Below are 70,717 nucleotides of genomic sequence, written 5' to 3' on the forward strand. Positions count from 1 at the left end.
GATTTCTGTTCCTATTTCTTTTTCTTTTAACCCGTTGAGTCCTTTGGTGCCTCCCCCAGGGTCCCGTCTTCTAATGTCAAAGGGAAATCTCTGGCAGGATTCACTCACAGCAACAAAAGACGCCTCTTGTTCTGCTGGCCTGAGTGGGGCTTCAGGAAGAAACGCTGGCACAGTGCCCCTCAGGCAGAGGGAGCAGGGTGCATAGGCTGGGCCTTCCAGCCCTGGGGGCAGCTGCGCTCCAGGCTCACTGGCCATGCACTTGGCTGGGCTCCAGGCTCACTGGCCATGCACTTGGCTGGGCTCCAGGCTCACTGGCCATGCACTTGGCTGGGCTCCAGGCTCACTGGCCATGCACTTCGCCTGGGCTGGAGCTCTGGGCCTAGGCTGGGTGTTAGGATAGGGGCCACCATTCCACACACCACACCCACTAATGTGGCATCCACCCGTGGTTCTGGCCTGGATGGATGCTGTGACAGCAGTTGCTACCTGCTGATGTTGGCCTCTGACACTGTCTTTGGCTGCATTACTTGTCAGCGTCCCCTGGAGGAAGAGCCTCCTGCTCCTCGGTCATTGATTTGCACCCAGGGGGATACGTCCATTCTTATTTTATTTAACAGCTTTAGTCCTTGACTTCCATATTTGTTTTGAGCTCAGATTTTTGCCAAATTTGGGTCCGCACTCTGAGCCATGGTTACCCGTGGTCCCTGAGGAGGGGTCCCTCGGGGCAGGAATGGGGGAAGAACAAGGCTTCTCTCCTGAGTTTTGGGCTTCCCCCCAGGTTGCTCCAAACAGGCTGCTCCCAGGTGCCGCTGCACCTCCCTCCCGCAGGAGTGTAACCTGAAAACAGACCCTGCAGGCTTCCCAGCGCCTCTCCCAAGAACACCCAGACCCCAGACCTCGACCTTCGAGGTGCTGCTGATCCAGGTCTGTCCTTGTCCAGCCTTGTCCCCCCTCCTGGCCGCTTGTGCCACCAGCCCAGACACCCTGGCCCCCGCCCACTGTGCACCTGGGGAGGGCTGGCTTGTGCTTTTCCCTTCACCAGAAAAGCTCCGCCCACCCCCAGTCTTTGTCATCCTTCCAGGGTCCCCTGTAACTCCTCCAGGTGGCCCAGGCTCCTGGTCTGCAGTACCCGGCCCCACCAGCAGTCTCTCCATTTCCTTCTGAGGACTATTTGGGGACCATAAATCTCTATGCAGAACTGGTGCTCAGATGGGAATTGTTTTTCCCCTGTACTGGGATTGAACTCAGAGGCCCTTTACCACAGGGCTACACACCCAGCACCACCACCCCCTTTTTTGAGACAGGGTCTTGCTAATTTTCTGAAGGTCTCACTAAAATGCTGAGGCTGTCCTCAAACTGAATCTACAACCCTCCTGCCTCAGCCTCTGTCCTGAGGATCGATTGCAGGTGTGCGCCACTGGCCTAGCAGGATTTTCGTGACTTATGCACGTGGGCCCAGCCCCACCCTGAAGGCGGGAGGGCTCTCCAGGTTTCTGGAGAGACTGACAGGGGCGGCCCTCAGCTGCCAGCTTTGGGTGCACGCAGTTCCGCTGCTGGCCTCAGTGGCCGTGGAGGCCTCCTAGAGTGGGGACTGCTTGGTGCCACGGGCCCTCCACGGGAGGCAGGGCTGCGTGGGACCTGAGCTCCTACCCACCAGGGGATGAGGGCACCTGGGAAACGGGAACCTGAGGGAGCCTTCCTCAGGGGAGGAGTCTCTGCAGGACACCATGGCAGCAGAGGCAAAGGGCAAAGGTGCAGCCTGCTCTTCACAACTTGTGACCATGGTCACCACTAGACTGTCTCCTTCGCTATAGGGACCAGGTCTCTTACTCATCACTATCTCCTGGAAGGAGCTGGCACATAGTAGGCGATCAATTAATACTTTATAAATGAAGGGATGATAACATGGTGTCTAGAGAGACTTACTAACTGGTGACTTCAAAATCCCAGGATCCAGCAGGATGACCGCAGGGCAAGGATAAAGGCTTGTCACAGAACTGGAAAGGGACAGGGGAGGGGACAAGAAAAGCAAGTCCTCTTCAGTGGGCTCTAACTCAGCTGGGGCTGCCGGGGTCCCTGGAATCCCAGGGCAGGTGCTGGGCTGGCCCAGAGGAGCCCCCAGAAGCTTGTGCAATGAGCCAAGGGGGAGGAGGGAGGGCAGGGCCCAGCGGGCATCTCTCCAGGAGGCCACAAACTGCAAACCCCCTCCCATCCCACAGTCGGTCATTCTTAAGGAAAGGCACCTTCAGGGTTTGGAGGCGGTTTGGAGGTGGAAGGGAATCGCTCATGCGCACTGGGGAAGGCCAGCCAGCTTTCCTGTGCTCTAGAAGCTCAAAGCCGAGGAGGGGTGGAGATCTGTGAGGCTGCATTTGGGATTCATAAACTTGGGATTTCACCCTAACGGGTAGGCCGACCCGTAATTAAGGTCTTCTTACCTCTCTCCAGGGATGGTTTCCCGAAAGGCTCAATTAACGTAATTGTCACTCCTCAGAAACCACCCTGAGTGCAGGCCAACCGCACAGCTGGCCAAGCTTCTGGCCAGCCACCACCGTGCCCCTCGGGGAGGAGGTGTGGATCCCATCAGCTCCGCTGGGCGGGAGTTCAGCCACCTCCGCCTCAAGTCCCACCATGAGCGGGAGAAGTTCTGTAACTCCCCCTCCACCTGCTCCTCTGGAGGTCCCCAGACCCCATGTGACTTGCAGAGGCTAACAAGACCCTTCCCTGGGCCTGGGAGAGGGCTGCTTGGCCCTTCTCTCTTCTTTGTCTGTTTTGTGGTGGTTTTGAGCTTGTTTTATGTTTTGGTTTTGGTGGTGCTGGGGACAGAACCCAGGGCCTCATGCATGCTAAGCAAGTCTCTGCCACTGAGCCATACCCACAGCACTGTTTGTATTTATTTTGAGACAGGATCTCCCAAAGTTGCTGAGGCTGGCCTTGAACTTGAGATGCTCCTGCCTCAGCCTCCCAAGTCACTGGGGCTACAGGTATGTGTCACCACATCCTGCTTATTGTTGTCTGAAACACCTTTATTGGGGTATAACTTACACATCCCACGTTTCTTCCACTGTGAGTACACAATTCTGTGACTTTTAATAACTGTTGGAGTTGCAGAGTCATTACCACAGTCCAGCCTGTAAATATTCCCACCTTCCAAAAAGTTCTTGAGTTGAGATTTTGAAAGCCATTCACTGGCTACCGTGACTCACGAAAGCAAACTCTGAAGACCCCAAGGTAGATGTTCTGAAGAACCAAATAGGTTCCTGTCTCCTTCCCTGGGAGAGAAGGAGGAATGAGCTATTTAATTTGCACAACGGGTGATATTTAATTTGGATACCCTGCCCTTGCCTGTGAGATAGATAAAGAAATGTCCAAAAGCCCTTGAAGTCTGGGAGAGACTACTTTATCATTTCCAAGTGAGGAATGGGAAAAAAAGAAAAAGAAAAAAAAAACAAAACTTGAGACTTAAAGGAACAAGGCAAGAGGTGCCACCTAAGGGAGGTGGCTCCTCTCGTGGGAAGACAGCGGTGTGGGGAGACGCAGGCTGGGCATGCCTGGTGCCAACTACTGTGCCTGAGGCTCTGTGTTGCTGTGTCTACAGGTAGCACAGCAACCCTGCTTCACTGAGGGCCATGGTCTGAAACTGGAGCCCTGGGCCACTAAACCAAATTAGCTTCCTCCTTCTCAGGGAAGGCACAGGAAGTACTCAAAAGTGGAGTGCTCTAATGTGGACGGAGCCATTGCAGATGGGCTCCTTCCTCTAAGCCCCGGAAACATGTTTAACCAGCTCTGGGTAAATAAGATGGTCCATGCACAGACTGAACAGCAGGGTGGTACACCCCTGTCATACCACAGGCAGGAGGGTCCCAAGTTCAAGGGCAGCATGAGCAACTTAGAAAGACCCTGTCAAGATAAAAAGGTCTGCAGATGAGGCTCGGTGGGAGAGCACTTGCCTAGCATGTGCGGAGGCTTGGATTCAGTCCTCAGTGTTGAAAAAAAAAAAAATATTTAAACAATTAATTCCCTGGAGGGTTGTTTGGAAGATTGAAATGAAACAATGGACGTAAAACATTTAGCTTGGACCCTGATGCATAATAATTGCTCAATAAATTATATGTTCTTTTTTTAATATTTATTTTTTAGTTTTAGGTGGACACAATATCTTTTTTTTTTTATTTTTATGTGGTGCTGAGGGTCAAACCCAGTGCCTCGCGCATGCCAGGCGAGCGCACTACCACTTGAGCCACATCCCCAGCCCCTATATGTTCTTATTTTAATTCTTTTAAATAACTATTTACCATGGTGGCGCATGCCTGTAACCCCAGAGACTAGGGAGGCTGAGGCAGAAGGATCGTGAGTTGAAAGCCAGCCTCAGTGATAGTGCAGTACTAAGCAACTCAGTGAGACCCTGTCTCTAAAAAAAATACAAAATAGGGCTGGGGATGTGGCTCAGTGGTCGAGTGCCCCTGAGTTCAATCCCTGGTACCAATAATAATAACAACAACAACAACAACAACTATTTACATCACGCAGAAGCAATTTACCATCTGCACAGTTTTTCCCAAAATCAATGCTTAGCCAAAGACCTGTAAGGTTCCTCCCAATGTTTACAGTCAATACAGTTCTGAGCCCACCCTTGGGCTCACCCCTGCCCCACCTCCCTGAGTCACCTAAACTCAAGAAATTTTCTTTCAGTCCTGAGCAAAACTGTGCCAGTCCCACCCAGAGTATCACTTGCCTGCCCAGTCCTGGAGTGGGGGCCCCTGCAGGAAGCAGCCTTCACAACCAACAGGGAGCCCCTCCTGGCCCTGGGCCAGCCACCGGGCCTTACCTTAGTGACTTGGGTCCCAGCTCCCAGATGCTGAGGGCAGCTTCCATGGGAAGATTTTCCTTCCCCATGACTCACCACAGGGCCTTGGTGCGGAGGGCTGTGTGCTGAGTTCCCCTGTCACCTTGGGTTTTGCCGAGGCCCCACCCTGGCAGTCTTCCCCGCCCCTCCCAGCTCCTCATCCCACCCCAACTCCACCCACCACATCAGCAACTTCTGACAGGGGGCCCCAGCTCTCTGCCTCTGCTCTGGCAACTGGCCAGCCACCAGCCTCCCAGCACCTGCGTGGCCTTCTACCTGGGCCCCCAGCTTCCACCCCTATCCACTGTGGTCCATTCGCCACATAACATGATTTTTTATTTTATATATATATATATATATATATATTTAGTTTTTTAAGTTTTTTTAGGTGGACACAATATCTTTATTTTTACATCTATGTGGTACTGAGAATCGAACCCAGTGCCTCACACATGCTAGGCAAGTGCGCTACCACTTGAGCCACACCCCCAGCCCACATAACATGATTTTTAAAAATGGTGATCCATTTGTGTCTCTCCCTGCTGGGAACGCTCCGATGGCTTCCCCAGGCTGAGGAAGCTGGACCCCATGCCCTTCCCAGGCTGACCAGGCCATGATGTGCTGAGGCTCGGACTTGCCCAGCAGCCGGCAGCCCTGAGTCCTGGTCCTAACCCTGGTCCCTGCCACTCTTCCCTTCTCTGCTCCTTCCTCTGCCCAGGAGTCACCTCCTGGAGAGGACCCCGAACACCCCCAGGGAGCACGGCTCCCAGCAGGCCCCTTCATGAGGCTGCAGCACTGCGGACGGGGACAATGAGAAGAGGCACATGGTGGGGTCCCCAGAAGCCGAGTGGAGCTTCAGCGTCTAGGGGTTCCCGTGAATACTGAGAGACGCCACCCAGGAGCAAGCAGGCCGCCGATACAGCACAAGATGGGCCCCGCGGAAGCCCATTGGACAGGAGGACAGTCCAGCGCTCCTCGCCCACACAAGCTGCTTTGTGCAAACTGCTAAGGAACCGTCAGTGCGAGAAGCCAAGCAAACGAGGACAGTGGCCCTAACATGCATGCAATTGCGTGACTGTGCCTGGGACTCTCTCTGCACGGCTCACTGGTCAAGCCCTGACTCCAGGCCAGGGAACCGGCAGCTGGGAGCCGGCGGGAGGGCAATGCCGCCGTCCCCACACACTGTCCATGCTGTCTGAAGATCCTATCGTGGACTCCAGCTTATACAAAACGAATAATCATCGCAGATGCCCGTCGTCCTGAGGTGGCCTTGCTTGCTGATTTCAGGGCCCCTCCTGGCTTGGCCCTGGGGCGCCAGCCTGCCTGCACAGTCCGTGTGTGAGGAGGACGCCCAGGTCCCTCCCATTCGCTTGACGGGAAGGCAGGAATTGCTAGAGCAGGGAGCCTCATCAAGGTGGTCATGGCATCCGCCCCACCCCCACGCACATCCATCCCCCATGGGGAGCCGAACTCTGAGGAGTTCTAGAACACTCTCCTGCAGCTGAGGCCCACTTGCAGCCCAGCACCTCCTGGGCTCGAGCAGGGTGACCTGGGTCATCCGATGCAGACTCAGGGACAGGCCAAGAGGAAGAATGGAATCACCTTTCCCAGGAAGCAAAGGCTTCCTCGGGGTCAGCGCCACCCAACACGCCTGGGTGGGCGGAGCCAGCCTGCACAGCCCCGCCCAGCAGAGGGGAGACTGGAGCCCCGAGAATGCTGCCCTTCCTGCGGAGCTCTACCCAGCGTCCTCTTCCCCTCTGATGCAGTTTGGTGGCCCAGGAAACAGCACCTGCTCATGGTGACCAGTGGGGGCTGGTGGTCCCTTGAGGGCACCTGTACACGCAGGACATTGTGGGGACACACGGGCGACTCCCAGTTCTGTCTGGGATGAAGGGTGGGCTGCGCCCCAAAGGACGTGACTTTAGGATAAGTAGCCACGATGTCATGGGTGCCAGAACCCTGCCCTGGTCCAGAAATGAAAATAAGAAGGTCTCGGCAGCCCTGATGAATGCCACCGTTCAGGGTGCCTCTGTTGAGAGACCTATTGAGGCCCCGCCCTTCGTGGTCGCTGTCCTCTCCCCACATAGCACGCACCAGGCTGGGAGTCATGTAGCCTGTGACTCGCTGATGGGCTCCTCAGATAGAGCCGGGGCAGCGTTAGTTCACTGTTGGAGTAACCAAGGACCAGCATGGTGGGCAGAGGGGCCATGTGTGGATGGCTGGCTGGTGGGAGGAGGGAGGAGGAGGGAGGAAGGAGGAGGGAGGGAGGAGGAGAGAGGAAGGAGGAGGAGGGAGGAAGGAGGAGGGAGGAGGAGGGAGAAAGGAGGAGGGAGGAAGGAGGAGGAAGTAGGAAGGAGGAGGAGGAGGGAGGGAGGAGGGAGGAGGAGGGAGGAAGGGGGAGGGAGGAAGGAGGAGGGAAGAGGGAGGGAGGAGGAGAGAGGGAGGAGGAGGGAGGAGAGAGGAGAGAGGAGGAGGGAGGAGGAGGGAGGAGGGAGGAGAGAGAAGGGAGGAGGGAGGAGGAGGGAGGAAGGAGGAGGAAGGAGGAAGGAGGAGGGAGGAAGGAGGAGGAAGGAAGGAGGAGGAGGGAGGAGGGAGGAAGGAGGAGGGAGGAGGGAGGAAGGAGGAGGAGGGAGGAGGGAGGAGGAAGGAGGAGGGAGGAAGGAGGAGGAGGGAGGAGAGAGGAGGAGGGAGGAGAGAGGAAGAAGGAGGGAGGAGAGAGGGAAAGGGAGGGAGGAGGGAGGAAAGGGGAGGAGGAGGGAGCAGGGAGGAGGAGGAGGAGGAGGAAGAGGAGGGAGCATGGTGAGGAGACGACCTTAACTGCATTCTCTGCCTCAGCTGCAACTTGTCATTCTGTAAACACCTTCATTCTGGGGGTATTTATTGAACACCTGCTAACAGTCTGGGCTGTCCTGTCACCAAGTGAGGGATGTGGAACAGCAGCTCACCCCTCCGTGACTCAGTTTCCCCTCTGTGAAATGGGTTATAATAGCCATCCCTGCTGGGAGGAGTCGAGGAGTTCAACATAAAGGGTCTACAACAGTGGTTGGTGGGTTCCAGTGCTCCAGGATGTACGTGTTGCCATTGGGGGTCACGAGCCCCTGGAGGCAGCCTGAGGTCCTCCTGAAGCCAGCGCTGCCTCACCAGGTTGGGGAGCTGGAGCTGGTCCCTGTCACAGCTCCAAGCCTGTCTGTAAAGTGGGCTGGGACTGGTCACAGGGCGAAGGAGGGTACATGGGGGCAGCATGGTTTCTGTTCTGCTCTTTGTGTTTTCGACCTCAGGTGTTATTTCCCGGGTGTTATTTTTAGTGTTTTCACCCTATCAAGTGCGCTCCTAGGTTTGAGAGCTGGTTTCATTGGCTTTGGCAGCACGGGGACCTTCCAACTGGACCAAATGAGGTGCAGTGATTGTCCTCCTCCTGCACAAGCCGTCCCCGAGGGCGTCCTGACCAAGGTGCTCAGGCCACCTCACCAAGATGCTCAGGCTGCATTCGGGCATGTTACTGCAGTGGACGGTCAGGGTAGAAGACATTGTACGGCTGAGCCCCCTGTCACCAGCTTGTCACCAGCCAGAAACAGGTAGCAGAAGGATGGGGAAATAGCAATAAAAAGAAACAACTGAGAAAGTCTCTACATTTTTTCTGGCTTGTGGGAAAAGAATACTAACAAATATCAGCCCTGCAAGTCTCCTGCTTGCAGGGACTAATCAGGATTTCTGGGCCCAAGAGACAAGAAAGACGAGTAAATGAGCCCAGGCTCCAGGCAGGGTGGGGCTGTGGGAGGGACGCCTCCTGTCCTCCCTTGTCTCCAGAAGAGGCTGAGGACAGGGATGAAGGTGGCCCTGCACCTGGGTGCCCCCACCAAATGGGGACCCCCCCCACTGCATGAGTCCCATCCCGTCTCCCCCCAGATCCCAGCTGGGAAAGAAGAGAGGAACTTCAGCCGGTTCCCTGGCTCCACCTGCAATGGTCCCTGCTGGGTCCTGAAAACCTCCATCCCCAGATGTGCGAGGAGAACAGGGCTGGGCGCTGCTTTCCTTGCTCAGAGCTCAGTGCAGGCTCCCCGTTACCCTTCCAATGACATTTGGGGGTTTTTTGAGACAGGGTCTGGCTACATTGCCTGTGTTGCAAAGGCTGGCCTTGAACTTGCCATCCTCCTGCCTCAGCCTCCTGAGCAGCTGGGGCGCTGGGTTGCCACGGCATCCAGCTTCATTCCTGAGACATTTATTCACAGATAAAGACAGTTTTTGAGAGTTGTATCGTGGTGGTGCTGGGGATCCAGCCGTACCACAAAACTACATCCCCAGACCACATTCTTTTTGTTATGAAACGGACACGCCTTTCTTTTAGATGTTTTGAACATATAGAACATGTCCAGCGAGGAGGAGTAAAGCTGTTAAGGGTTTGGGTGAAACCTGCAGGTGTTGTGTCATTGTTCCTCTGCTGCTTGGCACCCAGGCCTGGAGCCTGGAGTCCAGTACCCTGAAGCAGAGCTACAGCCTCGGCCTGACAGCTCCTGTTTCCAGTGGCGTTCCTCAACCGCTGGCTGTGGACATGGGACAGGGGCTTCTTTGATGCAGGGAGCTGCCCGGCACATGACTGGATATGTGGCATGCCCGTTGTGGCTTGTGCCACAAAAATCATCTACAGACATTGCAGCTGCACCCAGGGAGGTCCCACTTCTTCCAGAGACCTGGGACTCGAACGTGGCTCCGCAGGCTCCTGGCAGAGGACTTGTGGTGAGGCAGCCAGGCCCTGGGGCAGCACCCCACCTCCACCCCAGGACAGGAGGAGGAAGACATAGACGGGCTGCAGAGATGGGGACTGGCTGCCACTGCCATCTTCAGCGTCTTAAGAGAAACTGTGGCCCTACCCTGTTCTCCTGCAAAGCACTTGGGCCGGGAGACGGGCTGGTCATTTTGCCTGAAAGAACATAAATCAGTAGGCCCTTCCTGTCATCCCCAGAGGCCCAGGAGAATTGCCAAATTCCAGAAGCCACTGTATTTAGTTTACAACTGCTTGCAAAGTGCTAAAGGTGTCTCTCACCCCACCTGGCAGGAGTCCCGTCAGCTCCAGCAACAAAACACATCAACACCCACACTCTCTCCCGCCCCGTTAGCACCGCAGACACTGCCCCCAGCTCCTTGGGTGACTGGCAGAGCCTCCTCACTGCCTTCCTGCCCCTCTGTGACCAAAACAGCCATCTCTCACAGCAGCTGGCATCATCTTCAAGCTAAGTAGGAGCTGGCACAGTGGTGCAGCCTGTGACCCCAGCTGGTTTTGACATCCTTTATTTATTTATGTTTGGTACTGGGGATTGGACCCAGGGGTGTTCTCCCACTGAGCCACAGCCCCAGCCCTTTCCCATTTTTTTTTTTTTAATTTTGAGACAGGGTCTTGATAAGTTGCTCGGGCTGTCCTTGAACTTGTGATCTTCCTGCCTCAGCCTCCCTGAAACGACAGGTATGTGCCATTGCACCTGGTTTGCTACATTTAAAAAATAAATTTTATTAGTTACTGATGGACCTTTATTCATTTATTTGTTTATATGTGGTGCTGAGAATTGAACCCAGTGCCTCACACATGCTAGGCAAGCGCTCTACCACTGAGCCCCAGCCCCAGCCCTACATTTTTTAATAGTTGAAAAAATATGGAAATGAGAATATTTCAAGACAGGTGAAAATTAAGTGAAACTCGGCTTCTTAGCCCCCCTGACTCATTTTACTGGGACGCAGAGATGCCTGCTCGTTTCCATGGTCTCAGGACCACCTGACGCTCTATAGGAGCAGCTGGCCAACCTTGGTTCTGGGCTGGGACATGTGGTGACACAGGGCACCTTCTCAGAACTTATGCTCTGGGGCAAGAATGGCTTGTGCCACAGAAAAACAACAAGAGTCCCCAGGTTCTGACATCAGCTCCCGTGAGACGCCGGAGATGGCTTGGGAGGCGGCTGCACCCATCACTCCCGTGCTCCTCCCTCAAGGCCTTCCATACACAGGGGCCAGGCTTCTGAGACAGGACGGAGCTGGGCCCAGCCTTGGCAAGGAGGCACAGGGTGAGCAGGGTTCATGAGCAGGCGGGGAAGAATCCCCACCTCATTCTGGGTGGAGGAGCCCGCAGCGAGCCTGGCTCCCTTCCCTAGGATCCCCAGGGCTCCCTTGGAAAAGGTGCATAGGAGGACCAGAGAGGGCAGAGAGCACCAGGGATATGGGACAGCCAGGCCAGAGAGGTGGCGCGAACTGAGACAGACTGAAATGGGTGTGACTGGGGTGGTGGCAGTTGTGCCTGATGCAGGCCCTGAGGGGTCCCAATGAGGGCCCTGGGCTGACAGCCAGAGGCTGCTGGGACTTACATGGTTTCACCCCCAGCTCCCTGTCTCAAGCTCAGGAGCCCATAGCACCCCTCAGTGTGTCTGCGTGGACCTGGACGGTGGAGGATGGTAGAGGCCGTCCAAGTTCAGGAGGACGCCATGGCTAAGTCACTGCAGAGTGGACAGCCACTGTGTCCACCATCAGTTACTACCATTGTTCTGCCTTTAAAAATTCCTTTTGCATAACCAGGTGTGGTGATGCATGCCTGTAACCCCAGGTGATGGCCTGTAACCCCAGGTGCTGGTGGGGGTTAGTGCCTGAGGCAGGAAGAACACAAGTTCAAGACCAGGCTGGGAAACTTAATGAGACCCTGGCTCAAAACGAAAATAAATAAATAAAAAGGGCTTGGGAGGTAGCCCTGTGGTAGAGCACCCCTGGGTTCAATCCCAGCACAGGGGGGAGAAATCCTTCTTCATTCTTTTTGGTTGCTTTTGTCCTCCTCCTCAGACATCCCCCTGCCTCCATCTCCCCTGTCTGTGCTCTTTTTATTATTTGAGCTTCTTGGCAACTGGGTGAGGTAGGTATTTATTAGTGAACTCAGAAAAAATAAGCACAGAGAGGTGCCAAACTGGGGAGGCCCAGGACTTGCCCACAGTCACAGAGCCCATCTGGGACAGAGCCAGGGCTAGCACCCAGGCCTGGGCCTCAAGCACCCAGGTGAATGTCACCTCTGATGGCCCCGCCTTGTTGCATGTGAGAAGAGGAAGGTGGAAAAGCAAGATGCCCGACTCCAAGTCGAAGTCCCCAGGTAACAAGATGAGTCTGACGGTGAGCTGGGGAAGCCTGGTCAGCCCGTCTCACAGCTCCCAGGAAGGACACATTCCACGCAGGCGCAGGCACTACAGCCACAGGCCAGAGGAGTCAGCCACCCCAGTCCCCAGAGGTGTGTGCACGGCTGTCCTCAGCTGGAAGCACCCCAGATGTCTATCAGCAGGGGGTTAGAGGAACAAACCGTGGCACATCCACAGGACGCAGGTCTGTGTGGACTGCGGGAGCCCAGGGAAAGCAGCCTCCCACGACGGTCCAGGCAGAGCTCTGGAAAAGGCCAAGGGATCCCAAGGAGGAAGACAGGTGGGTGGCCAACCCAGTGCCACAGTGAGGAGGGGGCAGAAGGACACAGGAAGTGCTCTTGGGCCCAGGGACATGCTCACATGGGTGCAATGATTTCACAAACACTAAATCATACACTCGGGATATGCACTGGAGACTCCACTCATTCCAAATTTCACACTTAAAATAGGATGTGTAGACTATACCCCAACAAAGCGGGGAGGGTTTTTTAAGAGGAAAACAAAAAGAATTTTTTTTTGAACAGCACAAGCGCTGGATGTGAGGTGGGTCTGGGGCGACGCCCCTCCCCAGCACTTCAGGTGGGAGAGAACCCCGTAAGCATCTGCCTGTACAGAGCAACCGTCAGCCATGACCACAAGCCTGTGCCAGGGATGGACACCTTTCACTTCCTTAGGATGCTGGAGTCCAAGAAGTAAGACTCATGCCAAAGTGGTTCATAATCACTCGAAGTTGGAAACAGTCACTGTCCAGGAGAGTGAGTGTGCATGTTCACGCAGCTAAGCAAACGTTACAGGCCAGCTAAGAAACCCCGCTAGGCTGCATCACCACCGCAGCTGAACACAGCTCCTGCCACACACCCAAACCGAGGGGCCGCTTCCATGGGCTGTGGTCAGGAGGCAGTAGAAGCAGGTTGAACCAAGTCAGTCCTTTTTAAAGTCTGCCCACTTCAATCACTGGGCTATGCTGCTTCCAATCTGGGCATAGGAATGAGTCACTTTGAGCAAGGGACCTTACAGAAGAACATGAGGACGGATGGGCAAGGGGGTGACCAGGGGCCAGCCAGATGGGATAGTGCTTGGTGGAGACAGCAGTTAGTAAGGGTTCAATAGACAAGAGCTATCCACTGTGTGCTGTGGGCATGACATTTGCACACCCCTGGGAATTCAGCGACACGCTGCACACAAGAAGCGGTTAGACCTTTGCTTGACCAGCTCCTTTCTGCCAGGCAGGGCTGAGCCCAATGTCACTTCCTCCTGGAAGCTGCCTTGACTGCACCTGTCTGAAATAAGTTTCCCCCATCACTCCTGTTATTTTCTTCACTGCTTCTGAAAAACACTGCCTTTAATTTTTTTTTTTTTTAACAGTACTGCAAATTGCAATACTGGGCACTTTACCACTAAGCCGCATTCCTATCTCTTTTACTTTTTATTTTGAGTCAGGTTCTCACTAAATTGAACTTGCAATCCTCCTGCCTCAACCTCCCCGGTCCCTGGAATTACAGATGTGCACCACCATGCTCAGCTCTAAGTATTTTTTGTTCATTGTCTGGTTCCGTGCCAACAGAGCCAGTGCCCATCCACCCTGTTCACAATTCTGCCATGTTAGAACAAAGCCCAGCATTAATCAATATAGGTTGATAAATGCAACCAGAACTGGCAGCCTCTACCCGTCCTGCACCTCCACATCGAGCATAGACAAAGGTGGGCTCAGCGCTTCAGAGCCAGAACGACACACATACATCAATCTATTCACCACTTGGAAGCTGAGTGGCCCTTGTAGAACACAATACCCAGAAAATCTATGGCTTGAACCCCACTGGCCTCTCCAAGTCACTATAAGATTCCCATGCTCCCCCATCTGCTGGGCACCACCCCCCTACTGCATTCCAACCCTGGGGTCTTCTCTGCTCTTCAGTGAACTGACAAAGCACATTCTGCCTAGGGCCTTTGCATACACTCTTTTCTTTTTGGAATTTCCTCCTCCCAATATTTGGTGGCTTACCCTTTCATCTTACCCTCCAAACATTTGCTTAATGTTTTTTTTTTTTTTTCAGTACGATTTCATCTGGAATATTTTTTTCTTTTTATTTTTCCAGTCATTCAAGAGAAACAGATCCTGGAAACCAAGGCACATAGGAATTGTGGAAAGAACTAGAAATCATTGGGTACGGAAAAAGATGGAGACTTTGTAAGAGTGAGAAAGTCCTCTTAAAATGTTTGAAAGGAGCTGGGCACAGCTGGCACATGTCTGTAATCCCAGCAGCTCAGGAGGCTGAGGCAAGAGGATCCTGAGTTCAAAGCCAGACTCAGCAATTTAGCAAGGCCCTACCTAAGCAACTCAGCAAGACCCTGGCTTTAAATAAAAATACAAAAAGGGCTGGGGATGTGGCTCAGTGGTCAAGTGCCCCCAAGTCAATCTCCAGTATCCTCCCCAAAAGAAATGTTTGAAAGGGGTCATCTGAAGAGTGGATGGGTTATTCTGCAACGTCATGGACCAAATGGGCTCCAGTAGTGCAAGTTCTGAGGCCAGCTGCCCTGAGTTTCGCTGCCCTTGGGAGCCACCAAAGAGCTTCAAGGACAAGATGCCGCCCCTGCCTCCAGCACTGTGCAGCCCCTCCCTTCCCTTCTCATCCCCCTTTCCAAGCACTCACCCCCTCCCGACAAGCTACCCCTGCAGCTGCCACCTGCCCACTCTCCAGGGGCTAGCTCCATACAGGTAGAGGGGTTCCACCTTTTTCTCCCCCAGCACCTCAGCCATCCCTGACCAATCGCAGGTGCCTAGAGACAAGGCTTTCCCAGAGGTAGGTCCCAGAGCAAGGTGCGATGGTGAAGCTCCACCCCGACCCTTCTGAAGGTCTACACAGAATAACAGGGCAGGAGGAGCAGAATCTGGGGAAAGCCCCTCCCCTGGGCCTCTGTTGACCTGTAAAATGACACAGCGAGACAAGTTTATCTTGGATTGGCAGTCAATTTGCTTCAGTGGAAGAAAGAGGCACTGTGAACGTGGCCAGATGCACACCTTCCCCAGGAGCACCTCCCCTCCTCCACGCCACTGAGCTCAGGAGGCGGGATGAAAGCCCTTCTGGTGGCCGGCTCAGAGGCAATCACCCCCGAGCAATGAGGAGGTTCGGGCAGGGCTGGGGACCCCCTGGCCCCAGTTCAGCCCTGCAGCTCAATGTCGTGAGTCTACGCTGTGCTGACATCGAGCTAGCTGGGGCATTGTGAGACCCTGGAGGACAAGACACCCATGGCCCTTCAGCCCTGCCCTTGTGAGCTCAAGGCCTGCTGGAGGGTCCAGCAACATGTCCCAGGTGCTGGTGGCCACTGGGTACAATAGGAGCCCAAGAGCAGGAACACAGCACCTAGGGGATGCCAGGGACATAGCAAGTCACGTCCCCTCTATTGAAGGATGAGATCCAATAGAATTTCAGAACTGAGAGGTCCTGGAAGTCAGTGAAGTTTGTTTTTAATAAAGTACAGATTCCTACATCCCATACCCAGAGTTCCCACCTCCACAGGCCCAGGACAGAGAGGAGCATCAGTGTTGTAAGTGCTCTGATGACCGACAGGCTCAGGAATCAACGTTGGGACATGCAGAGGTGCCCAGTTACAAGGAGCAAGTAGAGGGAGGAGGGGGAGGGCCCTCCGAGTTCAGGTTTTCTTAGGACAAGGACGCTGACTGCTATGGAAGAACCAGCCTCCACATGGATAGGTGGGCCAGGCCTGAGCAGCAGGACCACATTCTGTGCAGATGGGAAAGAACCCACGGGAATAAAATAACAAAGGAAACGTCCTTACATAAGAACTTGCGTAAGTGACCTAAGGCTGACATGACACAGTGCCACAAACCGCATGGCTCGAAAACAGCAGAAACTCACTGTCTCACAGTTCTAGTGGTCAGAATCCAAAGTCGAGGTATGCACAGGGCCGGGCACCCCCTAAAAGCCCTAAGGGAGGGCGCTTCTCACCTCTGCCAGCTCTGGCGGGGGCACATCTACATGTCCCTCAGCTTGAGCTGCACCCCCAGCCTGCTTCTGTCCTAACGCAGTGCTCTCCTTGTGGGTCTTTTGCCTCTTCTTGTAAGGACAAGAGCCATTGGATCAGGGTCACCCTACTCCAGGATGACCTCGACTCACTTACCTGCAACAACGCTGTTTCCCAAGGTCACACTCTGAGGTACTGGGGGTTAAGACTTTAACATGCCTTTTGGGGAACACAATGCAACCCATAATGCATTGTGTCTAGGACTGTCACCTAGAAGAGAAACCCCAGGTATACTAAGACCGTCAAATCCCAAAGGCCTTCAAGCCTCAGCAAAGGCCAGATGCCAACACACCTCAACCCACTCAGCTCTGCTCACTCAAGAGGCTGCTCCTAGGGCTGAGAGTTCTCCTGGGAAAAAGCTGAGAAGCCAATCAACACCACGTGGCTAAAGATTAAAAAAACAAAAAACAAAAAAAGCAAAACACTGAGACAGACACAACCTTGTAAATATTCTTAACAAAGCCGCCCTGGAAGTGGACCTTTCAACTCAGTTTCCACACTTTTCTTCCTCCCATCTCCCCCACGGAGATGTTATCTAAAAGCAGCAAGGAAATCACAGCGCTTCTGACAGTGCCAAAAATAATTGAGCATTCCATGTAACAGGGGCTGTGCTGTGAAAGCAATTCTAGGACGATAAGGTCAAGTTTGTTTCTGCAGAAGATCGTGTTCAGCGTTACTGGCGGACAGACACTCTCAAGGTGTGAGGTGTCTTGCATCAGAATGGACCTTGGGCACAAGGCCAGCCCAGGCTGGCAAAACCAGGAAGGCATCAGGTTTTGATGACTCCAAGTGTCCCCAAGGCTCCAAGGGAGGTGATCTGCAGATTTCAAAGGAGCAAATGAGGACTGTCACCTAGAAGAGAAACCCCAGGTATACGAAGACCTGGGAAAGGCAAGTCTACATCATCTGCTCTGGGAGGACACACCCACGTGTTGCAGCAGCTAAGCATGAAGAGTGGACCTTCCTCTATCTCCAACTAGGGGACAGCCCAGGCCACCCCTGGGCCTCGAGGGCCAGAGACAACTTCACTAAGGGTGGCCACCACGCAGGGCCTACTGTGAAGAACCACAGTCTGTCCTTCCCCTCTGAGACCAGGTCCTCCTCCTTCTTGTAAAGGCAGGAAATGTAACTGCCACCTCCTGAGACCACTCTACCCACCTGCAAAGGGGAGAAGACTGGAGAAACACCTGGAAATGACAGCAACCTCTTTAGCAAAGTGTCAGCCTCGTTTCCCCAGGGAACTAGGAATGGGTTCCACAAAGCCAACCTCTACCGAGCCCCGTGGAAGTTCCTCCTGGCCCCTGACCCTACCCTACCCTGTTTCATTATGGTTTTCAACATTCAAGTCCAGGAACTCTGGGTCTCAGAGCTCACCCTGGGCTAGACTCACAAAAGACGATGACAGTCATTGTTATGAAATCATTTCAAATGAAGAACAGACTAATACACACGCACGCAAAACACTCTTCTCTGACCTTCCTGAGAACCTACAGGTGTGCCATCTGCAGGGCAAGATGACACCTTTGAGGCACTAGGTCCCTGAATGCCAAGTCTCCAGCCCGCAGATGTGCCTTAGACAAGTGACAGGGCTTCCTTCAGTGCAGCTGGGGAAAAAGGAAGCCCCCTGTTTCCTCGCCCAGAGGGCAGTGACATCAAGTACCTTAATAGAAAGCAAGCTGTCTGTGGAACAGCCAGGGTGCAGCCATGGGTCAGGGACAAGGGACGAGAGGGGAGAACATCTGTGCTCACACAGGGCTTGCGACAGAGCCTATCCTGGCCCAGGAGGGACAAGGTCCAGCAACCGAATGCCAGAGGGCAAGCCTGGGCTTACTGCAGGGACACAAGCATCCAGTGGTCAGTAGGGTACTTGGTTCTGTTTCCCATGGCACCATCTCAGAGATGTTAGGCAGAAAAACCTGTTATTGCTGTGCACCATTCCCAGGGAGCCTGGCGGCCACCTGCCACCAATGACAACCAAGATCAGGGAGAAGCCAGCTCAGAGCCAGGCACAGGGGCCCTGCTTACAGCTCTTCCATCCCAGGTTGACTGGGGCGTTTCCAGAACACTGTTCAGCACAGCTCCTAAAATCCTGCCTCCAGTTCAAACACAAGCTTGCAGGTAAGGGAACAGCCCTTATTCCTTGAGCCCTTTGCCCCGGTGACTTCCTCTAACACCCAACATCTTAAGCCTTGATTGAGAAATAACTACTCACCTAAGACCTCTTTTTGCTGCTCTAAAGGAAAGCAATTGTGATCCTGACATATCAACCAGATAAAACCAACATAATGGGAACATTTGGTGGCCAAGGACAAGCTGCCAAGAGAAAGTACTGGGTTGGCAGAGCTTAAATTACTTAATAATAATCACTGCCAACACCAAGTGGAAGGGCTGAGCGTGCGGTGGAGAATTCCAAGTGAAGGGGGATGAGCCTGGGGTTGCAGCAAGGCCTTATCCAATGTGGAAAATCCTTTTGCTCCCACTTCCTTTGAAGCCTGGCCACACATGCCAAACCACAAACATATCACTTCCTGGCGGATACGCCAGGCCACTTCACCTTGAAGTTGAGTGCCAGCAGTGTGCATCTAAGACCTCTGCAAACACCCAGGGAGGACACAACCCTGCCAGACTCCTCCACTCCCCAAGAAGCATAAAGACCCAGTCTCTGGTTTGCCCCACAGGCAGAAAAATGACTAGGATGCCCTGGGCAGAGGGCCACATTCCCAAAGATGGAGAATTTGGATTCATTTAAAACACTGACACACTACACCTCCATTGCTTGCATTTGGCTGAACGCCAAGTCCTCTAAGCCACATCTGCCCAGGGAATACCTGTGAGCTCATGTCCCCTCCTGACCAGCATCCAGTGTCCCAGCATGCTGAGCACAGGGCAGGAAGGCACCCATCCTTAGGAACTGATGTTCTGGAAACCTCTGCCCTGGGCTGGGGGTGAGTGGCCAGTGGTAGAGCATGTGCTCAGCATGCCTGCCTCCCTGGCTTCCATCCCCAGCACCAAACCAAAGGGGGAAAAAAAAAAGAGAGAGAGAGAGAGAGAGAGAGAGAGAGTTAGCCTATGTCTCTCAAAGTCAATAAACTATCCCTCACACACTTCCTGTCACCGGAGTGGGGAGAATGGTGCCATCTGCTATGGAGACATTGGTGTTAGTGCAAAGACCCGAGGCAGTTGAGAAGTCTCACTAGGGAAAGAAAACAAAACTCAAGATTCCTCCCCGACAGACACAGCTCTTTTGCTCAGTCTATTACATTATTAAGCCACAGTCAAGTCATAAATTAGCTATGCACTCTTCCACTCATCCTAGAGACTCAGGGGGAAAAAATCAAGTTAGAACCAGACTTCCACAGATTCTATCCAGAATACTTTTATTATACAGGTATTATATGCACACAATGATTGGGGAAACATTTACAGGCATGGAGTTCAATTCTAAACCTCCATTTCACCCACACCAACTATAACACACATTCACTGTAGGGTGAATGAGCCCCACAGGAACGAGATGCCAAGTTACTGCTTTCTGAACAGAGGGCTCCGATTAAATAGAATCTTCCAAACCAAGAACAAAGCCCTGTATGCTTTTTAATTCTTCATACCCTGTGTACAGATGAATAAAATCTAAAAACGTGTTATAGATTACCCCACCACCATTAAAAGTTAATATTAAAATCGAATCCTATTTCTCAAAAACTTGTAAGAAGTGCACCTGTATTTACAGACCCCATTAAATTATGCATAAATAAAATCTGTACACTGAACACACTGTGCCTCAAAATACAGAGCCTCCACAGGGACTTGGGGGTGACAGGCGGCAGCAGACGCTTGTATTCACCCTTTTCAAGTTTACTCAAAAATCAAGATCTGAAATAAATATGCAAATAAAGCTTCAGTACCTCACAGGAACCTGTCGTTTCAAAGAGTCACCCACTTAAAGAGTTAACTTTCAAAGTTAAAAAAAAAAGACAAAAGAAAAATGAAATCGTCAGCAGGCATTGTTTCTACAAGTTTCCTACAAACCAGAGGCCCCTGTGAGCAGGGTTTGCCCCACCCAGCACCTGCTCACTGGCCGCCAAGCACGCGGTACCTCTGCCTCCTCCTGGAGGGCACGATCGCCGAAGAAGGTAGATACAGACTGATTTTTGAAAACAATATTTAGTGGACATAAAAACCAGCCATATCTTAACACTGAAGGAAATAAGTTATCGTTGATCTGAATCGCATCAATCGGATGTTTCAACAGCCAGGCGCATGGCTTCTTGTCATCCCCGGGGAACTTATGAGAAGGTTCTAAAACTCGTAGCACCACTTTCAGAGGAAGGAGGGATGGGGTTCCAAAAAATGAACGCTCAACAAGTAAAACAAAAACCACTACTTGTCACCTTGGGATCCTGTGTCCAAGGTCAAACACTGCAGCGCTGGAGAAGCCAAAGGGATCCAGGAGGGCAGGTCAAGATCCTGCAAGCCTCAAGTGACAGAGGCCTTTGGATAGGTGGGTAGGGGAGGTTGGAAGCTCCTCCCCCAGCAGGAGGGGCGTCCTGGTCTGTCCCAGTGGAGCAGGATTCCTCAGTCCTTTCCCTTCCCGCCTCTGCTCACCCCCATTTTACTTCCTGTGCTTCTCCATTTTCTCCAGGGTCTTATTAGAATCTGCGGGACTCTGGTCTCCGGGGTTCATATAGGATTTGTCAATGACAATCAGGGCTTCTTTGATGTAGTTCTGCACCGCAGACACAGCGGCGCAGATGGCCTGGCTGCCAAACCCGTGGGTAATCAGGCTGAAATGAGACAAGCAGTTCTGTATGTTCGTTTCCAAGACCAGGGAGGGCCTGTTGTTGCCATTGGGTGTTCGGTCTTGATTGAGGAGGTCCGTGAATTCTTTACACACTTGCCTGGGAAGACATCAGGAATCCAGTGAGTGACTCCCAGCTCTTCAGGAAGGGAGTGCAGGACAAACCACCCTGAGGATGACCCCTGGAGGCAGTGGGTGGCCTGGCTGAACCAAGCAAGGGAATGGAAACTACCACCAATGGCCAACAACTCCACTTAGCACCTATTAAGTGTCAGAGACTGAACTAAGCTCTTTTCCAGAGCTCTCTTATCTATCCTCACTGCAATTAGAAGTAACAGGATTAACCCTGCAACTAGCCAAGGTCACCAGGACCCTGAGGTCAAGGCAGTTTGTTTTGGTATAAATGAGTTCCAATAAATGAACCCTAATCAGGAACCCAGAGAATCATGCAATCCCCTGAAACTCCCAATCTCTGCCCAGGCTGGCTCACTGCACTCCTGCCTCCTTTCCTGACTTGACTGTTCTGCTTCATTTAACTTGATTTTAAAATCAGCCTCCTTTCGGTTTCCATGAGAAACTCCACAGCTGCATTTAGTACCATGTGAGACATTTAATTGGCTCAGGACTCCTTCAAATCACCCTGAACTTTGCATTTAAAAAACAAGTCTGTTATCAGGAGGCAGAAGATACACAATCTCTTTACTGCCTATGATAAAACAAATTTTTATAAGCTATGCAAATACAGAAATGGAAGGGGTCTGAACCAAGTTGAGCCCAGTAACCAGGCAGCCCAGAGAGCTCATAAGCAACACACTCCGGCGACCCTTCCAAACCCTGCAAGAAAGTTCATGGCTTTGACTCAGGAACCAGGGATCTCTTGGCCTTTTCCTTCTCTGCACCCTGTTTCACGACTGGTTCCTTTTCTGAGCTGCAGGGACTGCACGCCTGAGCTCCGAGACAGTATGGATACTCACTGAGCTGCCAGCAGCGTATTCTTCCTCGTCGCCATCTCATTCCGCCCTCCCAGGTGAGGCCTGGTTAAATATTCAGCCACTGGCTTACTAGGAAACTCCGCTTCACAGACGTACGCAAAGTCCCGGGCCAAGTGAACAGCTTCGCCTAGAATCATCAGCAACAGGCAACAGGTTTAGGTTTTCGGATGGCTGCAGGGAAATGCCAGCAAACTGCCCTTTCTCTTTCCCAGAGACTGACTGCCAGTCGCTCTGCCTTCTAAGATGAAATCACGCAGGGCAAAGGACTCCAGGGCAGACAGGCAGGCAGGGCTTCCAGGGCGCCCTCCAGGTGTGGAGGGTGAGGAGGATAGTGAGGGCCAAGCACTCGAAGTCCTTCCTGTGCTTGAGAAAGTTCCTGTTCCCTGCTCCGTGACCAGAGGTCCACACTTCCTCTTGATAGTCAAAAGTTTTTGAGGGGCAGCAGGAAGATGAAGGGAGATAAGCTCCTCTGTCAAGTGAAGGGGGCCTCGGGAGGAGACCAGTGGAGTCATCACCCACCAGAAAGGGGCCTTTCCTGGCCCCAGGGAGCAAGACAGGAGGGCTTTGCAAAAACCCCAGATGGTAGAGGTGCCATAAAGGGGCCTAACCGCTAGGGATCAGAATCTGAAAGCCATTGTTCCAGGAGCACATTCATTCAAGCCCCCTGCCTGGCTGGTCAGGAAACCCCCGCAAAACACCAGCACTCCTACTGCAAAACCCACACTTCTTCCCACAGGGCAGCTATTCCCAAGCCAGCAGCCCTTACTCCTCACCCTGACCTCTAAGCCACTCGTAAAAGGGTAGAGAGGGTCTGTGCCAGGTCTCAGCACCACCGTCACGCCAAGAGGCCAGGGACATACAGTGTTCAAAAGGCTGTGCTGCCTTGGAGCCCACTTCTCATTGGCTTCCCCAGCCCAGAGCCAGAGCCAGCACCCCGTTGCGGGTGAGGGGCCGAGGCCACAGTGCATTCTTGGGAAGGGTCTCCCATCCAAGAAACTAAAACACCACACACTATAATCTAAGAACTGGGAAGAGAATCACTGCTCATCCCTGGGTTTTTTTGGTACCTGGGATTGAACTCAGGGGCCCTCGACCACTGAGCCACATCCCCAGCCCTATTTTGTATTTTATTTAGAGTCAGGGTCTCACTGAGTTGCTTAGTGCCTCGCTATTGCTGAGGCTGGTTTTGAACTCTTGATCCTCCTGCCTCAGCCTCCCAAGCCACTGGGATTACAGGCATGTGCCACTGTGCCCTGCTCCTTAACCCTTTTTGGAAAATTTTATCTTGAGACAAAGTCTCACTAAGACTGACCCCAAACTTAAGCTCTTCCTGACCAGCCTCCTGAGCCACTGGGATTACAGGTGTGTTCCCATTTTGATGGAAGGAAAGGAGTTGACCTGGGCGCGTCCCACTGTGTGTGTGCACTGAGTACAATCCCAATAGTCCATAGCTACAAAACTATTTCAGAAGTGCTACTTTTGACCATCAGTAAGTAAGCTGCCTTTTTTTTGGGGGGGGGGGGTTAGGAATTGAACTCAGGGGATGAGCCACATCCCCAGCCCTATTACATATTTGATTTAGAGACAGGGTCTCGCTTTTGCTGAGGCTGGCTTTGAACTCGTAATCCTCCTGTCTCAACCTCCAGAGATGCAAGGATTACTGGAGTGCTCCAAGGCGCCCGGCTAATAAGCTACTTTTAAAAGCTGTAGCAACGGATCAGCTTTCAAAAAACACATTCATGAAAAAGGAAATTTTCTTCACCCCTATGGCATGATTTTTAGACTGGGAAAACCAATTTCTTTAACATTGACTTTCTGGGGAACCCAGAGCAGAGTGCATGAGCAGTCATACACAAGTGTTGGCTTATTTAATAAAATTATGATTCATTGTAATGAACATGACCATTCAAACTGCTTTCATCTCTACTTGTAACTGAGCCTTATGAATTGTTTTCTGCCTCTTTGTTGACAAAGCACTAAAGACAGTGCAAACTTAAAACACCACAGAACAAGAATAGCACCGACCTTCCACCAAGGATGTCAAGAGGGTCACGTGAGCAGCTTTCCGTCTCCCAGCCGGAAGATTCAGCCCAATCTTGTCCAACTTCTCCCGCAAAGATCGGCCTCCATTTTTGGACTTGGCTCTGGGAAAAGAAAGTTGACTATTGTCAAGAAACCACGCTTTGAAAATTCTACAGTCCCTATGTTCTGTTGTCAAAGCTGAAGTCCATCAACGCCTACATGATGAGAGTCGTCATCAGAAGTGATACCTTGTTTAATTAATCCCCTTAAAATTAAAAATCAAAACCCTTCCAGAGAATCACTTGCCTTCTGCTTTGGGGATTTTGTTGTTGTTTAATCACAGAACACAGCAAGTTGTACTGGAGAGTAGACGAATTTTCTCTTGTAAAATTGCAACAACCTCCCAAAAACTCCCTGGGGGAATGAAGCCCACACAGCCCCCCTTCTCCTAGTACAGATGCTGCTGCTTCATGCATAGAATCAAATCCCAACCAAACGATAATTTGTTAGCGCTGTTTTAGCACTTCCTTCTGCATTTGGCACTTTCTAAAAGAAAAGAGAGAAATGTACTGAAAACTCTCTCTTAGCCCATTACAATTCAGCGTTAGGTATAAAAGTTATATAAATGTTAAAAATACCTCCAAGCCCTTTTATACATTCACCTTCCAATCCCCAATCTCAGAGCCCAGTACCTTCTGAGAACACCTCCCAGCAGTGAGGCATTTAAACATTCAGGCGGTGACAATCGCCTCTGCACTTCAGCCACCGTCACTTTATATTTGGACGTGGAGCTGAGGAGGGACAGTCTTCCCGGAACCGAGCAGAAGACTTCGCTGGGATTCATCACGGCTCCCACCAGCTCCTTCTGACAGGGGAGACCTAGGGGGTTCTTAGTCATGGAGATGGGACCTGAGAGACAAGACCAGGACTGATGGTCAGGGTTGCATCTAATCAAGAGACCTTTGGGGGAAAAAAAACCCCAGGAACCAAAGCTAAAAGCAGTCTTCAGACAAACAGCTTCACATGCTGTATCACAAATTGCAAGATCTTCCCCACGGGCACTGGGGATGGAACCCAGGGCCTTGCACATGCTAGGCAAGTGTTCTACCACTGAGCTACAGTCCCAGCCCTTTTTTACTTTGGACAGGGTCTCACTAAGTTGCTGAGGCTGGCCTCAAACTTGCCTAGGCCTTCTGAGTAGATGGGATTACAGGCGTGTACCACCACACCCTGCTCAAGCCGACTTTTTAAAGCCATGTTCTTTCCTCAAAGATAAATCTGAAATTCACAAGATAACACCTTGGAAAATCAATTAGTCAAGATTCCAAGCATAGAATCTTTTTGTTTTCAGAAAACTGCTTCAATATTAAATAAGTGGTGATTTGTTCCCCCTCAATCAATGAACAACGAAAAGCACAGTACAAATTCAGATCCTTTGCCAAAACCCTTCAATGCAGCTGATCACAATAAATTTTAAAATACAAATTAGTCCTTTTTTGTTGTTGTTGTTAAGTTTACTGGGAAATTCTATTTTCCAATTTTTCCCCAAATACCATTTCCTCACACTCCCTAATCTACTCAAACACTTCAAGTTCAAGTAACAAACCTTGACTCTTTTAATTTAGGTTGACTTCACTTCCCAAAACAGCCAGATTGGAAATCCTATCAGTATGTAACTTAAATTTGCAAGCCACTCAAAGTAATCCAATTTTCTCCATCTCCTCCCTCCCCTGCAAAAACCCAATCTCTGACTGATCACGCAGCTCTTTCCCCTTTCAGGTCTGTTTATTTGGTAGCCCAAACTGTTTCAAAACTTTTCTTGCAGGTCAGAATTAACTACTCCTCCCATATGCGTGTTTGAAATTCGAAATAAAAATCACATCAACTCGTTCCACAATTAAAACTGTCAACAGCACCAATAACTAAGGTTCCAGCTTCGTTTTTTTTCTACCCCCGGAATTAATCACAATACCAACTCTGGGAGACTTTTCCGACTCTGTAAAACACCCTCTGGCATTCAGAGGGGCACATTTCCCTGAGAACACTAAGGAGTAGCAACTCCAGAGATTAAGAGGCAGCTCCTAAGAGCTCCCTTTTCAATCACGTCGGGGTAAAAAAAAAAATCCAGTCTTGTCCCTCCTACAAACCTAGCCTCCCTCAGTCCCCGTGGGTCCCCTCTATCACAGAATGTCCCATGATGACCACCCAGGACCCCCATCCTGGCAGCAAATTGGTAACTTCGCAAGTTGGGCTGCCTGCGCAGAGCCAGAGGAGGAAAAACCTCTCGGTCACGATTTACCTTTGCGGATTACAGTCTGATCGGGCCCCAGCAAGTGTGGGTCGTCAACGTTCTGGGGGGGAGAAATGACAAAGTTTCCTTTCAGTTTGGGGTGAACGTGGCACGAGGGGTGGCTGTTAGGCAAACGAATCCCAGCCGAGCCGCTCACCTGCACCTCTTCCATCTGGTGAGCCATGTCGTGGAGCCCCAGGTTCTCGGCCAGCCCCGCGGCGTCCAAGGCGTGTGCGTGGGGCAACAGCAGGTCCGAGCGGCGATAGGCATCCCTGCGGGCGCCCACGGCGCCGCCCTCCAGCCCGGAGAGGTGGGGGAGCAGGCTGGCCGGGCGCCCGTGGTGCGAAGGCAGGCCGGCGCCCTCCTGGCTCTGGCGGCCGGGCCAGGCTTGCTGCTGGCTGCCGGCGGCCGCAGGCTGGTGCAGGGGGTTGATGGCCGCAGCGTAGGCTTCGCCCAGATGCGAGTAGGGATCTGCCGACTGAGAGTAAGCCAGCTGCTGGTAGGGCGGTGGAAAGTAGGGTGGCGGCTGGTATTCGGCGACTCCAGTGTGGGACAGCGGCGGTGCGGAGCTGTAAAGATGCTGCCCGGCCGAGGAGAGGTGGGGGATGCGCGGGTTCCCGTTGCTACTCGCATCGTGGCGATCCTGTAAGAGAAAAGCAGAGACCCGGTTAGTGCGAAACCCTGCTACAGCGAACCGGCTGGCGGCGCGAGGAGGAGCCGTGAATCCCAGGGGTCCCGCTCCGGGTCGGACCCCGGGATTTCATAGTCAACTGTGAGTCCAGTGACTCTCCGAGGGAGGAGAGGCTGGTTTAAGACCTGGAGGGATGAGTCCGCCGAGCCCGGCGGCGAAGGTCTAGGCGCTTCGGTGGCCACGACGCTCAGAGGCGCCTGCTCAGGACCTCGGGTCCCAAGCCAGGTAAGTCCGGGGTAGAGGCAGCAGCCTGGGATCGGGGGGTGAGTCGGTCTGCGGCAAACGCCTAGCCAAGCGCGCTCGCTCTTCAGCCCGCACATGTTGGAGTCGCACGGCAAAACGGAAGCAGCTGACACGGATAAAGCGCACAGCCCGGGAGGAGTGCATCTTCCCCGCCCCAGGGACCCTCCCTTCCACGCCCTTAGGACAAAGACCTCCGGGCAGGTGACGCCCCCAGGCAGTGCCTGCCATCCAACATCGCCCGAGGATCTAGGGAAGGAACGCTCGGAGGCCAAGGCTATCCTCCCTGCCAGCCAGGCCGGGCCAAGTGGAGCTAAGATTAAGATCGGCCTGCTCGTCCAAGGCCAGTTCCCACACATGCCGGTGCAGAGGGAGAATGAAAAGACCCTGAAAATTGGGCAACCTTGCCTGCTCTCGTCCCCTCGCTTCTCGGCGGCCCGATTTAATTCCTAAAAGATGTGTTTCCATCTGTCCCGGGGTCACAAGGGCAGCAAGGAAACAGGAGAAACATGGTACTGTCGCCCCCTAGCGGAAGTGTCCGGGTCTGCGAGCAGGGGCAGCCCCTCCAGGTCCGGGAGACAGCGTGCGCTCTAGCGTCCGGGCCGCCTGGACTCCCCTCTGCACGCGCCCGGGTGCTCGACTCCCGCCGCCTGCGTCTTCTTCCTCTTCCCGCTCGCCGCCTCCCTCCCTCCTACTCTCCGAAACTCTAGCTCAACCTGTCCGACAGGCTGGAGCACTCCCGAGCGCTTACGGCCCCATGTGGCCTCAGCACCCCCCCCCCAACACTCCCCAGCCCCCACTTCTCCTGAAAGCCAAGCTTCGGCTGCTTTCTTGCTTCCCTGAGGAGGTAGCGGGGCAGGTGACAAGCCCTCCTCGGAGGAGGCTCTGCAAAAAGTGTCGCCGGCAGGTAGTCTCACTTGATCCCTTTAGACCAAGACTTCCTGCGGAAAAAGCCACGTCTAAGGGTTGCAGACGGGCGCTCTTCCGTGAAAACGGGAAGAAGGGCTGTTCTCTTCGGAGGAAACTGACTGGTAAGCTTTGTGGGTGGGAATCTGCCGTTCTCCTTCCAGGCCTTGTTCCCTAGGGCTGGGTATTTAGGAAAAGACCCGGTACTGGAAAGGGGACCCGGAGAAAGGGGCTCAGGGGGTGTCGGGAGGACCGAACCGGGCTCCGCCGAGAGATGAGGGCTCTTGCGCACTCGTCCCGGACTCCGGTCTGGTGTCCCTGCCTCCGCAACTGTACTCCAGCGGGGCTGGGCTGCGCCCCTGCACCCCTGAGCCCCGCTCACCTCGCAGTCCTCTTCGTACTTGACATTATCGGTTATTTTCCACAACATGGCGTCCGGCGTCCCCCAAAACAGTCGCCAGTTAAATCCAGACTCCCCCCACCCCCCGAGCGGTAAATCCAAAATTGGGGTCACGGTGACCAGGCGCCTGCCGCCGCCCCGCCGAGCGCGGGCCTTGCTGTCCCGATCACTGGACGCACATCGGCGGACGTAAGAGCGTAGATTTTGCCGCCGCGGGTGTAGAGACCGCTGCCGTGGACCCGGGAAGCCGCACCCGCACTGTGTCCCGGCGATAGCCGCGGGACTCGAGTGCCTTAATGAGAAGGAAATTATCATAACTCCTCCCCGGGGGCCGGCGCGGAGGCCCAGGCGCAGGGCGGGGCGGCCCCCAGCCAGTCCCAGCCTAGCTCCGCCCCGCACCCGGACCTGGCGTCGCGCCTGGCCCGACGTTGCGAGGGGCTAGAAGGGGAGTCAGTCTACCGTACCTCGCTAAGAACCACACACCAGCGAGGCCTGAGAACCCCACGCGCCTTCCTCGTCACTCCCACCCTGCACACACCTGAGATTGGCAGAGCTGTGAACCAAATACCTACGAGCTGTTCTCTTGTCACGTAAAGGGCCTTTTCACGATTTCCAAAAGACCGAGGTCACCTGGAAGTGGACACTGCATGCGGAGTGTCTCAACAGTTGTGTCCCCTTAATCTAACAACACACCCTCACCCCACCTGCCCTACGGAGACTAGACTTAAGAACTAGGCTGGGGTCGTGCAGCTGGAGCCCCGAGATCGGCCCCAGTCACCCCTTGTCCTCTCCCAAGTTAGTATGCCATCCTGACGCAGAGGACGGGGTGAAGAATGGTTTCTTGAGGAGTCCGCCCTAGCGCCTAAGAGGCAGCACCTTATTCTACCTGCCCAGAAGTTGAGCCAAAGGTGTGTTGCCGCTGGTGTCCGAAGCTGCACCTCCCACCGCTGGCTGCAGCCGTGGGGTACCCGCGTTCCAAGGCCCAGACCCAATTCCCTGCCCTGTCCTGCACCCGATCCGCAAATGCCTCGGGCGAGCCATTCAAAAGGCTCTACTCGCCAACCAAGAGGTGCCGGGTACAACAAAATCGAAGCGCCACGGGTGGGTGGGGTAAGGAGGTATGGGGAAGAGGAGGGGGCTTCAGAGAGGCCACCTTTAGAGAAGTGGGCATGCCCGTTCCACAGGTGGAGGGAGAAAACGAAACTTTATTCTACCTAAACTCTGCCTCCTTTCCTTCACATGTACTTGATGCCCACACTTGAAAGCAACGTTCAGTGTTAATTTTTAAAATTTAAAGAAACGAAATTCATTAACTCAATTATTATAATTGATTTTTTTATTACAAAAGGAAAGTTGTTAATTCTTGAGGGCAAAATTTGTTAGGACTCCCAATTGGCTTCCGGGTCTGGATTTAAATATTCTAAGGGGATTGGATGAGGAGACTATTTCGATTTGACTCCTAATCCAATTTTGCAATCATCAATACTGATCAGTACAGTGCCCCCTTCCACCCCAAACACCTGGAGTGGACTTGATTCTCCCATCCACAACAGGACGTCTTCCTCCACCTTCCTGCTCTTCCTCGGGTTTGTTTGAGCATATCTTTAGACCCAGTTGGGCCTCAAATAAAGTAAGAACTAAAATAAAAATACATGTCCTCCAAGGGAAACATTACCCCTCGCCTTAGGGAGCAGCCAGGTCCGAGGTGATTTTTCGACCAAATGTGAGACCAAAAACCTGAAAGTTGAAATCACTGGGGCTTTGGGGGCCAAAGATGTCTGCGGAGCTTTGAACTAAGTACAAAGCACAATGAATCTAAACGACATACCCAACCCTGACGCCTCACTTCCAAAACAGGAGCCTGGGGGGTTAAATAACCGCAGAAACAGCCAGCGCTCCTGGTATTCGCGGATAGGGGAACCCCGGCACCTGCTGGATGCCAGTATTGGACCCCAGCGCCGCTCGTGCCCAGGACTAGGAAGATCGGGGTCCCAGGGCTCTCGCGAGAAGGAGGCTCCAGCGCCTCCTTCGGGCGCCCCAGATTCTCGAAAGGGTGACGCTGGGCTTTCCACCACTCTTTGCCTTCTAGCCTCGCGGTTTCCTCCAAGAAAACCTGGGGTGCAGCATGAGAGAAAGTAGTCTGGTCTGTGCCTGCAACTTTACCTGCAGGCTGGCGCCAGGAGTGGGAAGAAAGGTGCTTACTCCATACCCCAGGCCCTAGCTGTCCTTGTTTTCCGCGGCAGCTCTCGCCAGAGCCGCTCCGAGGAACAGAGATTCCTTTCTGCCTGGGAGTGGCAATGGCGGAGGCGGGGAAGTCGACGGACACCTAGGGTCCACTCGCCGCCTCTCTGGAAGACCCAAGAGAGCAGACTTCGGAACCACTTGGCAAAGGCCATTCATTCGCGCTCGCGCTAGAACGCAACCCGCGATGGGGGAGGCGACTCAAAAAAAATCATCCTCCTGTCTCTGGAAACCCTGCCCAAACCTGCACACCATCTGCTTCGGGCCGGAACCTCAGCGCGCGCCCCTTGTCAAGGTGCCGGAAGCCTCAGCCTTCGGTGAACTCCACCACTTAGCAGAGAACTACTGTGAACCGATTGCTCTGGCCCCCACAACAAACCTCACTCCGAAGCCCCTGCCCCTTGCGGCACAGTGGGGCTGCGCCCTTAGGCGGACAGCACCGAGGGTAGAATGGCCACTCTGGACCCCCAGAGGCCTCGCAGCAGCGAAACCGTCAGGATCCACGCCTGGCGGAAGGGATGCGGGGGTGGAAGGTTTCAGGGGCTCCGCTCTGCCGCCCCCTAGGGAGCCTGTAGTCACACACACTCTCGCTCGGGAGCCTCGGGATGGCCCAAGAAAGCACAGACCAGGGACGACCAGGTGTTCGCAAGAACAGCAGCACCCCAATTGTGAACCACCTCGGAAGAGGGTGGGCGAGTGCCTCTTGGAAACAGGGCTCCAGGCCCTAGGCCAAAATCCTCAGCCGCCCAATCTCCACCCCCACTCCAGGCAGAACTAGGCAGCTCCGCGGGTAAAGTGGATTGGGCCCCTGGGAAGAGGCGTCCGAGCTGCAGGTGGAGGCCTCTAAGCGATTTTGCGGACCCCGCGCCGGACCTCTGTCCCACCCCTTGCAACAGCCTGACCTCAGTAAATGGCTAGCCCGCCGAAGTCGAGCAGGCTCAGAAGCCGGAGGCTGCTGCTAATCAGGGAGAAGAGGGCGGTGGTCGTGCTTCACCCTTCTTTCGCGGAACACTGGACACACACTGGGCTTCACTGGAAACCCAGAAGTATGTAAACCCATTAAGCCGCACCCCCTCCAGCGCTACACACATCAATTCACAGGCACTCCAAAATATTAACAATCTTGATAAAAATAAATAACTGAGTTGTTAATAGCATGCAAAGCGACCGCTGCGCGCACACACACACGCCTCGGGTCTAGGTCCAACCTGGCTCCTAGCGAATTGCGACAGGCCGCATACTGGAAGCGGCTTCTCAATCCTTAGTCTTCCTCCCAAACAACGCCTCTTTACAGACAAGCAAAGCGACGCGCCAAGTTGAGGGTACTTGAGGTTCCAAGCTTCCGAAGGGGGCCCAGTCAATTCTGTCCCAGACCTGGTACCAGCGCACATTTGCACCGCGCTCTACAAACCGAGACCTCGCGGGCATCTGTCCCATTTGATAGCAGCAAAGGTGGGTTTTGAGTTGTCCAACTACCTCAAAGTCACAGATTACCTAGTAGTATCCAAAGCCACTGTCTAACTGCTCTCGAGGTCCCGCTAAGAGAGACAGTCCTGGTTCTCCCCAGCCCTTCGCCTGGGGACCCCAATCAGCCAGAGGCCACTCAGCTTGGAAGCTTGCCTGTCACCTCTCCATTAATGTCCCGGGGCTGGTCGGTGCGCGACCTAACCGCTCCGAGCGCAGGCGGGGGCCCCTGTACCTGGAGGCCTTCCCCGCTCGGTGTCCTAGGTCACCATATACCTCCAGGCCAGCCAAGTCCGGAGGCTTTAACTCACTTATCTTGTTCGCGTTCGGGCGAAGAGAAGGCCCACTATGGCCAGGCGCTGGCGGCGCGCACCCGTCTTCCTGCGCCAGTACTGGGCAGGAGAGGCAGCCACCGCAGAGCGCGAGAGCCACCCTGCACCCGGCAGGCGCCCTCTGTCTAGCCGCTAGCCCTCAAGCTTAGCAGCGGTCCTTGAGCTCTCCTCTCCCCCCAGCCGGAATCGGGAACTGCAACTGCCCTCCACGCAAACGCCACTTCTCACCCTTAGGAACTGGAAATTCATGTTGCAGGCCTTCAACTCCGGGAGCTGAGGTTTTAAGAGCAGGCGCAAGGGAGGAAACAGCTCCCCGAGGGCCGAGTCGTGTGCTGTAAACTCACGCTCGGAGCGTTCATTTAATTAACGCAAGAGGGAAGGGGTGGGGGGACAGATTCATAGCCAAAACCAGCTATCGCGATTGGAAGACACACCTGGAAGGTCCTCCTTACTCCTCCCTGCCCGCCTCCCTCCCCTTGGAAACTGTAAACTAGCCTTTGGAAAAGGGCCTTCCCTCGATTTTTAAAGGATCTTTACATATGTATATGACGTGCTGTGCCAGAGGTCATCCAACAGATTTTATACGTATTGTTTGTCTTACCGACAAAGGATACTTTCTAAATTTCTTTAGCCTCCAAAGCTGGAATTATTAACATTTCCATGAATTCGCAGTCGTCTTTCCTACCTGACTTCAGGCCCGGCACTGCTGAAATTGAACAAGTCGCAGTGAGTGAATCCTCTGGGAAGAAAGGAATTGGGCAGGGGCAGGGAGGGTCTTCCTGAAGTGCCAGAGAAGTTTCTTTACACCTTGGTTATCTCAGACTGTTTACCTGGTGGAGAAAGGTAAAGTACTTGGAAAACCCAACAACAACATGGACAGGGGGTCAGAACAAAACAGAACAAAACAAAAAACCTCTAAGAGCTCTCAGTCAGATAGACTTGTCCTAAGGAAGACAAATACAGCTGATTGTTGACCACCACACCCCTGCTCCCTCAAGCTAGGCAGGAAGGGAAATTAGACTTGAACAGACTGCTTTTTTTTTCTCCCCCCCAAGCCCTCTCTGGTTTTCACACAAACCCTGCCCAAGCCACCCAAATAGCTTCTTTCCCAGGGAGGTGAGTTGGACATGTCTCCCAAATTTTCTCTAACATTTATATGCCTTAGAAGAAAGAAGTGTCAGGAGAAACCACCTCCTGCTGACCTCCTCCTGTGTGGCTCCTGCCCCAGGAACCTTCAAAGGCACGGTTTTTTAAATGCACCAAGGGATTTTTATGACAGATCCATCCATAGAAGGACATGTAAATTTTTCACATTGTGCAAAACAAAAAGTTTTTGTTTGAGCACAGCCGCAGTTTTATGAAAAGGGTTTTAAGCATTTGTGTCTAGCCACCTCTTGGGGCAAAGAAGGCAGAATACAAAAACAGGGAAAATTAGTTGGAAGTGTAAGTAGGGTTTGGGGGGGTGGTTTTTGTTGTTTTGTTTGGGTCTCTGTTTTTGTTCTTTGGTTCTTGTGATGGGGATTGAATCCAGGACCTGGCATATGCTAATCACCCTCTCCATCACTGAGCTGCACTCCCAGACAGAAAACTAGGATTTTGATCATTCATATTAGTCTAAGAGTGACATGGACATTGCTGTAAGATCCTGACAGACCTCCTTGCCCAGCAATAGGATGGGGGTGTGGAGGAGGGGTGATAAAGCTGGCTTGTATTTCCTTTAGGGTGGGGGCTTCGGTTCTGTTTGTTAGTTTGTTTTCCTTGGGGAGAAGTTTGCAATTAATGTGTCTTGTTATAATTAATTTTCAAAGTGAACACACTCATCACTATTGAACATATTGATTTTATTTTTAAAATGTAGTCCAGAAAGGAAGGGTTTCTTTTTTGGGGGGGCGGGGGCGGGTCATGGTTATTGTTATACGTTACTACTGGTCTTTGTTGTTTCTACTATGCTTGTATCTTTAAACCAACAAAAACAAAAACCCAGAAGATGCGGTAACCACGCTGATGCCCATATATGTTATCTGCCTTCAGAAACTGAGCTCCTGTCCTGTCACTATACATCATTATGAAAAATCAGCATTTGGGGTCTGGAGGAGGCCCTGCATTCAATCCCCAGCACCCCCCCCCAAATAACTGACACTTGGACAAGTCCCAACCTCCCTTGGGCCCTTTCTCTCCAAGGTTCCAGGCCTCCCTGGACCATGTCCACAAGCAGCGCTGCCTCCTTTCCCCTTTGCCTACTTCTTAAACTTCCACCCGCCAGGCTGCAGTCCCCTCTGTTTCCTCCGGCATCTCCCTCATGTGGCACACCAACCTTGGCTTCCCAGGCCCTGGCGCCAAGCTCCGAGTCCTGCGTGTCAGAACTCATTCCAGTGGGGCCCGCCAGCCCAAAAACAACACCACCACCCAAAAGGCCAAAATGTCACCATGGCAACCCAGGGATCCAGAGGGGAGCTCTAGCCAGTGAAACTCAACACCAAATTAAAACCAGCAAATGAAAGAAAAAATATTCTATATTGTAGATCTAGTCTTCAATATAAAATAAATATCAGTCTCCAAACCCTTCTTAATATCAGGCTCACCAACCGTAAAAAATTTTAGCATACACACACACACACACATGAACACACACACAACACACACGTGCACGCACACAACACACACCACACGGGCACACATGTATGTGTGCATAATCTCTCCTTTTCCCTGAACAAAATCTTTAGCTTCTAAAACTAAAAATTGGAAATGTCTTCAGCCAACATTCGTTTTTCTAAAAATACATAAATAAATAAACTTAGATATGCACAGAGAAGACTCCTAACTACCCTGCCCTAATTTATCTTATGAGACAATAATGCATTTTTATTCTGTTGAAAGATGCCTCCTGCCGCAGAAATAGACCTGTTATGACCACATCCAGGTTCATTTACTTGCCAACTGGAAAGTCGTTATGTACTCAGATCCTGGACTTAACCCAAAGTGGGTCCTTCTCAAAGGAGGGCCCAGTCCAGGGGCAGCAGAACTCCCAGTTCTCAGGGCCACCCTGGACTCCTGGATCAGAAGCTTTGGGTGGAGCCCTAAAGCCTCCAGGTGATCTGGGGCAGCTGACATTGGTGTCCCACTGGCACATAGGATCCCAAGAAAATAAGCATGAACGATTTCTTCCCTTGTTCATCTGTGCAACTCTGAAACTGTATGGTGAGTCAGGTCTGCTATTCTGAAGCCATGACTGCATGCATTAAGGGATGCTGTGGTCTTGGTCTTGTAAACTATACATTGAAAGGATGTTGTTCTTTAATCTTATCACAAATTGGCCTTTGAGACAACCAGTTTACCCTACTCAAAACCTCTCATTTAGACCTGAATTTTATTTTGTTTTAAAGAACCACTCTTTCATTCATATATACAGTGTTATATATGAATAACATATATAATCCATACATATTTGGAAGAAAAGAGAGCAGAAGCCAAGGAAGTTTAGCTTATTAACTCCAACACGATATTTTAAAAATAGAATTTGATTGATTCTCCCTGTGTATGTGTTCCTCCTCATCCTGCCCATCTCCTCTTCCCAATGCAAAGAATTAGATTATAAAGCAAATTTTATGTTTTACTTAGAAAAAATAGACCTCAAAAGAGATGAATAGTAGAAACCAAAATTCCCAGCCCCTTCCTATCCAGAAGAGCAAGTCACCCGCATCTCCTCTGGACTCCAGTCAAGGAAAGTCAGAAACCACCCTCAGAGGACCAGCCCTCTGCCCCAGGACTGTTGACGCGCCAAGGAGAAGGGCCCACTCCCTGCAAGGTCCGTCACCATGGGGCAGCTAACAGGCTAGAATTAAAGCTAAGCAAGCAGAGTTAAGAACAGACCCTAAACTCAGTAGTCAACATCCTAACGCAACGTTTTAAATTTTCATTTAAAAAATCAAAATGAATCTAAAAAAAAAAAAAAATCCACGAAGAACAAAATACCAACATTTTAAATAAAGCCAGGCTGCTCTTGGTTTTGCTGACTGTGTGGCTGTGTAGCTGAGGCCTGATCCCTCCTTTTCCTACCAAATGGGTATTAAGAGTTGAAAATGGTGAGCAAAGAGCCTGGGCAGGAGGGCAGGGCTTGAGGTAGATTGTTTTGTTTGCTTGCTTACTTGCTTGTTGCTGGGGCTTGCCCCAGCCTTGCCCAGGCTCCCCCACTGAGCTGCACCCCTTCTCAGAACAGAGCTCTGCCTTGTTGATAGGTGCACACGGGGGCACAGGGTTTTCTTTGCCTCAGAATCAAATATGGCTGAAAGGGCTCTGGGCAAGGGGAGGCCAGGGCCTCACAGGGTGAACTCTAGGAAACAGGAAGTCTCAGTGCCTCAAGGTCCTTTCTTCTGTAGGGCTGCCGTGAAGGTGGGCAGCTGCTGTCTGCCTTTCCTGCAAGGTCCTCACTCCTGCCCATTCTCCAGTGGCTGAGACCACAGTGAGGAGCCGGGTCTGGTGCAGATCCTGATGCTGCTGTATCTTGAGCAAAGTGCTTCCCTGTCAGTGGCTCCGTGTTCGCATCGGCAGCGTGGAGACCACAGCAGCAGTGCCCATCTCACCGAGAGCAGCTCTGAATGAGAAGGTGTGTGGGGTGTGGAAGCATGGCTTCAGATGGCCTCACTTACTGTGCAGCAAGTGTTCCAAACCTAATGCTCCATAATACCTGCACGTGCATATTGTGCTGTCACAGCTACACTATTACAAATGTGCTACACATACTAGTTCCTCTTACCACTGTGGGTTTTCTCTCTTATAAGAGGCTACTCTCTCTGTCCCAGGCTGAATCTTATTTCTTTTTTATATTTATGTTTTAGTTTTAGGTGGACACAATATCTTTATTTTATTCTTATGTGGTGCTGAGAATCGAACCCAGTGCCTTATGCATGCTAGGCGAGCACACTACCACTTGAGCCACATCCCCAGCCCCCTGAATCTTATTTCTCAGGTGAACCACTGACTCACAAACCAACCCCCCACCTCCAGGGTTCATGCCCCACCCTCATACTCAGCCACCTCCCTGCACTCTCCTCTGCCAAGGTCACCTACTGGATTCATCAGTTCATCAGCAAATGAGAAGAGCTGGAGGACCTTCCTTCCTTCTTCGCTCAAGTCTCAGGGCCTCTGCTGGGCTGTCAACAGGCAGGAAGCCTTCCCTCTTTAAACTTCAGTCTAGACCAGGAGGTACTCATTCATCCCCTCCACAGTTGCTGGAGGGCTACAGTGTTCCAGGCTCTGTTGTGGGTGCCGGGGAGACAGCATGAACAAAACTGACAAAATCCCCAAATGCACAAAGCCTCTGTTGGCCTGTGGGAAGTGTTAGCCAGGTGTGGTGGCCATGCCTGGAATCCCTAGCCACTCAGGAGGCTGAAGCAGGAGGATTGCAGGCTAGAGGCCAGTATGGGCAACTTAGATGCTATCTCAAAATAAAAATTTAAAAAGGACTGGGGATGTAGCTCAGTGGTGGAGCAACCCTGGGTTCAATCCTCATACAAAAATGAAGAAAGTACTAAACTGTTAAAATAGAAGCCTGGAAGGAAGAAAGGGAGGGAGAAGGGACGAAGGGCGGGGAAGAGGAAAGAAATGGAGAAGAAGGAAAGCTGAGCAGCCCCCATCGGGGCTGTGCAGGAGTATAATGAGGCCTGTTGAAGGCTGACCTAGTCTAGGGGTCAGGGCAGACTTTGGAATCTAGGAGGACAGAAAGAGGAGACCCTAAGACAAAGCTGAGGTCCGGGCACAAGGAGCCATCATTGCAGGGAGTTGGGGCTGAGATGCACTCACTCAGTACCCATGTGCTGTCCCCATGGAGCAGTGGCCCAGAGAGGACGTTTAGAAAATAAAATGCTGTTCCAGCCTCCAATGATCTCACCAGGTAGTGGATTTCCTCACGCGTTCAGCAGGTAACTTGCCAGCACCTCTCACGTGCCGGGGGACAGTGGCAGCACAGAGGTCAAGTCCCTTCCCTGGAGAAGTGCAAAGCTCTTGAGGAGGCAGACTACGAACACTTTGTACATGCAACCATAATAAGGTCAGGTACATGGAACGGAGGACCAGAGGGGCTGGGAGACAGCGGGGACAGGGGCTTCTTGAAAGAGCCACCCAGGCAAATGAGGTGATCTTTGAGCAAAGACCCGAATGAAGCACTCGTTTAAAATCCAAGTGCAAAAGGAAATAAAATGAAAAACCCCCAGTTTTCCCACACCCCATTCCTGGAGATTGACAAGCGTTTTCTGTTCATAATCTGTATGATACATACTATGATAAAGCAGATTGCACATGAAATCCATCCTATTAAACTAACGGCCTTTCAATAACAGTAGTGGACTCTTTGTGGACTTTACCTCCTGCACTTTGCTTTCCTTTTTTCTTTTGGTGCTGGGGATGGAGCAACAATGTGCTCCTTTGCATTAGTTGTAGGGTAGCAGCAGTTCTTCATGCAATTGCACATGTACTTTTGCATCTTTTCTTCTTGCTTTTCTCCTTGGTTTCCTTCTTCCTTCCTTCCTTTCTTCTTCTCTTCCCTTTCCTCCTCTTATTCTTGTTCTTCTGCCTCACCCACCTCCACCATACCTTACCACTGGTTTCAGTTTTTTTTTTTTTTTAATAGGATCTCACTAAGTCACCGAGGCTGGCCTTGAATTTGTAATTCTCCTGCCTCAGCCTCACCAGCTTCTGGGATTACAGGCTCTTGCCACTGCACCAGGCTCAATGGTTTTCAATTTCACTAACATTTACAATCGTTGCCAATGGAATTTTTTTTTTTTTTGGCTTTTATTTGGCTTTTCCCATATGCTTAATAGCTGTGTTGCTGCTTGTTATGTGCCTTGTACTGTTCTAAGAACTGTGCATGTATTGTCTCCTTTAGTGTACACATGAACCCTAGATGGGAGCTCTTACTGTTTCCATTTCATATTTGGGGGATTCCAGGAACAGTTTCATCATTCAGCCTTCAAGAGCCAGACCGGTGGCAGAAAGGGGGAGTGAGACACTGGGTATGAACATGTTTTTGGAGGCTAAGCACACACCCTAACAACTTGAGTCAGGCTGTCTGTTAAAATAGCCTGTGCAGCACAGTGTCCTGGCTGCCAGAGCTAGGTCAGGGGCAGCCTCCCGGGGCCTGCAAGATGCAGGAGTGCTTTTTGTAGGAAAGGTCCAGAAGTGGGCCAGGTGGCCAGAGCCAAGGGCAGCACAGTCTAGCCTCTAAAAATGTCCCACTCACTTAACACTCCCAACAGCAGTCCAAGGAAAGTGCCAGATCCGAGTGTCATAGACAGGACTGTATCATCCCTTAATTTTTGCCAATAAGATAGCCCACCCTAGGGGCTGGGGATGTGGCTCAAGTGGTAGCGCGCTCGCCTGGCATGCGTGCGGCCCGGGTTCGATCCTCAGCACCACATACAAACAAAGATGTTATGCCCACCGAAAACTAAAAAATAAATATTAAAATTCTCCCTCTCTCTCTCTTTAAAAAAAAAAAAAAAAAGATAGCCCACCCTAAAAGAAAATGTCACATTTGATTGGCACCGTTCCTTCACTGGTCATGGGGGCTACTTCTTCTCTTCTATTTATGCTTCTTTCTCGATTTTCTTTCAGCTTATCTTCTCTTTGATTTTTTCCCCCCAACTACTTTCATCAATTTTCACTGGTATCTAGGATGTTAATGCCTCTGGTATGGGTAGGGGACCTGAGATGTCTAAGGTACACAGAACCTAATTTTTTTCTTCCTAAATGGGGAAATGACAGCCAATCTGCCAACTGCAGATTGAAATGTCACCTGCATTCATAGAATAAATTGACCTCCCTTGTACCTGTGTCTTTTTGCTGACCATCTTATCTGCTTTCTTGCTTCTAGTTCTGTTGTGCTACTCCTGAGTCAATTCCTTTGCCAATGTCAAACTCCACCTTGGCCTCATCTCCCTGATCCAATCTTCCAGAAAAAGTGTGAGAATCCAGATGTCCTGTCCTTCCTACCCCCAAAGCATGCACACATCTTGCTCCAATTTTGGGTGGAATTTCTCAGAATGTTCAGATGTAAAGACCCGATGTCTTTTACCCGTGCGGCTGTGAGGAGGTCATGTTTTGGTCTAGGAAGGGTGGTGGGTCTAGAATGTCCAGCACCTCAGGCAGAGCTGGGGGATTAAATCAGTAGCTCCCAAAGGAGGTCATTTACCCTCCAGGGGACAAATGGCAAGGTCTGGAGGTATTTTCTGCAATCAAGACTAGGGAAGGTGCTCCTGGCATCTAGCATGTAGATAATCCCAAACCGGAAACAACCCAAATGTCTACTAATAGTAGGATTAATATGTAAATTCTTGTATCACTATATAATGGTGCTCCACACAATAAAGAAGAATGAACTACTGCTGCGACAGAGCATTTATGAGCCTTACAGACATACTATTAAGCAAAATAGGCCAAGGACAGTTGACATTCAAGCTGAGGGTTTAACTTAGTGGTGCAGTGCTTGCCTAGCATGCAAAGCCCTGGTTTTAATCCCCAGCACCACAAAAATAAATAAAATAAAAACAAAATAGGTACTAGGCACAGTGGCATATTGCTGTAATCCCAGCAACTCAGGAGGCTGATGCAGAAAGACTGTGCAAGTTCAAGGCCAGCCTCAGCAATTTGACGAGGCCCTAAGCAACTTAGCAAGACCCTGTCTTAAAATTTAAAAAAAGACTGAGGATTGACTCAGTGGTTAAGTGCCCCTGGGTTCAATCCCTGGTGAAAAAAAAAAAACAAAAAACAGGCGAGTTTACCAGTGTTGGTGAAAGTCAGGATGGTGGTTAACTCAGCTGCACGGGCAAATGGTATGGAAAGAGCAGAAAGTTCTAGATCTTCATCTGGGTAATGCTGATGAGAACATATTGACTCTGCATGCTGGTTGAGCTTCACATGAAGGTGCGGGCACTTTACTATAGGTACCTTATATCTTAATTTTCAAAAGTGAAAAAATAAAATGCTTGATGCCCAGGAAGAAAATAATTAAATCAAGTGTAGAAATCATGAAGAAATGAACTGGCCTTGTGCAGTTTTTGTTTTAAAAAGGTCTAGGTGGATGAATAGGGATAACTTCTGTCAACTGTGTTTTCTGATGATATGCTTTGTAAGTCTGTCACCTGCTGGCGTTGAGACAGCTGAATACGCATGTGCGGCAGAATGAACTCAGACCCTTCTCTCACTCACACACAAACATCAACTCAAAATGGATTAAAGACTTAAATAGAAATCCTGAAATGGAAAACCTAGGAGAAAAGCTCCATAACCCTGGTCTGGACAATGATTCTTTGAATATGAGCCCCAAAGGCAAGTGACAAATGTAAAAATAGGCAATGAGGCTAGGTGCAGTGGTGCAGGCCTATAATCCCAGCCTCTCAGGAGCCTGAGGCAGAAGGATTGGGAGTTCAAAGCCCAGGTGGCCCAAGGCCACCAGGCTGGTCCCCCCAATCCCCACCCCTGGAGAGCCATCAGCACCAGACTGGAAGCTCCATAGGCACTGTGACCTCGGCTGGCTTGTCCCTTAGCACTGGGGTCCACAAAGCCAGCCTCAGCTAGGCCAAGGCTCTTATCAAGGCCCCAAGCAACTCAGCAAGACCCTATCTCTAAATAAAATATTAAAGAGGGCTGGGGATATGGCTCAGTGGTTAAGACCCCTGGGTTCAAATCCCAGTACCAAAAAAAAAAAAGAAAATGAGATTACATCAAACTGAAAAGCATCTGTACAGCCGAGAAAACAATCCACTGAGCCAAGAGACACTATGGAATGGGAGGAAAGGTTGGCCATTTACTGTCTGAGGCATCAATGTCCAAAGTGGAAAAGGAACTCAACCGCACAGCAAGGCAGCACACAACCAGGGAAGAACTGGCACAAGATCTGGGGGACGTTTCTCCCCAGAAGACATACAAATGACCAACAGGTACAAGGAAAAATCAGACATCATTTTCGCAGTCTCTGCACAGAAGCTCACAGTGTGGACCTGGGTGTTTTATAAGTTCCATCCAGTGTCAGGCACACAGGAGGTACTCAGCAAAGACTTGTTTTATGAATGGAAACTTTCCTTTTCTCCAAGATATAGAATCCCTGAAAGCCGTGTTCCATTTCCTGTGTGTTCTCTGCTTACAGAACTCACCAGGAGAGGCCCTGTCATAAGTGCTGGTTGGCTATAGAACCTCTGGCTCTATGGAATGCCCCCTGAATCTGGTCTTAGTGCCTCACCTATAAAAGGGAGTCAAGGAGACTGAGCAGGGCCACATAACTCGCCCAAGGCCACAGGCCAAATGCAGACCAGAGCTTCCAATTTGGACAAACCAGGGCTGGCTGAGACTGGAGCCTCCAGGGAGAGAAAGACCCAGCCATGCTGAGGAACAGGAAGGGGAGGTTTGGAAAGAGGTGTGTGAGGGAAAGGAGACCAGGAAGAGCCCAGGAGGCTGAGGAGGGGACTGCAAAGGCCCAGGGCCACCAGGCTGGTCCCCCCCACCCCCACCCCTGTAGAGCCATCAGCACCAGACTGGAAGCTCCATAGGCACGGTGACCTCGGCTGGCTTGTCCCTTAACACTGGGGTCCACGAAACTCTCCCGAGGGCCCTGAGGTCACAACTGTTTCCTGACAGCATCAGATGTCACTTGCCTCTTACACTCAACACAGTGGAATTTTCCAGAGGCTGCCTGGAGCGTGACATCACAGCGTACTGAAGGCAGAGGCAGATGTGAGCCTACAGTTGCCTTCCATTAAGCCGCTGGTCATGAAAGGATTTTACAAAAAACTTTTTTTTTTTTTAATTTTACAGGCCAGAGAAGTTTGTTTGTTGATACCATTCTGCATAAAGTCATAGGGAGTGGACCACGGAGCAGGCTGGCACTTCAGCAGAACCCCCAAGACTTTCTCTCCGGCTTCCTTCTTTTTCTGATCATTTCCCTTCACAGGTTTTAGAAACCTGTCCAAGTGCTTAGCGTGTGCTCCCCTGTCTTGCTTGTTCAGGACAGTCCCAGGCCATCCTGGCCGCCCCTGCAGCTCCCCCAGTTCTGCCCTGTGACACTTGTGCTGCCTGGGACATCTGTGAGCCTTTGCATTTTGAAGTCCCCACTCCCTACTGTCCAGAATACCACCCTTCGTGAAGACTCACATTTACGTGGCCAAAGAAACAACTCTGTTTTCTAACGAGCCTGATGACGGGTATGGGTACATTTCCTTTCTCCCTCCGTGTTCCCATTTTGGTAAATTACAAGAACATGGCAGTTCTGGCAAAACTATTCTTGTTAATTTTTTTTCATAATTCTTGAAAAATGTGGTTATCTCTTATAAAATAAAATATCTTTTGAAGTTAATATTTAATGGGCTTATTGTCACTTTCAAATAAAAATTTATTCAATATCTCAGTAAATTTTAATACAGTTAATATTGATAATCCACATAGTCAAAAGCTTTTTGAAGATTTCAATCACGTTTTAAAATGTAAAGAGGTCCTGGGTGGGGGCGCAGCTCAGTGGTAAATGGTTTGCCTGGCATGCACGAGGAGGTCCTGGGTTTGATCCCCAGGAGAATGAAAGGAAGGGAGAGAGAAAGGAAAAGAAGTCCTTGACCAAAACCTTGTGAACCACTCTCCTTTGTGCCCTTGGTAAGTACTAGCCACCAGGCAGCTACTCATTTACTGCAGGATTAAGTGGATAGATGAAGCAATACACAAATGAATCAATAATGATGGGTACATTTGGGGATATAGGATCTACTGCTCCAAAGGAAGAGAGGAGGGGGAGGGTCAAGCTGGCTGAGCACCAGGCCGGTTCCCTTCTGCACCTACAGTTTTTTTTCTCTGTAAATGGGGCACTAATAAGTCTGCCAGTAGGATGTCCTGCTTAGCTGGTCACTGGGGTGCACACCTGTGGTCCCAGCTATTGGGGAGGCAGAGGAAGCAGGATTATTGAGAGTTCAAGGCTAGCCTTGGCCCACTTAAACAGAACTCAACTTTAAAAAAAAAGAAAGAAAGAAAGAGAGAGAGAAAGAAAGAAAGAATGCTGTATTCAATTTAACAGCACTTAGGGGCTGGGGATGTGGCTCAAGTGGTAATGTGCTCACCTGGCATGCGTGAGGCCTGGGTTCGATCCTCAGCACCACATACAAACAAAGATGTTGTGTCCGCCGAAAACTAAAAAATAAATATTAAAAAAATTCTCTCTCTAAAACACACACACACACACACACTTTCAACAAATAATAATTGTATGTAAAAAAAAATTAACAGCACCTAGCAAAGTACCTGTCTGGAGCCAGCCTGGAAGCATTGGCTCATGAATACAATAGAAGTCCTCAGCACAGGGATGCTTTGCTGTTTTGCATCTCTGTGGTGTCGGGGTGGGGGGGTGGGGGGGTGGGGGTGGCATTCTGCTGCCTGCTCCCCCCTTCCCCAACACCTTCCTTCAGAATTTGAATGTCTCCGGTGGGACTAAGGGGGATGACTGGCAGGTGGGGGAGGTGGTGGCAAGTGAGGACCTTGACCTTTACCAGAGAGTGAGGTGTCCAGGGTCTCTGTGGTTCTGCAAAGTGGGCCCCTGAGCAGGCCTGATTGGTCCCCTCTGTCAGTCACTTGTGTCACCTCAGACTGGCCTCTCAAGCTAAAGAGACAAGGGGGGTGCAGTGAGGGAGTCTCAGGGGCCCAGCCTACTCCTAGGGTCAGCTGGCTTTGCAGAGGGGGCGATGCTGAAATCCAAGGGTCTTGGAGGATGGAGAGGAGGCCCTGGAGGAAGCCCAAGGGAGGGGTGGGAGCACAAGCCCCAGGGCATCATGGCAGTAGCCGGTAGCCGAGCAGGAACTCCAGAGGTGGGGGGGAGCTCCTTCCTTAGTCCACAGGCATCTGCCGGTTTATCTCCAGTGCTTCACAAAGCGCCCCCCCCCCTTGGTAAATGAGATGCTTTCCTCAGGCTTGGGGGCAGGTGATGGTGGGAGAGACAGTTCCTCCTTCAGGCAGCAGATACACTCTGAGCACCTACTGCCTTCAGGTCTGACTGGGGAGCTGTGGGGGAAGAAGCAACACAGCCCTGCTCTCAGAGCTTAGTGCAGGGGCGGTTGGGGGGACTGATAACCACAAAGGCCCAGGTGTCTGGGAGTGGGGGGGAGGCCTCTCTGTCCATCATGCCCCACCGCACACCTGAGGGACCTCAGGCAAACAGGTTTATAGCCTGGCCCCTCAGGGCCAGGCAGGTAGCTCAAGTGTGACCATCTCCAACCAGGTGCTAAGCCAATTGCCTTAGGACTCAACTATTACCCTTCTTGGTTGAGACACCTTTTAATATAGCCTGTGGCCCAAGCAAAACCCACCTGCAGGCTGTTCAGGACCTGGGGAATTCTCTGCTGTGAGATTTCATGGATCCATTTCCCCACAGAAGCCACAGGACTTGCGGAATCACACAGGTACATTCTCCAGGAGGTTAAGCTGTGTTAAAGAGTCTGTAGCTCCAGCCAATTCAACCAGACACCCCCAGCAGGGTAGAGGAGGGATGTTCCCCCACGGTCACCTACACCCAGTGCTTGAGTGGGTGCATCAGAACAAATAGGAGCCCCTTGGCTTCTCCTTCCAAGTAACCATGCCTGGGTACCTCTGAGCCCCTTGTCTGTTCGCTGTTTTTATGAAGGGGTCTTTGCTGTCTGACCTCCACAGCCTTCCTGGCCATTCTTCTGCTTTACAATAGCTGCCGGTCTTCCTTAGCAGCTGCTCAGTCTGTCAGTGGAAATGAGTCCGTGGGGAGCACCTGTGGTGGATGGTTTTTTTTTTTTTTTGGTCCTAGGGATTGAACCCACCCGTGCTTTACATCTGAGCTACACCCCCAGTCCTTTTTTTAATTTCCAGACACAGTCTTGCTAACTTGCTGAGGGTCTCGAAAAGTTGCCCGAGCTGGCCTCAAACTTGTGATCTTCCTGCCTCAGCCTCCTGAGTCACTGGGACTGCAGGTGTGCGCCTCTGCACCTGGTCATGGAGACAGCCTTTCCTGTATTTCTCAACCACTTGTATCTCTTCTTCAGCCAACCACCTGTCCATGCGCCTTGCCCACGTTTCCACTGGACTGTCTGTCTCGTTTCCCTTTTAGGTTTGGGTCTAGAACTCTTGTGGAACTGCAGAATGTGCTTGGGGTCTGAGGGGAAGCCTGCGTTTCTGTTTCCAGATAGAGAGACCTCAGCGGATTGCCCCCACAGCATTCGGTTTAAAACCCTCCCATCTGGAGTGTCAACTTGGGTCCCTTGTTAGTGGTCTGTGCTGGACCCCGTCCTGCTGTCAGCTCAGCAGTCTGTGGCAGCACCAGCACCAGTGGTGTACACCTGCGCTGCTGCGTTCTGGTCACCTCCTTGTGGCTGCATCCTCCAGAAGAGCTTTAGGGTCTATTTGATTTTCTCCACCTCCCCCAGCTCTGGGCTTAGCTAGGAATAGAATCACTGAATCACTCTGAAGACCTAAGATCTTTATGCTAATGGAGTAGGACCAGGTCACTCGCAGGTCTGGAGGGGATGGTAACTAGCCAGCTCCCTGACACAAAGCCTCAGGCGAGAAAAATAAAATTCCAGACAGGTGACCCAGAGGATGGCCACAAGGGCATAGAGTCCCTGAATGGCTCACCTGAAGCCCTGGCCTAGAGCTGCTTCTGCTCTGGGCGGGGGTGTGGCGGTTCCAGGCTCCAGCACCCAGGGTGGGGTGCAATTTATCTCCAGTTACAGAGTTGTTGGTTATCAGTGCTGATAGGAATCCTTGGAGGAGGTAGCTGGTTCACATATTGATCATTGCTAGGTACTTTGAGAAACTACAGTAGCTTTCATCAACAAGTCTCCACGGTGCACTCGTGGCTCTGAGCACTTACGCCTGGGCCTGTTAGCCTGTCCCCGTGCTCACCCCCGGGCCAGGGCGCAAAGCCTGAACACAGGAGCAGAGAGGGGCATGGTCAAAGCCCTGGGCAGGAGGCCACAGAAAGGAGAGCAAGGGAAGGCGGGAGCGGGGTCAGAGCTGGCGCGATTTGTACAGGCTTCTGGGAAAGCGTCGCTTGGCTGATACGTGGGCAGCCCCGACTTGCAGTTACTTTGTATATTTAGAAGTTTATTCATTTACCATCTGTCTCTTCCACTGGAATGGGACTTGGGAACCACGGGCCCCATCTGTCCTTAAGGTCCTGGATGATGCCCGCTGTGGGATGGGCCCTCATTATGGGTGGAAGAAAGAACTCAAGAAAGTGGGCTGGTCAGGAAGATTCAACCTCAGGGACCACTGCATTCTACAGGTAGACTGTAGCCTCAAACTCCAATGACCCGAGGTTTTTATAAGTGGGTGGTACAGTCCCCCTGGGTCTGGGGGTGAGGCTGGGATTTCTGTTTCTTCTGAGCTCACAGGTGGTGTGGGGGAACCCACTCAGGGATCTGAATTGGTACCCAGCCTTGAAGGCATTTGTTTAAATATGTGCAGCATTTGCCAGTTTTTCAAAGCTTTTCAGGTCTGGGGCTGGCCTGATTTCACAATACCACGGTGATGAGGGAGTGGTTCTTACATGGAAGAGATGATTATTAGTTCTGTTGGGAGTGATAACCACGCTGGGACAAGGTAGTTAGAATAACAGGCGAGCAAAAAAGTGTTTGTATGTTAAAGGTACACAGGGAGGGTGTTTCTAGCTGAGGCTGGGTGTGTTCTGAGACTCTGGGTGGGGAGAACGGGATAAACCATAAGGGCTAGGAATGGTGGTGGCACTCATGAGGGTCCAGGGGCAAGGGGGCAGTGTACAGTCCTCTCCACTTTCAGATGCACTTAAACATTTCAATAACAATAATAACAATAATAATAGAAATAAGAGCCTGGTTTTCAAGAGGCACAGGAGGTAGCTCAGCCAGAGTTGAGCAGGACCAAGGCTTGTAATGGCCACCAGCTTATTCTATTGCATCAGTGTATGGGGCGGGGGTTCTGGGGATGGAACCCAGGGGTGCTCTACCACTGAGCCACATCCCCAACCCTTTGATATTTTATTTTGAGACAGGGCCTCACTAAGTAGATCTTGAACTTGAGATCCTCCTGCCTCAGCCTTCCCAGTGGCTGAGACAACAGCAGCACAGCCACGCCCAGCCGATTAGCATCATCATTATTTAAAAACCTGGTGGCAGCGGGGCCTCTGTGCACCCAGCCTAGAAGGGAATTACTGATCCTGGGTCAGATCAGTCGACATCTTCTTTTTGTCGGTTACCCTCTTCTTCCTTCCTTTTTTCTTCTCTCTCTTCTTTTTGGTGGAGCAGTGGTTTGATTTCTTTCTCCTCCTGTGGCCCCACCCCATGCAAAACCATCCAGCTGACTGCTGAGAACTCATGAACACTTTCTATTCACAGCAACATCCACGCACAGAGGAGCCAGGACAGGCTGGGGAACCACTGTTAATGGCGGCTGCCTGGAAGGAGGCGGGTAGGAGGATGGGTGGGGACCTGCATCTTTCCCCCTTTGCGACCTTCAGTTGGACTTTGGTTTTAATGCCAGGTACTTTTTAAAACTACCCAGTGATGTGTACATATATTTTTGTTCTAAGATACTCTTAAATTACAACTGATAGCACGACTGTGCAACTGATAACACTTCTCTCTCTCTTTCTCTCTCTCCCCCCCGCCCCAGAGGTGAACATGCTGCTGAGGCCAAGGAGACCCTCCCTGGGGTCACAGCACAGCTCCTTGCTCTCAGACACCTTCCTGGGATAAGCAGGGGAGCCGCCTATCTTCTCCCCAGACGTAACCCCAGTAAAGAAGGTCGTAGGCATCCTTGGAGTCTTTTTTTTGTACACTATGATCCTCCACATACAGCTTTTAGAAGAACATTTTATTCTTTGCCTTTTTACATAAAACTGCCATCTAGCAACATTCTTTGCCATTCCTCTGCATTGTTATCTGTCCCCAGATCGATCGATCGATCTCTCTTTCTCTTTTATTAGCCTCCCACCCACCCATCCCAGAGCTTTATCAAGGTATAATTGACAAATAAAAATTGCGTCTGTCACAGTGTGCTCCAGAAGTTTGCTGTGCGTGCACACCCGCTGGATGATTGAATCGAGCGGCTGAGAAGGTCCATGACCTCATGTGCTTATGATTCTTCTGTGGTGAGAACGTTCAGGATCTATCAGGGCAATGTCCAAGCACCCCGTGGTGGTTGGTATTGGCCACAGTCATCTCCCCAAGCTGCAGACCTAGAATGCACACGCCTGCCCGGTTGAAACTTGGTACCCTTGACCATCTCCGCTCCCACCCCAGCTACATCTCATTTCTTAACATCTGCAGAAGAGTTCATCCTGTGGGATTTAGATCATTCAAAAAATCTAAATAGCAATCTTCTGCTGGGGTAGAACACCAGTATGTGCAAGTCTGTTATTCTAGTAACAGAAAGTACCCAAGAAGAACCTAGAACTTGCATCTTATTAGCTGGCAGAGAATCTTTGAGGCATTCCCTGGGGACACTGGTGAAGGGAAGGCCCAGGGGCCTGCACTGCCCAGGCAGGAGACCAGGAGTCAAACAAGCTGGCACATAAGCTGCACCCCAGCAGTCCCAGTGCACAGCGGGTTCCTCTCCACCTCCTGGGTCTGGCTGGTTGTGGAAAGCGGCTTCTTGTCAACATTTAGATAGAAGAGCTCACAGGCTCCTGGTTACAAGGAGGCACAGGATCCCTGCACCTACCCAGATGCCTGCAGAAATAAACCTGAATGTGCAGCAACATGTGCCAGCCACTAGACATCCAAAGACCCTCGGAGCCACTGAGAGACTTGCCTGTCCAAGGTAGAAGCCCTCTGGCATGTCATTATGAGCAAGTCTATGCCTTGCCCAGGCACCAGACAGTAGGTTGAGGATCTTCCTGTCAATCTACAAGAATCCATTGAGCACCTACTATGTGCTCTGTTGCAGAACAGTGAACAAAGCAGATTTGGCGTCTGCTCTCTGGAAGTTTCTGGTCTAGTGGGGGAGACCGAGGCAATCAAACGTAGTATAGCATTACAAAGGCCAGCCAGAGAGGGAGGAGGGAAGCTATTTTAAGAGAAATCTCACATGCCCAACTACGCCCCTTGAACTTGAAGGAATTCTCCCACCCTCCAGCAGTGTGATTTTGGATGAGATAACCAGCTGCTCAGGACCTTATCTGAAAAGTAATAAGAATTACAGCTCCTCTTCTTGCCAGCCCTAGCGATGCACCATTTCCAACAAACCCCAAACTACCAGGACCCCATAGACTGGACCTTCCATTGCTGGTCCCTAGGCTGGGCACTGCACCAGATCAAACACTGGCACCCATCTGGGCTCTTGTTCCCTAATCTTGCGGCAAACCCTAACTCAGAGCTTTATCTCAGGGAAGTGGGAGTAGGAACAGCAGGAAATCAGACTCTGTTTGTACTGTTTAACCTTATTTACTATAAACATATGTCCTTTTGGTAATGATACTCATTTCTAAAAATTAATGACCTGGTATTGGTGCAAGGATAACCAGAAAATTTAATGGAATAGAACAAGTCATTCAATGTTCCATCTCATCTGTACGGTGGTTTGGTAAATAGTAAAGGTACCGTGTCCCATTAGTGGAGAGAGGCAGAAGGATCAGTGGGTGATGGTGAGGACAGGTGTCCTTGTTTCAAATAAGTACAAAGATAGCCTAGAGTTAAGGCCCAAAGTTCAGTAAAAATACACCAGGAATTTTTAAAGTTTAGTCATAGAAATGACCTTCAACACCAAGACACCAAGAGAAGAAAAAGGTTGGCAAATTGGCCACATGAAAATTTCACATGTGAAATATTTTAGATATAACAATCAAGAAGAATACTGTGCTCCCTCACCCCACCTGACATCCCAAGGAAAACATCACGGCAAGTCATCGTCGCAGCAAGCAGAACTTGGGCTTTTCCTTCAGTGTGTATTTTGATTATTTTATTTCCCTTGTAGGGATGCATGGATTATATGGAAGTATGCTCCACATCAGTGCTGAGCACAAGCCTGTCATCTCGGCATTTTAATAAGGGTTAGCAGTGTAGTAGAACCGTTGCTGAACATGCAAGAGGACCTGGGTTCAATCCCCAGCACTGCAAAAAAATAAAATAGGTATCATTGCTAGCCCATGTGCATCTCCTTCCTCTCCCTGCCCTAGGCCCCATCCAGAGTTCCAGCTCCATCTGGGGTGAAGTAGGTAGCTTCCTGGCAGCAGCTGCCAATGACTACTACTACTGCCTACTACTGCGCAGGCAGCATCCAGCCTGGTGCTAACTTCCCCCAGGGTTACCCTTGATGTGCACCAGACCAGACCAGACCAGACCCGATTCACACCCCCATTTGACAGATGTGATAATTGAGGCATAAAGAATCCCCTAAGGGTCTAGTCTGTGGGACACTTAAGTTCCGATGGCTCCCCAGGTGAGCTGTTGCGCATATGGATTCGGGGCTGAGACTAACAATAGGCAACATCAACCCAACAAAGGGCTGAAATACAGATTGTGCCCCAGAAAGGGCCCTGCCCCTTTCCTGCTGGGCAGCAGCCCTTTGACCCTCTTTGGTGTTCTTCCTAAACTCTAGAAGGGCAATTCTCCAAGGGCGGCTCCCTATGGCAGGTGCAATCTGCATAGCCACGGAGGACGTTAGAAATGCAAAATTTCAGGTTCCACCCAGAACTCCTGAATCAGGAACTGGCAATGGGGCCCTGACTTCCCATCAGCCCGGAGATGGTCGCTGTTGGAGCTCACGTGCCTCAGACTCCAGCTGTGCGGTTCTCTTCCTCACCCGGCTCCTAGCACACGTCTCCTGACTGCTTATTAAAGTGTCCTGTGAGACGAGCCAGCAGTGAAGTGCTCCATGTAACTCCTTAAACATACCCCTGCTAAAGGCCACTGTGCAGTGGTGTCTGGGGTCTCCTGCACATGGGAGGTGGTATCTGGAATGGGACCTATGAGCCAGGCAACACTGAGGGCGGGCTTCCTAGCTCAGCACATCAAGGGCTGGAGTCAGAAGTGGCTGTGGGGATGCGGGCTGGAGCCGTCTGCCTGTCAGCGCTGCCCGTGCTAATGCACTCGGATGACATACAAGGAAATAATTTTTTTAATTATAAAAAAAGAGACATGCATGGCCTGTAAAACCAGTGAGAATAGGGCAGAAAAATTGACTTCTTCCCTCCTCCTGATTTTTACGTATTTTAAAAAATGTTTTTCGAAGTGTCTTATCCACCCCTCAGCCCAGCACCCCTGCACCAGAAGGCTCCTGCACCAAGGTATCCAGGAGTGTCGTCAGCCTGCCAGGCTTCAGGAGTGACTTAAGGTCAGGAAAGTTCAAATATGCTTCCAGGCTTCCAATAAGGATGAGCCCCAGGGCTTGGTTCAAGTCCAAACAAACCCAAGACCAGGGCCCTAACCCTGCCCACCACCTTCCCTGGCATCCTTGGGCCCTGCCCACTCACCCCCAGGAGCGCGCAGTCTGCCATTGCGGATCCCTCCCGCTAGGGCACCACCTTCTACCCCATCCTGCAGTGGTCCCTGTCACTTCTCTGTCCCTTTCCGTGCACACCTAGCTCCTCTGCATCCTCAGCCTTTCAGAACCTGTGATGCAACCGATGCAGTGACTGCAAGGAAGACCGTGTCCTGGTCACGTGGGTAGACTCAGGAGGTCTTTGGTGAACAGGCAGCATTTAAACCACCATCCTGTTCCTTCCACAAGAGTGAGAGGAGGACCTGGGGGCGCTTCTGTGAATTCAACAGACACTTATTAGGCGACTGTTGCATGCCAGGAACTCTTGTAAGAATTTGGGGTGAGGGGGACAATACCTCTCAAATATGGGTCTTCTTGACTGCCCTTTCTAGAAGGGTCTCCTTGCAGCACAATCATTAACAGGACATTATCTTGTTGATCTATTTGTGCCCATTTACTCTCCCAGTCATGATTTCCATTTCCTCACATTCTCACTAATCTGTTCAAATCTCACCAATGACGACTGTCATCTGATTGCTTTAGCTGACCTTTCCCCTGACCACTAGTTGACCGAACCTCCATAAGTTTACAAGTCACTTGGGTTTTCTTTGCTGTCAATTGCTCACTTTGGTCCATTTTTTCTTTTTCTTTTATTAACCATACGATTTATTTATTCATTTTTTTAGTCAGTCATGACAGCAGAATGTACTTTGACATATAATACATACATGGAATGCACACACATCAATCATGTTGTCTATTCTATTCTGCTGTCCTTCCTATCCCCCTACTCCTCCCCTCCTCTCCCCTCCTTTCTCTCTATCCAATCTAATGTGACACACTTTTTTTTTCTTTTTCTCGTCACAACATCATATATGTCTTCTGTATAACAATGAGGGTCTCCTTCCATCTTCCGTGCGACCCCCCTTCTCCCTCTTTTTCCCTCCCACCTCTCTTCCCTATTTAGTGGTAGTCTTCTTCTCATGCTCTTCCTCCCTATCCCATTTTGAGTCATCCCCTTATATCAGAGAAGACATTCGGCATTTGTTTTTTAGGGATTGGCTAACTTCAGTGTGGTTTTTGTTGTTGTTGTTTTTGTTTTGTTTAATTCGGAAAAGATTTTTTTACCAAACTCTAAGTTAAGAGGTGGCAGGGAGAGGGGAGCCGCAGGGTCACGTTCTGGGCGACTGCCCTTCCTCTCTCTCCTCCTGGGCCTGGATTTCCAGTTCCTCACCCAGGCGCTCTTTGACCAGACAACCTTGGACTGTAAGTAGAAGGAGCCGCCCAGATGTTCCTAGTTCTTCTGGACCTCCTGGGGACTCAGTTTGGAGACGCTGAGAATCTGCTGGGCCTCCTGAAGGCCGAGTCCAGCGGGGTTGGATGCAGCTGCAGACAGGTGCTCAGCTCATCCCCGGGTATCAGCTGTGGCCCGCTGGCTGCAAACTCCTGCCACAGGGAGCAAAGGCTCTGCCTCCCACCTGTACCTCCCACCTCCCACCTGCAGTGATCTGTGCAGGGTTCCAGGACATTGCGGTGGCTCTGCCTCGGGGTCGCAGACTCCAGCTTCCTGGCCCTGCTGCACCTGCTCAAGGGCAGCCGGTCGGTGTGTGTGTGTGTGTGTGTGTGTGTGTGTGTGTCCTGCTCTCTATTATTCTATAGCTTGGGCAGAATAGCATCTCTTTCTATTTCCCGCTTTCTTGAAATGGGTCCTCACTTTGTTGCCCAGGTTTGAACTGGATGCTTACGTGGAATGTTTATCAAATGCCTTTTTAAAAAATCAAATGTCCTTAGGGCAAAGGCCACCTCTGATCTGCATCTCCAGTGCCTGGTGGGTTCCAGAACTGGTGGTTGAGAAATCCCCAAGTCGCCAGCCACTGTCCCCCAGGTACACACACTTAGCCTCAGGAACTGCTGCACACGCTGATCCCCCAGCGGGCTCCGAGGAGGCCCAGGAAGCTCCCAGGAGCGCAGCGACTGGGCCGGGGTTGTCAGGTAAGGTGCAGGTGTCCAGTTAAATTTGGATTTCAGGTAAACAGCACAGGCTTTTTTTTTTTTTTTTTGGTACAAGTAGGTTTGTGACTTTCATGGGGTGCACTTAAAATTGAGAAACAAAATCTATTTGTTATCAGAAAATCAAATTTACGACATCCATCAATCTCATTTGCTGTAGATGAATGTATGCCATGAACTCGTGAAGGCTTTCAACCCAACCTCCAGTTTACAGGAAATACAGGGAGCAAGCTAAAGGCATCATAAGGGAACCATGAGGTGAGCAGTCATGTGGCACATTCCAAAGATCTGCTGACGAGGTGGAGGGAGGGGACAGTTCTAGACGGGAGACTGAGAGGACATAACCAGCAGATGCGGTGTGCGAATTCTTGCTGGATGCTGGACCCGGGGCGCGGCCAGCAGTAAAACCTTTCTGCAGAACTCTCCAGAGCATCCGTGGGACTCCAACCGGCCTGGGGATGAGGGGCGCTGTAGGAAGTTCACTTTGGACGCTCACTGCTGATGAATACTAGCAACTTTACAAAACCCTCAGAAATCACCTCAGGAAGTGAATGATACCTGGGGGCAGAGACATGGTTTTCTTTTTTTTCTTTTTGACTTTTTATCTTTTTGTGCTATTGCATTGCAGGTTGCTTGATTTGCATCATGAACATATCTTATTTTTCTAAGTAAAACCCAACTATTTCATTAACAATAAGACCCAGGCACTTGGCACCCTCCTGAGGGGCTCCCTTGCTCCCTTCCTCTTTGACTTCCCAGTGACTCTGGAGTCCCCGAATATGGAGGCCCTTCTCCTCCTTATTTCAGGAAGCCCCACGGCAGGCCTGGCCGTGGGCTGAGAGGGAAATAGCCTGCCCACTTCTTTATATGTTGTAAATGGACACAATATTTTTATTATTTTTATTTTTATTAGGTGCTGAGGGTCGAACCCAGTGCCTCATGCGTGCCGCTGAGCCCCAGCCCCAGCCCTGAGCCTGTCCACTTCTAATGGGACACTTTAATTGGATAAACATCAGCACAGGAGTCCCAGTGCCGGGGACCAGGGCCTGTCCCAGCAAGAGGGAGGAGGCTCTTTCCTGGGCCCTCCTTGCCCCTCTCAGCGCCACACACTCTTTTCCCAGTGGCCCATTTGGAGGTCTGGTCAGACTCGGGAGGAGATGGCTGCCAGCGACTGCTCTCCCCAAACCTCAGAATGATTATGAAAGAGGAGGAACCTCAACACAAGTTAGAGTCAAGTCCCTCTGCAGTGCCACTCTTAGGGGAAAGACGACTGGGTGAGGGGACAGCGGAGGCTGCTCTTGGGGACCTTCTCCAGGGTCTCACCTCAGCCTTGGGTACCTCACCTGTCAAATGGGGACTCTAAGGCACCCAGTGTCATCCGGTCAATGTGACAGTAAGTGAACTGCCATATGTAGGAGGGAAGCCAGGCCTGATATCTGAGAGCGCCATCGCTGTCAATGGCCCATCTCTGTGGCCAAGCTGTGTGTCAAGGAAGGAGACAGCTAAGAGAAAGCTGCCAAAGGATGCCCAGGCTCGACAGGATGGCTCTGACGAGAAGAGAAAAAGAGAAATGTGTCGATGAGGATGTGCAGAAATTAGACTCCTGTTGGTTGCTGGCGGGAAGGTAACATGGTGCAGCTGCTGTGGAAACAGCTAGCCATGGAGTCACCATGTCACCCAGCAATTCCACTCCAAGGTTCAGAGCAAAAATGAATGCTCAAACAGAAACTTGAACGTGAATACTGGTAGCAGCACTATTCACAATAGCCAACAGCCCAACAGCCATCCACATAAAAAGATAGTACATGCCCACAATGGAGTACTATGCAGCCATGAAAAGAGAAGCAGTGTGAGTACAAGGCTGTGGAAACCTGGGCTAAGCAGAAGAAGCAGCCATAGAGCACCTGCTACACCATCCCATTCGCATGAAATATCCAGAATGGGCAATCCAAAGTGCTCTCAGTGGGGACCAGATTTCCTTTAGGGTGATGAAAGTGTCTTGGAAGCAGATGCAGATGATGTTCCATCAGACGGCGAGGGCACTAAATGAGACTGGAATGTATTCTTTCAGTGGTTAAAATAGCACTTTTGTGATTGATATGTGAACTGTATTTCATGAAAGCCTTTATCCCAGTGTTGAAGCCCTCGGACGCATAGCCGCACCTTCACAGGAAGCAAGGAGTAAAATCGAGAAGGGAAACTGCAGTTTCAGCTCAGCGTTTGTGCGGGAGGCCAGGTGGCATCCTGGTTGTGTGGAAACAGGGGTCCCCTCCTCCGTGGGGGACGGGGTGCTCAGTGAGTCCCAGTGCCAGCCCCACCCTTGCTTCGTGCTTGGAATATTCACCTTTGAGTGTCAGACTTCCTTCCAGGTCCCCTGTCCAAGTCCCGGCGGCCACTGCTCTCTCCTTTCTGCTCTGGACTCACTGGGTACATTTTATGCTTTCATTTCTTTGCCACATTTGTCCTGTCTTTTCAATGTCCGGTCAATGTCATTTTTCCATTTACTTATCTATTGCAAGGCTGGGGATTGAACCCAAGGGTTGCCTGCCCCTGAGCGACAGCCGGCTCTACTGTCATCTTTTGAATCATCAGTTCTCTCTCCATCCTGTGAACGGATGCCTTTTGCCATTTAGGGTACCCCCCTGGAGGTCTCCGATTTTGCTTTCTCGGAGGCCATTTTACTTGTTGATTCAACCTTGGAGAGCTCGGTGTCACCCTGAGAGGGGACATGTTTCTGATGAAGTGGGAGCACAGTGTCCTGCTCCCTGTGCCACCACATCCCGGGGGCAGAGTCCTGGCAGCCCTAGGGAGCCTGTGGGAGCCTTCGGGTGGTCCTGCCAGCCCAGTGCCAGCCACATCTGGGAGCTTCTGGCTGTTCCTGTCCTCTCCCTGGAGGGGGGGACCTCCCGGAGGAGCCACCCCTCTTCCCTTCCCTCTCCCACCTGCGCACCCTGCAGCTCGACTGTGCAGGGCCAGCGGAGCCTCTCCTCACGTGGGGAGTCTCTCAGGGGCTCCAGCCCTGGGACCTCATGGCCTTCGTCCTGCACTAGAGTTACCTGGCCTCTGCCTGTTTCCACACATCGAAAATGGAAATGACACTGTCACTCAGCCTCTCGGGGTTTGGGGAGGGGGAAGGGAGAAGCAAGGCCAAAGGGCCTGGGGCCTGGAGCTCAGCCAGGACCTCCTTTGTGGTGTCCAGGGTCTGCAGGTCCCGGTCGCATGAGCCTGGTGTGCTACCCCGTCAGATGGCATGGCCTGCAAGCCAGTGCTGTTCAGGCAGAAGGGACCAACAGAGAACAAAAAGGACAAAAGACCCGCCCCCTCCAGCACCCTCCTCACTGGAAGCACCGAATAAGTCAGTGAGCCAAATGTCCTGTGGCCCAGGGTGCTGAGGCCAGTGGGCAGGGGAGGGCCTGGGTGCTGGAGCGGCATCTCCCCCAGGATCTTGAGTCTCTGCCACTTGCAGGGCTTCCTTGATTTGCGGGTTGTCCCGTGGGCCTCTGTGGGCACCCCTGCTGCCCTCCGCCACAGGGTCAGCGGGCAGGGACTTCTCCACAGGCCACCACCACGCTCCTGTCAGAGCGTCCCTGGAGACCCCAGCTGCACTTCGCCTTAAAGACGCGTAGAAGAACACAAGTGGGGCGTGGACGAAGGATGGGGGCACCTAGGCTTCAGGAAACGGAGCGGGGCCCGGAAGCACATCTACTGGAGGCCACAGCAAGGGCCGCTGTTCCTGGGTCAATGTCCTCATCATCCAAGGGACCTGGTGCCAGACTGGGAGCTGGGAGCCAGGGGCATTGTCCTGGGGGAAAGGGCTGAGTCAGCAGAGACTGAAGGAGAGCACTAGTAATGTCCCCAGTTCCTGGTAGGGTGACCAGGGGGATCCCCAGGAAGTCTCAGGCCGTGACACTGGTCTGCTGCTGTGGCAAAACAATGTGGCCTGGCCCCAGCTTGGCCATTAGCACCGCGTTTACTTACCATGGAATTGAGTGGGTCTCAGAACCCCCTCAGGAGCCTGCTGTGGTCTGTTTGTTTGAAGGCCCTGCGTGTGATTTTCTTTTTTTAAAACATAAAATGGCCTGAATGACATGTAACTATCATCTTCTCTTTAACATCAAAGAGGTGACAGAGCGAAGTCCCCGAGCAGCCTTCCTAAGGGCTCGGTCCTGCCAGCCCCTGCCTAGCTCATCCTTGTCCCTTGTGTGGGACTGAACCCCACCTGCTCCTCCTCTGAGCACCCAGAGGCATCCCACTGTGTGGACCCATGCTGATGCTGACGGGCAGGGACCTCTTCCCCTCAGAGGACCCTGGGGTGCTTCCAGTTCTTTCTGCTCTTACACAGAGAGACAAGGGGAGCATCCTCTTGAGCATGCACACCTGTCCCTGGGCACACCTGTCCCTGGGCACACCTGTCCCTGGGCACACCTGTCCCTGGGCACACCTGTCCCTGAACATGGTCTGTCCTCATAGGAAGAAGATCCAGGAACTGCCAACTCTGTAGTCATGGGTCTACACAGATTTCAAATCTCGTTGAAAACTTGCAGGAAGGGGCTGGGGCTGTGCTCAGTGGCAGAGTGCTTGCCCAGCACATGAGGCTCTGGGTTCCATCCTCAGCACCACATACAAATAAATAAATAAAATAAATGTTTAAAAAAGAATGCTTAAAAAAAAAAAAAAACCACAGGAAGAGTTGAAGTCTTAATACCAGGACACATATACCCTGGCTCTCAGTGTGTGTGTGTGTGTGTGTGTGTGTGTGTGTGAGAGAGAGAGAGAGAGAGAGAGAGTTCCTCTTGGAAGTGGGAGACCTTGAACAGAAGACCAAGGTCTAAGTGTTCCCGAAGAACTGCTGAGAAGAGGCAGCATCTAACCAGCCCAAGAAACCCTATCTGACTGGGTGGAGATGGGTGAGGGCCCAGCCCAAGTGGGGTAATTACAGGGGAAAAACCCTGGGGTCCCCAGCCCACGAATCGGGCCTGAGAGAGCCCAGGGCAGCAGTCTCTCCATTTTCTGGCTCTGCCGGGCTGCAAGCGGACAGTGGCTGAGGCTCAGGGACAGTGAGGCACTTTCCGTTCCTCCACTTCAAGTCTGCAGGGAGCCCAGGCTTTATAAGCAGGTGACAATGGCAGTGAAGACAACAGTGGCCAAGGCATGCTGGGGCAGCTCCCCTCAGTTACAGAGTGAACTGCTGGCTGGAGGGTCAGGACCTCGGCCTTTCCAGAGCATGTCCCAGGGCGGGCGGATCCTGGCCATGTCAGATGCACACAGACACAGAAATGTAGGGCCAGTTGTTGTCACCATAGTCACTGGAGTGCTACAGAGCACCAAGTAGCTACTGCACCCCTATACCTGCTAACTGCCCTCTTTCCATTGACCCCAAGCCTCTCACACCCACTAATCAGCTCTGTTTTGATAACATCAACTCCCCCCCACCAGGGGGATTAAACAAGGGGTGCTCTACCACTGAGCTACATCACCAGCCCTTTTTATGTTTATTTTAAGACAAGATCTCACTAAGTTGCCAAGGCTGGCCTCAACTTGGCAGTCCTCCCGCCGCAGCCTCCTGGGTCCCTGGGATCACAGGTGTGTGCTACTGCACTGGCTGTGACATTGACTTTTTAAACTTCCACATGTGAGAACGTTTGTTTTTTTTTTTTCCCTTCTTCTGTGCCTGACTTCTTCACTTAACATAATGTCCTTATTATAGTTTGGGTGGGAGGTGTCCCCCAAAAGCTCAATGCAAGAAGGTTTAGAGGAGAAATGATGGGGTTATGAGAGCCTTAACACAATCAGTGAATTAATCTCCAACATTAATTAATCAGTGAATTAATCCCCTGATGAGGATTAACTGAGCAGTAGCTGAAGGCCGGTGGAGTGTGGCTGGAGGAGGTGGGCATTGGGGGCGTGGCTGTGGTGTATATTTTATTTTAATTTTTATTTTTTGGTATATATTTTATATCTGGAGAGTAGCCTCTCTCTGCTGTCTGGTCATCACGGGAGCCGCTTCCCTCTACCACACTCTTCCTCCATGATGTCCTGCCTCTCATCAAGCCCTGAAAAATGGAGCCAGCTGTCTCTGGACTGAGACCTCTGGAACTGTGAACCCCAAATGAACTTTTCCTCCCCTAAAATGGTTCTTCTCAGGTCTTTTAGTCACAGCAGTGAAAAAGCTGTCTCATCCACTTTTTCTTTTTTTTTTTTTTTTGGTACCAGGGATTGAACCCAGGGCTACTGTACCACTGAGCCACATCCTCAGCCCTTTTTACTTTTTATTTTGAGACAGGGTCTTGCTAAATTGCTTAGGCCTCACTAAATTGCTGAGGCTGGCCTTGAACTTGAGATCCTCTGCCTCCTGCCTCCGCCCCCCGAGGCACTGGGATTACAGGTGTGTGCCACCACCATGCCAGGCTTCATCCACATCTTTGCAAATGACAGGATCTCATTTTTATTTTTTTGGTTGAATGATATTTTTTGTGTACAAATGCCCAGTTTTCCTTATCCGTGCCTCCACTGAGGGATACCTCGGTGACTGCACCTGGGCTGTGTAAGCAGAGCTGCAGGAACCACACAGGCGTGGTGTCTCTTTCACACACTGCCTCTTTCCTTTGCATGTGTAGCCAGTGCTAAGACTGCTGGGTCCCAGGGCAGCTCTATTCCTCCTTTTTTGAGGAACCTCTACTGCTTCCCATAATGGCTGGAAGAATTCTCACCCTCACCAATAGTGCATGAGCCGTCCCAGTTCTCTGCTATGCAACTTCAACCTGGAGAATTCTGCCTGCTCAGCAGTGCAGCTTCTAGCAAGTCACCTACCTCTCTGATCTGCCCTCCTCACCCAGAATAAAAATAATAACCATATCTTCACTGTATTAGAATTGTGCATATTTATCATTTAATGAGGACACTTTTGAAACTAACAGAAGGATACTATTTACAGCCATGCATCTGGACCAGGCATGCCCAAGTACACTCGGGCAGACAGGAAGCACAGTCCCTGCCCGTGTGTTCATGGTGTGCACTGGACATATGGAGGCCTCTTCTCCCTCAGAACAGCAGCACTTGATAGAAGAAGAGGTGGAGCCCCGCCCAGCGACCTCACCTGCCTGTGCTCACCTGGCACACAGGTGGAGGAACCAAATGTTTTATCCAGGAATTTTTGACTCCAAAACCCCAAGAGTAGAATTATTATACTGTATAGAGAATAGGTTGAAATATCTGCCCTTCAGGGCTGCTGTTACTGCCAAAATGTGTTGAAGTTGCCTTGCCTGCAGGGGGCGCTCCACGAAATGGGGATTATTATCCTTATTGTAATTTGTGAGAACTAAAGCCCACATAATTCCTGTGTTAAGCAACACTGGGATGGGGCAGAAGTCACTTGGCTGCTTGCTTCAAGCTATGTGCTCTGGAATATAAGATCATGTGTTAGCTCTCACTTCCAAGTCCCACCCCTGGGCCCACCTTACAGAGGTCAGAGGTCAGCTGAAACAGCCCAATCCCAACCCATTGCCCAGAGAGGCCCACTCCCAAACCACCCTGCCAGGGCCCTGCAGCCCTGTGGATGCCATTCCCTAGCTTCTTCAGCTGGAGTCTGGGTGACAAGGTGCTGTCTTTGCTGCAGGAAGGACAATAAGCCCAGTTTTGCCTGACTAACAGGTTTTCCTGGTGGAATTAAGCCAATGGAAGTGAGGCCTATTCTCGAAGGCATTCAAAAATGCTTTTTGTTTTTATTCTGCAAAACGGGAAAAGCCAAACGTGGTAGGCCCCGTAACGTCCACCAAAAGACGTCTGCTTCGGATCTCTGCGGTTTGTGGCTATATTAACCATACATGACAATAGGGAATTTGCAGGTGCCATTGAGGAGCTGGAGATGGGAGATTCTTCTGGATTTTCCTGTACCCAGAGTCATCACAGGGATCTGAAAGTACAGTTAGACCCCAGCCCCTGCAGCCAGGTGACCTGGTCCAGCACTAGTCCCTGGTCCCCCCTTACTCCCAAGCCAGGCCAGCAGGCCACATTCCTGATGTCACTCTCAGCTTTGATCTTTCCTTTCATGAGGATGACACCACTAGCTGCCTGGTAGAGTTATCTTGGTCACACACAGGAAGGGACTCATACAGAGCTCAGAGCAGCTCAGTGATGGCGGGGCTCACCCACCTCAGCACAGTCAGCAGTGCCTGGTCTGGGCGGTCCTCACCACGTGTCTTCTCAGAACCAAAGGATCAGTGTCAGTTACTGGGGTACAGCTGTACTCTTGCTCTATGTCACGGGCACATATCTAACTAAGTCTTTGTGTGTGTGTGTATGTGTGTGGGGGGGGTGTTGCTGGGATCCAACCCAAGGCCTCTCACAGCCCCTGAGCTACACCCCCAGCCCAAGGTTTCACTTCTCAATCAATGCACACGGCTGGTTGGATGTCCTGCAAAAATTACCCCCATGGACGCTCTGCATCCGTATCTAAGTACCCTCTCCTGGAGGTCGGGAGTGCGTCTGCAGGGGCACACAGCAAAGAGCAGAAGGCCACAGCCACAGGACTTCCCACCCCCACTTCCTCTTTGCTCCATGGATTGCACAAAACATTTTGGACACGGAGAAAGACAGGAGCAACAGGGTAGCTCACCCGGTGGTGAGAAAGGGGAGAGGAGAGGAGATTCAAGGAGTTTGAAAACAAAGTTCCAAAAACCTCGCAAAAGAGGAGACTATAAAGCAGGTCCTGGGGCAAGGTAGACTGCCCCGCCCCCATGTGGAATCTGTTGTTTCCAGATTTCTAAACCTGGAACCTGGGAGTGGCTTCAGGACACTGGGAAAGCCTTGGAGCCTGGGCTTCTTTCTCAGGCCAGCTCAGTGGGCAGTCCTGCGCCTCTGACGGGGAGGTCCTGAGAGGGCTGAAGCCTGTGGGCCCCACCTTCCTCTCCCTGGCTCCGCGGTTCCTTTAAGGTTTGGGTGCTGATGCACCTTGGCATCCAGCTGCTTTCTAGAAAGGGGATCCTTAACCGCCCGGTGCCTGCTGCAGGGTGGATGCACATATCTGCTCCAGCAACTACTCCATCCTACCAGTGACATGGTCAGGGTCACCAAGCTTGGGGGCGCACGCCCCAGGGCTGGCCCCCAGGCTGGGCACAGCTGTCTTTGAGTGCTGGCACCCCAATGACTGGGCTCTTAGTCCCTGACCATGATCTCTATGACAGCTGGGACTGGTCATGGAGGTGGGGGGGTTACTGGGCCTTGTTTCAATACTGTCTATCACTTTTAGAAAAAAAAAAAAGATACTTATTCTTAGCATTATTCTGAAAACAAGATCTCTCTGGAACTGAGGAGGTGGTTCAGTGGTAGAAGAATGTTTGCCTAGCATGCTCGAGGTCTTGGGTTCAATCCCTAGCACCATAAAACAACAACAAAAATATTTTTTTGAAGACAACTAAATAATACAGTCTTTGTTCAAAGATAACTGAAGACATTGAATAGACAAGGGAGTGAACACCCAAGTATTCATGCAGATTTGGTATATGGTATCAGTGAAAGAAGAAATGGTTATCAAATAAATCACATAAAGTTCCTTTTGGAAAAAATAAATAAAGTCAAGATTTATTTTAAATATTTTTTAGTTGTAGATGGACACACTCTCTTTATTTATTTTTACGTAGTGATGAGGATTGAACCCAGTGCCTCACACATTTGAGGCAAACATTCTACCACTGAGCTACAACCCCATCCCATAAAGACAATGCTTAAAACAGGAAAAAGAAAAAAAAATGGATTTTTGCCTTAAGCACACCCCAGTTCTCCAGGTGGGTGGCAACACCAACCCAGGGACAGCCCAAATTTTGCCAGAGCCTCAGAAAAAAAGCTCTTCCCTCTTCCCGCTGAGAATTAACCCATCTGCCCTAATTGGCTGCCTCCCAAAACTGAGGACGTCATTCTCAAGGTCGGTGTGGCAGAACTCCTGGGGAAGTTGCTAAACCCGGGTGGCTGGGCTCCACCCCAGGGTTTCTGGTTCAGCCTTGGGTGGGGCCCAGGAATTTGATGACATTGATGCTGCAGGTGCAGGGACCATGTTTTGAGAACTACTTTTCCAGAATTTAGGATCTGCAGAGCCCAGCACGTGCCTGGTGTAGGCATGGTCACTGAATCACCATGTGTGTGTGACCCCTTCCACTGACTACTCCCAAGTGCCCACTGGGTGCCAGCAACTTTGCCCAGCGCTGGGGGCCCCGTTCCTGTGAGTTTGAAGCCAGATGTCTGTTAGTCGGGGGGAGCTGTCACTGAAGGTTGCACACCAGCCGCACTTACAGAGTAGGAGCTTGCCCCCAGCAGGGGCAACAGGGGTGCAGTAGCCCAGTGGGGAGCGTGCTGGGGAAATAGGCAGAGAGCTGTGGACGCCAGCTTGGGTGGGGACTTGCACCCCAGCAGGTTCGTGTGACTTATCTGTGTGCGCAAGTTTTCTATTACCCCAACGCCAGCTGCCAGCGCAGTCCAGACCCCACAGCCTGGAGGGATTGCAAGCCCCGAGCTGCTTAGCTGGCCTGTCCAGGCTCAGGGTCTCTAGGGAGGCTGACTGGGATGGGGAGTGGAGGGTGCTGCAGCCCCCTGAAGTCTCATCCCAGGCTGCAGATCTGCTTTTGAGACGTCTCCCCTGCATGACTGAGTCCTCAGGTGAAGCTGGCTGTTGGCAGGAGGCCCCACATTCTCTCCACGGGACTATCACAGGGAGCGGGCTTCTCCAGAGGGAGTGATTCAAGAAGGAGCAAGAAGCTTCCCTATCCTCTACAACCTATAGAAGTCAGATTCCATTTTTATTTTTATGTATTTATGTATTTATTCTTATTTATTTATTTACTTTTGTGCAGTGCTAGGGACTGAACCCAGGGCTCTGTGCATGCCAGGCAAGAGTTTCACCACGGATCCATTCCTAGATGGAGCTTTTCTGCAACATCCTGCTGGCTACCCAAGGAAGCCCCATTCCTTGTGGGAGGGGACTGTGTAAGGAGGAAGAAGTCACTGGGGACTTCAGGAGGGCTGAAACCCCCAGTCAATCCTCTGGCCCCCAAGGATCCATGGGACTCACCCCCAAAATGGCCACCACAGCTGGATGTTGGTGTGTCCTGTCTGAATTCTGACTCTGATGGTGACTACAGAGTGATCATCCAGTTCCTCTCTCTTGGCTGGCTTGCTCTTCCTCCCTGTGTATCCATCCAGGACGGTGGGCTTTGGTCTGTCTCTATCATTATTCCTTTTGAAATTCAAGTTGTCTCAGAGCTGGAAGTGGGAGCTCAGTGAATCTGGCTTTGGTGACTTTTGACATGTTCTCACCTGTCTTGGAGAATCTCCCTGCTGTCTGGCACAAAGAGAAGTTTCAGTTCACCTTGCCTATTTCCTGCCCAGCCCTAGAACCCTCCAGCTGTCCATGGAGTCCTGGTTCCTTTTAGTGAAGGATGATATGTGGAAACCATGATCTGAGCCAGGTGCGGTGGCACACACCTGTGATCCCAGCTACTCAGGAGGCTGAGACTCTGTCTCAAAACAAAATAAAAAGAGGTAGGGGATGTGGCTCAATGACAGAATGCTTGCCTAGCATGCATGAGGCCCCGGGTTCTAGCCAGCACCATAAACAAAAAACCTAACCATATATATGTACACACACATACTTTTTTTTTTTAAATTTACAGCAAAGAATATTTTTAATGCATGCAGGGATACATGTTGTTAGATTTAGTTGGTAGGGTATCATGAATCACAGAACAGATTTGTGGGCCCTACAAAAATCTTTACCTGGACCTCAGAGGTTGAGAAAAAGTCCACTACCAATGTAAGATGTAAGTTACTGTGAGAGACAAAAGATTTCCCCGGCCCCAAAGAGCCTCAGGACAATGTGGTCCAAAGAGAAAGCATCTAAACCCACTACTCTTTTACACACCCCGCCCCCCGCCATTTCTTCATCTATTGAGAACTGTCTCCCAGTCCAGGGAGCTCCCTGGGAAAGGATTCCTGCTGTTCCATGTCCGTAGGCCTGAAGTGCCTTTGAGGAAACAGAGACAAAGGCAGATTCACACAGGGATGCTCCTGTCCATAGGAGTCCAGAGAGTCCCTGTTTGAATCTGCCCTGTGTTCATGGAGTAAAGGAGGCCCCCAGGACCTGTCTCTATGAGTGGACACCAGGTGACCCAGCAGTTGGACCCTCAGGGAAAGTGGGCTGAAGGCTGTGTGTGGCTGGGGCCTGCTCTGTGGGGACTCAGGCCCCAGCTGCCCCGGCCTCATAGTGTCCGCCCCAGCCCACCTGCCTCCCTGCCACCAGACTCTGCCAGGACTCCTGAGGCAGAGTTCTTGCTCTGAGTTAATCAGTGGGCGTCATCTCTCAGGGAACTGGGGATTTCCAGCAAGGGATGTCCCGACTCCTCAGGGGCGTGCGGTCCAGGCGCAGGGAAGATGTCCGGATGCAAGCAGGTTCACCTTCCTATCTCTGGCATCTCTGGGCTGAGTACCAGGCTGTTCTGTCCATCTGGGTGTGGGAGCAGCTGTGGTGCATGGGATGTAGGGGGAGGAGGGCCTTCATTTGAGCAGCAGTTTTGCCCTGGCTCTGAGACAGGAGTGACACCATTTTGTATCCTTTATTTCATTTCTCAAAAAAGCAAAAAGTGAGGCAAACGGGTTTGTTCTAAGTCCAACAGGAGAGCTGAGCTCTGAATTGGGAGGAGAGCCGCCCTGGAGCACTGTCCCTCCACTTTTTGTTTATTAACCCTCCAGGAGAACTCGAGCCTCCTGTAACACCCCACACATGGGTGTCTGAACCCAGGGTCTAGGGGTCTGGAGGAGCCTGGTGGGTCCCAGCCCACCTTTGCCTTGCTTCGCACAGAGCAGCATCTCCCTGATCTGGTTTCCTGTCTGTAGGCTGTGAATAAGCCAACAGGCAAGGCTGTTAGGAAGATCAGATGAGATCACAGGTTGGAAAGCACACACTTCACGACCCCCTATGAACACAAGGTCCATCAGAACTGGACGAAGGCCGTGACCTCACACACAGTTTGCAGCTGCAATGCTGCTGCTGAAAATTGCCGAGTGACCTGGGGCTAGGCCCCTCTTCTCTCCAGCTCAGATTCCTCTTCTGCAAGTGAAGGAGTCTTGGGCAAGATCTTCCCTAAATGCCTGAAATTCTGCACACCGGAGACATGCCCCAGGGGAACGGGCCCAGCTCACGGGACATCTGCATCAGCAGGAAGGAGGAACTCGGTGGGGGGCCACGACTTCTGTCCTCACTGGCCCCATTCCTAATCCCCATTCCGGGGTGCCCCGGGGACTTCCACCCTCCCCACTGTCCTGTCCTTGCCTGGAGCTGAGCCCACAGCTGAACTGAGGCACCCCGAGCCGAGGCTTCTGCCTTCTCCCTTCCCTGAGTCTCATTTTCTCCCCAGGTTGAGGCTGGGGTGGAGCCAGGGCTAGAACACTTGCTTAGTGTGTGAGGCCTGGGCTTGATCCCCAGCACCCCCAAAATAAATAAAATAAAGTCAAATTTAATAACACCCCAATCCATCTGAGGGCTAAATGTCTGAACCACACGAACAATTTGTTTTCTTGTCTTAAGGTGACATTGAAGAGAGATGTTCTTATTTCCTCCTTAGAAAAACACCCCTAAACCATCTAGAGCAGAGTTTGCAAACCTCTGTGTCTTGCCCATCTCATTTCTCCTGGGCCTTTACCCTGGGCAATGAGCACTGCTGTCACTACGACTCACACGAGGAACCTGGGGCTGGAAACTGTGGGACCAAGGCTTGAACTTGGGCCTTCGGGCTCCGACCCTGGGGGGAGCGTGGACTTGGGTGCAAATCCTGCCTCCTGACTGCATGTGGCCCTGCAAGCCAGGATGGGGAGCATGCAGTCCTTGGTGGCGCCACAAGGTGGCGAGGTGACTCCAGGCGCTTGCAGCTAGGCATTGACATCAAAGGGGAGGGGATTCACTGGTGTCCCAAACAAGTGGTGATGGTCCTGTCCCATAGCTTCCTTTCTCTTTCCATTTCTGGATCCAGCTTTGTAGAGATTTGCATTTTTTTTTTAATAGAGGAGGTGTTAGGCCAGTTCAGATGTTTAGGTCTACTAGGGCTTCTCACTACACCAATAAAATGGGTAAGGCCAGGTATGACCTGGGCCTCCCACACTTCCTCCAACCCCTTCCCCATCCCGCAGGAAGACTGCCTGCCCTGTGACAACTGTGGCTGAGGGATGGCTCAGCAGGCTCAGTGGCCCCCTGGGAGGTCAGGCTGCAGGGGGGTGGAGGTCCAGGGAAGTGGGGACTCTCTTGTCCTTCCCATCCTTGGTTTTGATGGTCTTGTGTGTGCTGATGGAATTGCCCACTGGTCAGGGGTGGGGCTGGAGCTCAGTGGAAGAGGATGTGCCAGCCTGCGGGAGACCCAGCGTTCATCCTCAGCACCACAACAGACAGACAAACCAAAGCTGGGTGTGGTGGCCCCGAACCCCAGCACTTGGGAAGCTGAGGCAGGAGAGCCACCTGAGCCCAGGAGTCCCAGACCAGTCTGGGCAGCGTAGCAAGAGAAGGAAGGAAGGAAGGAAGGAAGGAAGGAAGGAAGGAAGGAAGGAAGGAAGGAAGGAAGGAAGGAAGGAGAGGAACCACTGGAGGCTAATTGCATGAGTTCTGGAAAGCTGTTTCAAGGCTGACTTCATTTGAGCCAGGCACATTGGCATGTGCCTAGAATCTCAGTGACTCAGGAGGCTGAGGCAGGAAGATTGCAAGTTCGAGGCCAACCTGGGCAACTTAATGAGGCCCTAAACAACTTAGCCAGATCCTGTCTCCAAAAAAAAGGGGGGGGGGCTGGGATTATGGCTCAGCAGTAGAGCTCTCGCCTAGCACGGGCTAGCACTGGTGGGACCCGGGTTCGATCCTCAGCGCCACATAAAAATAAAGGCATTGTGTTGTGTCCATCTACACCTAAAAAATAAATGTTTAAAAAAATCATTAAAAAAAAGGATTGGCCATGTGGCTAGTGGTCAAGGGCCTCTGAGTTCAATCCCCAATACAAAAAAAAAAAGTGTCTTCATTGGTTCATCCATTCATTGGTTAGTATCTGCCCAGCCCCTCCCATTTGCCAAACACTTGGATACAATTACTGGTGATGCAGGTCAGGGCTATTGCCACCCTCCAACTCCTTCAGTGTCCTCAATAACACAAATTTGCCTGGGATGTGCTTAAAATTCGAGAAGATGGTGTTGATTTAATATGAGAACGGCAGAAGCCAGTTCTACAGTCTGTCATTAGAACAATTAACCACCCAGTGGGAAGGGAAAAGCCCAGTTTCCATTAAACACAGTTAAGCATCTATTTATGTGAACAAAGCACATATTTCATTAATCTCTGCTTTTACGATCGGTCTCCATCAGTTTATCGGTCACATACCAAATGAATACTCGTGTTCTCCCAGGGCCATCTAATTTTTTATGCTTATATGATACCTTTACCTCATTTCTACTGACCAGTAATACAGAAGACCAGTTCTTGTTATGCAAACACGGCTTTCCCATCCCTTCTCAGGGAAGAGGGGAGCCATGATCCAGTATTTTGGTCTGCTCTGGTTTTGTTCTGAGAGAATGTGGTGGGTAAGATTTCCCAGAGGAAGGCAAGGAAGAACGGGATAGGAGGAGTTAGCCGAGGGGCCCCAAGAGGGGAGCAGCAGATGCGGAGACCTGGGAGAAGGGACCATCTGGGTGGCATGGGAGGAGGGCGAGGTGGGCAGGGCCAGGCGAGGAGGGATTGTGTGAATCCAGCAGAGGAGGGGAGATTTTGCCCTAAGGAAAGAGGAAATGAGAAATGGGCTTAAAGAGGGGACTGGCCTGATTCAATGATC

At 51.5% G+C, this 70,717-nt stretch overlaps 1 protein-coding gene across 1 annotated transcript; it reads right to left on the minus strand.

Moving 5' to 3' along the window:
- Positions 1–19,404: 19,404 nt before the first annotated feature.
- Positions 19,405–28,657, minus strand: Tfap2c (transcription factor AP-2 gamma). The gene is made up of 7 exons (XM_046433528.2): positions 28,366–28,657; positions 26,304–26,789; positions 26,156–26,207; positions 24,549–24,765; positions 23,860–23,978; positions 21,817–21,961; positions 19,405–20,942 (listed from the first exon to the last, which is right to left on the minus strand). The coding sequence occupies exons 1-7, from the start codon at positions 28,411–28,413 to the stop codon at positions 20,657–20,659; spliced, it is 1,353 nt and encodes a 450-aa protein (XP_046289484.1). The 5' UTR covers positions 28,414–28,657; the 3' UTR covers positions 19,405–20,656.
- Positions 28,658–70,717: the final 42,060 nt, after the last annotated feature.

Source organism: Marmota monax, unplaced genomic scaffold, assembly GCF_021218885.2.
Source record: "Marmota monax isolate L192 unplaced genomic scaffold, Marmota_monax_Labrador192_F-V1.1 WCK01_AAM20220418_F8-fsc00014, whole genome shotgun sequence".
NCBI lineage: Eukaryota > Metazoa > Chordata > Mammalia > Rodentia > Sciuridae > Marmota > Marmota monax.

Coding starts and splice junctions, on each gene's coding strand:
- Tfap2c (XM_046433528.2), bottom strand. CDS start 28,413: ATGTTGTGGAAAATAACCGATAATGTCAAGTACGAAGAGGACTGCGAG. Junction 24,766..26,155: donor TCAGACTGTAATCCGCAAAG/GTAAATCGTGAC, acceptor CTTGTCTCTCAG/GTCCCATCTCCATGACTAAG. Junction 21,962..23,859: donor CTTGACATCCTTGGTGGAAG/GTCGGTGCTATT, acceptor TGATGATTCTAG/GCGAAGCTGTTCACTTGGCC.